Genomic DNA, 72,089 nt, shown 5'->3' on the forward strand with positions numbered 1-72,089 from the left:
ACAAATAAAGATTGAAATATCCCTGTATACATGGGATATCCCCTTGAAATACATGTAGCGCGGGAAGTCCCTACAGTGACTGGTCAAAATCGTTCCATACGCCAAAAACTATCCTGCATACAATTTGTTCCAAAGTGCTACACTTATGGTTCTTATAATTAACTGAATCACCGGTAGATTGGGAGGAAACGTGCACAGCTGATTGCTGTTTCCGGCTTAGTTTACGAGAAAATACACTCGGTAATCTTAATCTCTGCATATAGAATAATGCCTTTGAGAGCAGGAAATACATTTCAAATGGTAAATCCTCATGTTTAGTGATGTTTTATATCAAATTTCATACTTTTATTGACCAAGTTTGTTATACCTATTTATTCATCTGAAGGGATACGATGTGGTTTTTTTGTTTGAAAGCGCATATTAATACTCAGTAAATCTTTTTTTACACTATGAATCATAAAGAACTTCTATTCTAATCTTTTCTGAAACTCTGAAACGTGCAACGTAGATCATGTTAGGTAGGCAGAGCATGTATACTGTTTTGTTGGTCATCTACCACCAAGACTCGACCTTCGTTAAACTGCTGATCATCTATAACGCTCATCAATTATTAGGACCCCGAAGGTAGCGTTGTAGCGAGGGATCACTGTATAATGATTGGGTAACCCCTCTAAGACCTAAATTCCATGGTGAACAGACGGGGCATGCAGTCAAGGGCACGATGTACAGGAGGTGCTTGAAAACCTTTGTTTGGATGCATTGTGAAAGAATCGTTGCACGTCATCATCAGAGAGCACAACATTTGCTACATTGCTCACCATGCCATGTGCATCACATCACTTGCGCACATTGATTAACAACATGAAAACATTTGAAAAATATGTCAACACCGAGTTGATGGTACACAATTCAGCACAGCAGTTGTGATGTTTTTTTATGAACCACATGTCGATTTCGCTACAGTATTTCGATTGGACTCATAGACTAAAAAGTCCAGCCAAAATATTACTCCATAATTCCAAGATCCTGTCTGAACTTCACAAATCGTCGTGCCTGAGTGTGGCATAGACAAGGAGAAAGAATTTCAATGTAGCCAAACATGACCGCTATGGAGGGAGCTTAATCATGATGTGGGGTGGGGTGAGGTGAGGTGAAATGGGGTTTAACGTCGCGTCCAAGATTATTGCACTTATATAGCGACGTGCATGTACGTGTGTGTGTGGCTGCTTGTACTAGTCCGACTGATGCCGATTTATAGTGCTAGCTCACTGAGATACCATGCCGCAGTTTAACATGAATATCCCACTCAGACACAGTATACTGACTCCGAGCCGACCAGTCCTTGTTTTAGCCCCTTAATGCCGAGCGCCAGACAGGGTAACAACAAGTACCATCTTTTAACGTCTTTTGGTATGATGCGGCTGGGGATCGAACCCCGGACCTTCCGCTCCCCGGGCGGACGCTCTACCATTAGACCATGGAGGCGGTGATGTGGGGTGGGATCAGTCGAGCTGGAAGAACCGATCTTCATGTCCTACAGCGGGGCACGATGACAGGTGGGCACTACAGGGATGACATTCTCGATGCATACGTGAGACCGTATGCTGGTGCACTTCATCCTCATGGACGATAACACACCACCTCATCGTGCCAGGGGTGTTGATGCCTACTTAGAGCAGGAGTCCATGCATGGAGTAGCCAGCCCAGTCACCAGGCCTCAACCCTATCGAACACATGCAGAACTCAGCGATACTCTTACTGAAGAGTGAAACACTCTTGGCAACCATCCAGACACTTATTGAGAGTATGAGATCAAATCACAGGGATCACATACACGCTACTAAGGTTTTTAAAATTATTTTTTGACAATGAATTTGTTATTGTAATTTTTTTCAGTTTTGGTCTCGTATTGACTGTGCATTGTTCACATGTTGTTTGTTGGCATTGTGTGGCACATGACAACAGACTTTTGGTCATTACACATGTCTTTATGCAATATAGTCCTTGGCTATTTCAATGGATGCACACAATTTGACGTATTACCTTTTAGAGTCGTCATCCATAGCAAACTTTGTGTACTTCATGTACATATGGCTCAATATGATTCTTAAAAAAACAACACAAGCAATAGAATTACATGTTTCATATCTTCAGTTTTTATTCATATGATGATCTCAAGCTGGACAAGTTGTAAACACAATTATGTCAGGATGGAGAGAATATCTGTTGCGTTATGATAAATGATAAAACAATACAACCTATTTCTTTCGTAAAATCATCAACACAAAGTGCCCAATTTGATAAATACAACAAGGTCCAGATGCGGAATCAAATCAGCTTGTGTGAAAGTCTCTTCACACTGGCAGAGCCCCACTAAAATAACAGTAGGCTACCAAAGGCTCCAGTTTCGGCTCCTGAATGTCAATTGGTGGTGATGATCATCTGAATGGCAATTCTCCAGCAGTAGAAACTAGAACGCTAGAGGGAGAGCAACAATGTGCATTGGAAGGCATATGTAGAAGGCCATTTGCCCCACCTTAACTCTCAAAATATTTCTGGGATCCACTTTTTAAGTTGGTGAACAGTTATCATTAGCCAGATTGTATGTCAATGAGTGTCCAACTACTAGCCCCCCCTGGCCAGTGAACCTCTCTCATGGCTGTCTCTCCTAAGGTGAGTTATTGCTGCAATTTCTTCCTGGTGCTCTCTCAGCTGCTGACAGTGGTGAATGTCAGTAGGTATCCTCCAGTCCCTGTCATCTGCATGGTGGGGTGAGTGCGAGCTGGGAGTACCTGTAGGTTATACAATGAGGGAGTGAGTGAGTGAAATCTGGGAGTACCTGTAGGTTATACAATGAGTGAGTGATGGGGAGCTGGGAGGACCTGTAGGTCATACAATGGGTGAGAGCTGGGAGGACCTGTAGGTTATACCGGTTCAATGAGTGAGTGAGTGAGAGCTGGAAGGACCTGTAGGTTATACAATGAGTGAGAGCTGGGAGTACCTGTAGGTTATACAATGAGGGAGTGAGTGACGGAGAGATGGGAGTACCTGTAGGTTATACAATGAGGGAGTGAGTGAGTGAAATCTGGGAGTACCTGTAGGTTATACAATGAGTGAGTGAGTGAGAGCTGGGAGGACCTGTAGGTTATACAATGAGTGAGAGCTGGGAGTACCTGTAGGTTATACAATGAGGGAGTGAGTGAGTGAAATCTGGGAGTACCTGTAGGTTATACAATGAGGGAGTGAGTGAGGTGTCCTCCCCTCTCTCCATCTGCATAGTTGTGTGGTCAGGTGTGAGCTGGGAGTACATGTAAGCTGTACAGTGATTGAGTGAGTGAGTGAGTTAGATCGAGGTAGGTGTCCCCCCTCTCCTCATCATCTGCAAAGTTTGTTGACTGCAAGCTGGGAGTAGGTTTTTGAGTGAGTAAAGGTGGAGTCCCTCCCTCCCTGTCATCTGCATAGTTGGGTCAATGAGGTAGGGAGGTATACCATGTCCCCTGCATAGACAATTTGTACCCAAGCAGTTTGTGTCTTCATCTATAGAGCCGGGGGCAACATGTTGTAGCATGATACAAATACTGTTTAAGGTGAGGTGAGGTGAAATGGGGTTTAACGTCGCGTCCAAGATTATTGCACTTATATAGCGACGTGCATGCATGTGTGTGTGTGTGTGTGTTTATAGTGCTGGCCCACTGAGATACCATGCCGCAGTTTTAACATGAATACCCCACTCAGACACAGTATACTGACTCCGGGGCTGACCAGTCCTTGTTTTAGCCCCTTAATGCCGAGCGCCAGACAGGGTAACAACAAGTACCATCTTTTAACGTCTTTTGGTATGACGAGGCCGGGGATCGAACCCCGGACCTTCAGCTCTCCGGGCGGACGCTCTACCACTAGACCACAGAGAAGGTCCACTGTTTAAGGAACGAAATAATTCAAAGGACATTCCTGGTATTGCAATAGTGACAGTCACCCCTAGTAGCCCCTGCGGCATCCTACCTGATACTCCCGGTACCATGTCTCGGTCAGTCTGAGACTCAGGACGCCACCCCGCTCCCTCACACAGTTGTAGCAGTCCATCAGAGCCTGCAAGTACCCGAAACATCAGGGCAATGGGAAAACATCAGACAGCAGACCGTCAGACCAGGGATTAAATGCACCTTATGTAACTAGAATGAGTTATTACTCTAAATCATGTCTCCCCCGTCCTTAGTTTTCATACATTAGTACAAGTTATTCCTGTAAATATGTTTGCAAACCCGAGAAACAATAATAGCAAATTATAGCCTGGAAAGATGATGGTTTCATGTATGACTGGCTGTAGGGTGAGGTGAGGTGAGGTAAGGTGAGGTGAAATGGGGTTTAACGTCGTGTCTAAGATTATTGCACTTGTATAACGACTTACATGTACGTGTGGCTGCTTGTACTAGTCCGGACTGATGCCGATTTATAGTGCTAGCTCACTGAGACACCATGCCGCAGTTTAACATGAATACCCCACTCAGACACAGTATACTGACTCCAAGCCGACCAGTCCTTGTTTTAGCCCCTTAATGCCGAGCGCCAGATAGGGTAACAACAAGTACCATCTTTTAACGTCTGTTGGTATGACGTGGTTGGGGATCGAACCCCAGACCTTCCGCTCTCCAGGCGGACACTCTACCACTAGACGACAGAGGCGGTCTGACTATCTGTAAAGTTTGGGTGGGAAACAAATAGAAAAATAGCAAAAGGCACCAGTTAAGCTGATGAGCAATGCATATGCCAAGTTTCGTTGAAAAATGTTGAAAGGTTTCAGTGATACTGACCGCTACTTTGACCGCTTGATACCCTTGTTAGTTACCTACAACAAGCTAAGGTAAGGCCCTGAAGTCAGTTGGGGAGAAAAGTTACCTCCTTGTAAGAAGAGTACACCACGACGGGACGCGATGGGCCAACATACTCCAGCAGAGCCAGCACTATAGGTGTGGGATGGTGCTTGCAGGCCACTATCAAACTACAGACAAAACAGATGCCATTACCATTAGATTATACTGTAAGAATACTGAACAGAATTCTCAGATACCATAGATTAATTCTAAATAAAATGCAACAATGAACCTGACCATTTATTTTCTTTTAAAAATTCTGTATTGGTCAATATACCCAAAGGTATATGAGAAAAAGAAGGTGATGAGGAAAATATGATCAAAGTTAATTTGAGGCTATTTTTACAAAGAATTAAATCTTATTTTTAACCAAACAATGTTTTAACCATGTTAACTTTTGCAATATTTACTCCAGAAAAAATGGACTAGTCTGTAGCATGACTACAATATACTTTTACAAAGATAAAATCATTGAATGCTGTTAACGGACACATTGTGGTATGTACAGGATGTTGGCGTAGTTACTGTAAATATCATCAATATGCTCTGTTTATTCTTACCAATCAAAATCCTTCTGTAAAATGAGAGTTTTCACATAATCTTGTATTCTGGCTTTTTCCAGTCTCTTTTCCACTTTCTGCAACAGAAAACAAACTTCCTAAAATATGAAAAACTCCTTAAATATGACAATTGTTCCTTACTCCACGGCACTGCTGCACAAGGTAGTATGTAGGTAGGTAGTATGCTGTTACATAGTTTACCTCAGAGTTATCTCCCTTCCTCTTCTCCCCAGTCTGAATGCCATCTGTCTTCGTACGGCTGTCCTGACTTGGAGCACTGTTATTACTATCACAGGCTTTCTCTACAGAGTTATCTCCCTCCTCTTCAGTCTCCATCTTTATATCTGGGCTCTCAGCACGGTCTTGTCCACTTTTATTACTACTGTCTCGGTCTTTCTCTCCAGAGTCATCTCCCTTCTCTGCAGTCGCCATCTTTATATCAAGGCACTCTGCACGTTCTTGTCCACTGTTATTACTACTGTCACAGTCTTTCTCTCCAGAGTTATCTCCCTTCCTCTTTTCCCCAGCCTGACCGCCGTCTGTCTTTGTAAGGCTGTCTTGAGTTTGAGCACCATTATCACTACTGTCACAGTCTTTCTCTCCAGAGTTATCTCCCTTCTCTTCAGTGTCACTCTTCATATCTCTGACAGATTCTTGTCCACGAGTCTTTAACTCTGGTAAGTTCTTAAGACCAAAATTGTACAAATTGTCTTTGAATTCTGATGGGAAGTCGAAGAAATTCAACACATGCCTGTAAATGAGAAAACAAAAACACTATGTAAGTCAAAATGAAACTAAATCAATTTGATCAAATAAGAACCTTGTTGACTCAAAAAACATTTCCTTTCAATAACTGACCAATTCAAATAATCACATGAAAGCAAATCCATATCAATTCCATAATTCAAGGAATGTCATCATCTATATTTACTCAGCAAGCAGGTCTGAGCTGGTATTTTGTCAGGAATTTTGTACTGCAATATATAATGCAGACATATTGCTATCCTTCCTTCCACTTTTGAAACTCCCTTTATTATTCAAGACCAAAATAGTGCCATACGTCAGCTTTTCACATTTTGTTGGGAACTATCCTGTGTCCAAGAGCTTCGTCTGCCATTTGTAACCATAGTAATGCTTAAATCAGGGAGGTTACACAGTGACAAACAACAGTGCATACTGGAAAATATTTTTGTCCGAGATTTCCATATATTTCATTATTAATAAAACCCAGATAAATACATATATGAGCGTATTTCTTCAACCTACTGATCCATTTATATTGTATCACAATTCAAATTGCTGAAGTTTTGTATCAAAGTATGGGTAATACTGTGCACTCAGTGTCCAGTTGTGTGTAGGGGCCATGGTATATCCTTGTGGTTAAGATGTTCACTTGTCATGACAATCAAGGTTCAATTCTTCACATGGGTACAATGTGTGAAGCCCAATTCTGGTGTCCCCTGCTGTGATATTGCTGGGATATTGTTAAACAGTGACTTACACTCACTCACTCACAGTGTAGAACATCTGATACAATAATCAGAGGGAACATGCAAATGGATGTACCTCAGGCAATTTTCAAGGGCAAAACAAATAAAGACAATGAACAAGGTTTTACCTGTTGAGATCAGATCCTGGGTAGAACTGGACAACCTTCCCCATACCTGTAGAGAAGTGTGTAAAGATTGAACATGCTTTTTTCGAGCTTTTGGTTTGGTTTGTTTTGTTGTTTAACGCCACGTTCAGCAAATTTCCAGCTATATGACGGCGGTCTGTAAATAATAGAGTCTGGACCAGACTATCCGGTGATTGACATCATGAGCATCGATCCACGCAATTGGGATCGATGACATGCATCAACCAAGTCAGCTAGCCTGACCACCCGATCCCCTTAGTCGCCTCTTACGACAAGCATAATCGCCTCTTACGGCAAGCATGGGTTGCTGAAGACCTACTCTACCCCGGATCTTCACAGTTCAGATTTAACATGGACAGGCAGCAGGAAAACACCAGTCAGCCAGGAATTATCTAAAGATTCTAAACTAAGTGCCCCAGGCAGGCAAATTGGAAAAAAACATTATTTCGTTCAATTTTTTAATTACTTTTTAAAATCCTAATTTTCTATAATTCAGTGGTATTATATTATATGCTGCATTCAATTCAATAATGTAGAACTAAGCATCAAAGTCCCTTTATCCTCATGCTCTTAGCCATGTGATCACAGAAACAAAGTCAACTCTGCTATGTCTGCAAAGGTCACATGGCCACAACTATAATATCGTAAATTGGATGTCGAATTGGGACCAAATATCTCCCTCTCCTTCCATAAATCCCTTGAATAGTCAACACATACAAATACCTATTATATTTGATACACTTAAAAAATAATCAAACTATACCTTAAAACAACATTTTTTAGTAAATATCTGTGAAAAATTATTACAAAGCTCCCACACCCGTTTTGCTAAAATTTGAAGTAGCAGCAAGAGTTACCTCCCATTCTCTCCATCACTGACCCCACAACCAGCCCCTGGAGTGTGTCGACAATAGCGACGTTGATGCCAGCCATGATGTTGGCGTACTGCAGGATCTGGGATAAGCTGTCTATTCGGAGATGACTGAAACACAAAGTTATATATGACACATTTTTTAAACTGATACCGTGTGGGAACCAAGGCTAGAAAAGGTCGCCAATGTTCTAAGGCACTTCTTGTTGTGAGAGGCGAAACAATTGCATGGGTTGGTCAGACTCAGTGATTTGGCTGACTGCACAGACCGTGTAGGAAACAGTTCATTATTTCATCCACTGCTTCATCTGGCCCAGGTTATTAACACGGTACCCAGGTTATTAACACGGTACCGTGACATAGCTGGAATATTGCTGACTGTGGCCAATATTGAACCAACCATGACACTTTACACACTTATAAGAAGCTGATCGAACGATGTTTCCAACAAAGTCAGTAGAGTTCCCTCTAAATACTCATATATGGATAGCCTGAACAATGATCCACATTGGGGATTAATGATACGATGAGCCTGGGGACTGATTCAATGACGTGACTTCAACTGAGAGTGAGTGTTATAAAGGGCTGCAGTCAGCAATATTTCATCAATATAACCTGCGACCTGTAACAAATCAAACAAAGGTCAGGCAAACCAGCATGGGTTCACACTGCAGTGGTAGAAACTAACATTTTTAAGTCCACTAGTCCTTATAATGTTAACATATAGCACAACCCTTAAAGAGGGCAAATTTCTACTAGTCCTTATGATACCTTAACTAGTGGGTACTTTGGCAAGGACTACAGGGCCAGTGCCAATTTCTAGCCCTGCACTGTTATGCCAGGTTGAACCACCATCAGTCATGTCACAGTACCAGTGTTTCTACAGACATACCTGATTTTTTCAGGAGATTTTGTGTACACCATGTCAATGAGCAATCTAGCTGTTGGCTTGAGAACTGTGAAGATGAAGACGTGCCTGAAAACCATCAGTTACCATGGTTACTGCCTGTTAAGATTTAGCACAGCAGTGTTGCTTCTTATAGTAAAGAGTTCTCATTCCCAGCAAAGAGAAGTACAAGGAAAATCACACAATACATACTTTAAACAGATTTAACCTCTCTCAAATAAATGCAACCACAAAGTAAATCCTTCAGAGTACATAAAATTGTTCCGTACATCCTACAACATATACATGATATATGTGAAGTTCCTTAGACAGACAAAAAGATTTCAAAGAATCATACCGAACTGGCAGAATGCTTATAAAGATAAACATTCATGCAATTAACATTTAGCAATTATTATTATCATTATTTATTTATTCTTATGTAATCTAATCCTCATGTTTATATATATATTTTTTGGGGGGATTGAAGAACCAAAAGGATAGATAAACATAATATTGCGGGTAATTTTTTTTATCTTCAACCCTGATTACAATAATAATTTCTGATTGGTAGGTAATTGAGACAAAAATATCTTTGTGGTTGTAATGACTAACATTATTAATACTAAAACTAAGAATAACAGCAGCCACATTATCAAAAACACACACATAGTTACTCCTTTAAGCTGTTTAGCATGCTATGTCTTGTGCTCAAAGGACGCTGTGGCGCTTGTCTGCTATCTTACATTAATGAGGTAGATAATTCTATATAAAAATGTATTTACACCGTGAAAATATCTCAGTTTCATGTAAGGCAATAATCCAAGATCTACAGACATCTGACAATAGACAGCTGATCATGGAACACAGACTTCCTTTCATCTCATCAAACATATTTTGCCTACTTTTTCATTTTCTTCCGCAGATATTTCCTCTGCGAATACTCTGTCTTGTTTTCAAAAGTCTCACTGTTTGTTATCAGCTCTTGAATGATTTCCTGAAACCATGAAAGAACATGAAGCATAAGGGAAACAGTCTCGGTTCTCAGGATCTGCATCAAGACATCTCTGTTTCAAAATGATTCAGGGTTACGAATCATGCTCCCCTATACAAGGAATTGCTACACCTGAGATGACTGGGCCATCTGTGCCCCTCCAATCAAACATGAAATTGTACTTTACAATACACGTGTGTTTATACTATTTTACATGTCACCCTTATTTAACCTGCATCGTTACGATACATGATGTACCGATATGATACTTTTGTAAATGTTCTGTGTATTGTTACCATGGTCACACCCTTAGACAAATTCAACAATTTCTTACTTCATGATTCTTATTACATTCTCAAGAAAAATATGCATACTAGTAAATACAACATTTGTGCTTCTTCAGACCACATAAGACAACATACATTTTGCGGTCTAGATCTCCAAATACTATGAAATATGAGCTTTACAGTATGACCTGACTGGTACATGTTACCTCTCCTTTCTTGCCCTCTTCCTTCATCTTGAGGATGTCATCTTGAGACAGTTTCTGGTTTGAACCTGCAGCAACCAAGTCCCGGTTGTCCTTACCACGGACAGCAGCTGAAAAGTCAACCATAAACTCCGGCGCATGAGGATTTGCATACTTGAATATGCAGTATATTATATCTCCTTTCTAAGTGATAAATACCAGTGACCAGTATTACTACTACACTGGTAAACTGTGATACAAGCAACAATATGTATTGCGATACAATCTAATTTGGTTAGTATTTAGAGAAAATATGTATGTATATAAGTGTATTTCTTGGGGTTTTGTCAATAATGAAATATACTACTTGTACAGTTAATCTCAAACAAATAATATTTCTGATATGCCACTGCTAATTTGTTACTGTGTTACCTACCTTCATTAGGTATCAAATAAAACTGAACGTTGTTGAATGAGTGAGTGAGTTTGGTTTAACGCCGCTTTTAACAGTATTAAATTTCGGTGCCTTAGAAGACTGGGACATCCGTGCCCCGAACATTATTGAAGAGGGTCTAAGCCATGACATTGAACTTCTTGCTCTCTGTGAAATTGATACCCTGGTACAAGTAACTAACTATCAGATTTATGTATATAACAAAACTAGTTTTAACAGAAAAGCATGGTGAGTAAAATTTGCTAAGACATATACAGTACAATCTACCTAGTCTCTTTTTTTCAAAGAAAAACTGTATTATCTTGTAATAAGCTCTCTGGGATACATGCAGGTCAAACAACCTGATCGCAAATGTAGGAATAAATCATGAACACATACCTGATGATTCTGTTTCCATTAGTTCATTGAGAACTTCGTCAGGGTCATCAATTCTGATCATCCCTCCTTTCTCCACCTTGAATGTTGCACCAAATGGATGTCCAATGAGTCCATCTAGTGTGAATTTGGCCTTGTCAAAATGAAGTTGTCTGAAAATATGTTAATTATCAGAGTTGTTGATTATCTGTATGATCAGTATGCATTTGTACAGGGTCTCCCTTAAATTATGAATGATGACGAAACTGGAATGATGAATGACCAGAATATTTTGATTCAGATGAAAGAATTTGGACTGTACAGTTTACATGTACATGACATAAGTTCATAAAATGAATCAATTATTTATCATCTATTAATATGACGGCGAACATGTTTTGTTTTTGTTTGTTAGTTGTTTAACGCCAGACTTAGAAATATTTCAGCTATATGACGGTAGTCTGCAAATAATGGAGTATGGACCAGGTTATTCAGTGATTGACATCATGAACATCGATCCACGCAATTGTGATAATATGACATGCATTAACAAAGTCAGCAAGCCTGACCACCCGATCCCGTTTTTGCCAGCATGTAGGCCTGTACAAAATTACGTTTGCATCACACAAATTTACACCATTTCAACACGCAAGTGTATATTGGACAAATCTCTTTAATCTTGTATAAATGACAGTAAGTACAATATAAACAGTACAGAGGAAAGGGACGCCTAGATTCCTTCCTTCTGAAGTTTTTACCGGTTTCGTTTCACTTGAAACACCCCAGAATTGTCATCTCTTTTCAGCAGGACTTGATCTCCTTCCTGTATTAGTCTGGCCATTGCTGCACACGGTGTTTTAAACAGTCTATAATGTTTCCTTTCTTTCCATACTACGCAACTACTAAAGAACGTATTGATTCAGAACTCGTAATACCGATTGCACATTGCTTACAGCAGAACACATGTGTTTATTCCGGAAGCGGAAGTATAATCACAGCGCCACCTGTAAACAAAATCACGTGCAGCAACTGCCACCGCCCGCTGTCAGTAGATTTTACGTACGCGCTACAAGCTGGTCGGATCGTCCGAAAGGCCATACATCATGGGGTAGGAGGTTGTGAACTACAATAATCATGCCGCTACTTTTTCGGAAGAAAAAAAGACAAAAGTCAGCGAAGAATCCAACAAAAGGGAATTTAGTCCTAACGGAAGAATTTGTAAATATATTTGAAAAACAAAATGACGTCAGTTGGTAAGTTACATCTTTGTTTATGTATTATATCGTTATATTCATAAATATTTTCTTTTACAATGTTTTACAATGTTTTGCTTTTAATATATCTTATTTGATTTTATGTAAGGACAATGATTGTGAATTTATCAACCTAATGTAAACCTTTCAGCTATACCATAAAACATGTCTACTGGCAAGTTCCTAAAAATACACCTCGGTTTTTTATTTTCCATTGAGTTTCTCATTAAATGTACGATAACGTTGATAGTATTATGTTTCCTTCTGAACTAGGAGCTACTTTTTTGCGAGAAGAAATAACGTAAAAAGAGCTAATTCCTGCCCAGTTATTATTGACGATGATCAGTTTCACAACATTGCCAATGTATCATGGAAAGGGACAATATTTCTACAGGAACAGAATGATACTCTCTGACACAATCGCACGTAGAACTTTGACAATACTACTACAACACAACCACAACCACACACATGCAACGCTTTTAATTAAATTCTGTCGTAAGTATATATACAACGTTATTAATGAAAATAACACGTTTGCTTGCTTGTTGTTTTACGCCGCACTCAACAACATTCAAGGCAAACCAGTGATTGATATAATGAGCTACGTACCACGCCGTTTCTACGATGTCATGCATAAGCCAACGGACCTGATCAATCGATCCGTTTGTTTGCCTCTTACAACGAACATATCGTTTTATACTGGGGACCTATGGTAGCCCAGAATCCGGTGTTAGCACAATTGCTTGGGATGGCTCTGCAAATATATGATTATCCCCGCGCACTCTATACATTAACCCTTAGCCATGCCAAGATCCCACGATCGTGTGTTCGAATTCCAGATGGGGCACGGGTGGTCCAGTCGTCTGAGGCGCCGCGATTCGCTGTGCAGAGTTGCGTCCCTTGGGCAAGCCAGAAACCTATGATTGTGGGTTCGAATCCCGGTTCGCCCCGATTATGTTTCTAGGTTTGTCAGCATCATACCCGTGCTGGTTGGTTTCACCAAAGTGGCAATCTCATTAAAATCAGACCTGAGTTCTCGCTGCCGCTAAACAAAGATCTGAGTACATCCCATTACGGGTCACGTCAGAACGACCTTTCACGAACTTTGACCGACGACAGAAAAGACAAACAAGAAGGCGACATCAGCCAATTAGAAAGCAGCTTTCTCGAGCTTTACGGCAGTCGTTTCAACCTGGCGACTTCCATTTCAGATTACGTTTGAAAAGTATGTTGACACAGTTCTCGATTAAAATTTTGAAAACTGAACAAACGAACATTCCGGAATGTCTAATATATTGTTGAGATTGTATAGCAATGCTTCCCACATACTGTTCAACGCCTTCTCCGTTTAAATGTTTATTCCACTGAAGCGAGAGATAGACGATAATTTTGACGAATGAGTCGTACGGGTCGTAACTGTCGTTCGGAATACCCCGTGTTGACGTTTTCGAGGTTGCATGATTAGGAAACACATTCCGACTGTCACTTTCATGATCTTGTAAGCGACGTCCTGATTGGTCGGATGTAAGGTCGTTCTGACGTGACGGATGTGAATGGGATGTCCTCAGATCTTTGTTTAGCGATAGCGAGAACTAGGATCTGATTTTAATGAGATTGACCAAAGTGGTAAACGTCTGAGACCTGCATCACTTCGAGCTTTCCTCCCACATTAAGCTGACACGCCGCGATTAAACTGGAATACTGTTAAAAGCGGCGTTAAACCCAACTCACCCACATCGAATTCAAGATTCTCCACAATTATGATACTTCAGCACAATGCCCATGCTCGTTGGTTTCTCGAAGTAAGCAACTATATACAACCTGGATCATTTCAGGATATCCTTCCGTATAAAGCTAACAGGCAGTGATAAGCTGCAGCACTGTTAAAAGTGGCGTTAAACTACATTCACACACTCACTAAAATTTCCTCTTACACTTAGGCCGATTATTGTTCACCACCTCTCACATTGTCGATGTCATCGGAAGGCCGTGAATCCTTCTATCTCCGTCGGCTTTTTATTTCAGGGAAACTGTATATAATTTAGCTCGTTATCATCTTCTAAATCATCTTCCTATCAAAAGAAATCAGCATATGCATAGCTATAGCAGGACGGCCTGTGGAATAACAAAATCCCGTTTCACGAAGGTCTTAGCGCTTAGTCTTCGTTAAAGTATGAGATTAACGACAGAAAGAAAGCTGAGGTTCACGGCTAGAAGACCCAGTGGTCGATAGTATGAGCAGTGATGTACACTCTGCCATGATACAATGAGTTGGGTCACACATTTTGTCGATTGCAGCACACATAAGTTATGGATCTTTAGTAGACCCTGTCGTTATCCAAACACCACGTTAGTTAGTGATACGCGATTTTATGGAAATCAAGTTCTTTGTATAAATACTAACAACCATGTCTGTAGCAAAGCACCACAGACGTTGATGTCCATACCAGTGTATGATATTACAATATTCAACTCCAGTCAAATATCATCCATCGGTCGTCGCTTGCGACAAGCATAGGGACCGACGATTCGATGTTCGAGGGATCTGGGAATTTGTTTGAAAAAAACAACTGTTCTCAGGTAATGTCCCCCAAAGTATATTGTTTGATGGAAACGAAATGGTTCGGCTCTTCTCTTTACAACTTCGCGAGGCAAGAGAGTTTATTGACTTTAAAAGTAAAGTTTCCACACTTGCCGAGCTAGGCTTGAATTCCTGGGTTCGATCGTAGCGCCACCAGTGGCTATTACGAGTTATGTCCCTTCTTAACCTCTCCAATGGGCCAATCAGATTCCACCTCTCGTATCGCTTGCATTTGATTCAAACAAAATGGCGGCGCCCAGTCAAGACGATCTGATCGATAAGCAAGATCTATATTGTGATAAAACGGGTCTTACATCGCAAAGTGCATCAAATCACGCGAGCACCTTGATTAAAATCATGAAAAGATTTGGAAAATATCTTTTGACAACGAGTTGGCGGTCCACAAATCCTGCAATCGACCGAAATGAGCACGACAGTTGCGCGATATTGATTGGACTATGCATAGACTCGTTAGCCCAGGCAAAATGTAACTCCATAATACCTAGTTTGGCAAAGGTGGAAACTGGTCTTTTATAGTCAGTTAACTCTCTTGCTTTGGGAAGATGTTCTCTTTACAGAAGAAATTGCGTGTTTTGAAATAGATACCGAAAAAACTATCCCTTCTTGAAAGACTTCAGATACATCCCGGGATATTAAATTGTGGGTTCCACGGTTGCCTAGGAGATGTATATTTGTTTTCTCCCGAGAAACCTTAACAGACCGGATCTTTTTAAACATCAAGTTTTGTATAACACGTATAAATGGACGTGACTCAATTTTCGCAAACTTAATTTTAATGTGGTGTTATATGTACCAATACATGTATCTTCCAGCTAACGATTGGCGAGCCATAACAATGTTTAATTCAATTTCAGGTTACGCAGCGGTGATAATAGTGATTTCGCTAAGACAGCTAAACCAGGCGGTCCGGGACAAGAAATTGTCAAAACGGTTAAGACATCCAAAGCATTAAGTAAAATAAAATCCGTCTTCAAAAGAGGAAAAGAGAAGCTCTGCAAGAAACGAAAGCGCATAAGCGGAATATGTAAGCTGGACAATATCGGTGATCTCCTGAAAGCACATTCCGGGAATGTCAACCAAAGCGCGCTGGGCTCTGACGTTGTTCAAACCAGCGATCACCTCAGATCACACAGCTGCACCACCTTTGATGAAAGTACAGAATCAACTTGTTATCCGCTTGACATTCGCATACCCGATCTTCAGAAGTACAGCAAATATATTCCTGTCCGAAATGTGTGGGGTCCGCTCTACCCCAGAGGAAGTTTGACCAATTCCAAAACGGTATGGCTGGATATGCAGATGTGGTATTCGAAGTACTATGCTCTCAAGCTGAAACGACGAACAAATGACGACCTAAACTCATCTTTGAACTCGTCTAAAAGTGAAAGCAGTCTAACTGAATCCCCAACAAAATCGCCAGTATCCTTGTCGAATCTTCAAAAGACGCCAAGAGAACCTTTAAAAGAAAGCGTGCCTGAATCTTGCGCAACTGATCGAGAATCTCGCCAGAAGAGGACGCTGCTAAGACAACGGTTTCGTCGCGGTGCAAACGCTGAATACATATCGATGGTCAGCTGGCAGAGATTTTACGTTCCAGTTGAATGTCGTCTGCAGCTGTTCGTCAGCTCCGCGACAGCAGACGACCTTCTCCATCTGAAGACAGAGATACTTGTATCCTGTATGCGTAGCTTCGTCCAGGCTGATGGAGACTTCGAGGTACTGTGGGTTGCTGATATCAAGAGGGTTCTTCCTTCAAGAATCGACCTCGCTTCCTGCGATTGTCTGAATCCAGAAGTAGCCCTCGAACTAGCGTCAGATATAAGTCGAGTAAAAGCAGTTTTATTTGTAAGTCGAGCCGCCTCTATCTTACTGAGACACCAAGCTATAGGGTTCTTGGATACTCTGGCTGTATCGGCAGACGTTGAGAGGAGGGATCTTATTGTTCTCCCAAATGCCCTCAGCCCTTCTAAGGTGAAGCACTCGCTGTCATCGGAGTGAACCCACACCTAATCGGTCGGATTGTTCTATTATTACAAAGACTTCGTATGTGAAAGGATTCAAGAAGCGAATTGCCATTGGTTATAGAATCCTTGTGGTCTTGCGCGTTATTTATTGAACTATTCCAAAATGTATTTTGAGATTTGTATTCGGATTTGTTTTAGCCTTTCTCAAGCTTAGTATTTACTAATATATGTTTTTGAAACGGTGTCAATTTGGATATACGCATTGTAAAAATCCACTGCAATAAGGTTGGTAAAAACCCAACCTGAATCATCATTGCCTCTATGATTGAAATACATTGATGGATAGTAAACTTTCTTGTTCAGATTGTTGCTTCTCCACATAAACTAATAATAAAGAATACATAACACTTATATATTTCAGGGGTTTGTGTGTGTTTGTGGCGGGGCCAGCAGTGGGGCAGGATACTATCACCTTTTCACGAACACCTGGTATCATCACCTTTTTGTAGTGATTCTTAAACGCATGCATGGTTGTGTTACTATAGGAATCGTACCACGGCCTCTGCGTTTAGCAGAATATCCTTATCATTATGGGAAGGGCTTTGTCGCTTTTAATTATAAGTCTATAAGTGACTCACGTAAAGGGTTTTGAGGAAGTCACAGTGTTAAACATGAATGAACAGTGATGACATTATCGGACCATGTTGATATATACTTTAAGGCAAAGTTGACTGTTGATATATAGGGAATCGCACCCGAGTGTCTTTTGATATCAAATATATCAACACGAGTTGATAAAAGTGGTAATACTCGGAGGCTTGAAACTCTTGACGTGAAGATCCGGGGTAGAATAGGTTTCAGTAAACCATTCTTGCCGTAAAAGGCGACTATGCTTGTCGTAAGAGGGGACTAACGGGATCGGGTGGTAAGGCTGGCTGACTTGGTTGATGCATGTCACCGTATCCCAATTGCGTGGATCGATGCTCATGATGTCAATCACTCGATTATTTTGAGACCGCCGCCATATAGCTGGAAACCAAAACCAAAACCATTCGTTAGGCAGTTATTCACACGTTCACATCATATCTGCCGATACAAGCGCACTGGTAAAAGGATTCTACAGACGCATTATGAACTTTGCAACAAGTTCCCATCATGTATGTACACGTACTCGTGTCTGTATCGTATTACTTAATCTATTAATTATAAACAAGAATACGACATTCGTGTTTGGAAAGATCTATGCTTGTCCACACCAGAATATCTACATCAAGATGCGTTGCAGTTTTCGAAAACATTTATTCATGAAAAATATAATTAAACATAACTGGTGTAAACATAAGTAAGTTAAAGCGCTTGACACTACATACACCTGGAAGTGTCGGACTCCTTTTGAAAAACAGAAACCGAACTCGATTATGTAACAACATGTTTTGTAACTATGGCACTAGTTACTTGACGACCCATTCGGTTGCTTCCTCTGTCTTCACGTTATAGACGACCCAGTCAGTGTTCTCATACCAAGTTGAATCAGGTATTGGTGGGATCTTAGACATTTATCCAAATAAAGTCAGTGTCATGTAGATATTCCCTGGAAGTACATGGAAGTTCGGAGGATACGAAGATAAAGAAGACGTGGTGCTAACCGTTATACTTTCTCTGTATCTAAGCACTTCTGGTAACTCGGAAGTAATCGCTTCGATCTAAACGATCCCTAAACTGTTTAAGATTTCTGTTAATATTTTACGAATGTTTCCAAAGATATTTTGTGGGTGTGAAAAAAAATTCTTGCTTGTTGAAGAGATCACTCAAACGCTTGTTGTAGGACCTGTATCTTCAGTGCCAGCAAACGTCTAATATATATCATTGACTGATTTTGTCAGAATTATCACCTGTAAAGTTTCAACAAAGCATTTAAGAAACTGGATACTAGTATATGACGCCAGCCTGTAAAAAATCAAGTCTGACCAGACCATCAAGTTTTTGATTTCCTGAGAATGTCCCACGCCGTCGAGGTACGACGACACGCAATCAGCCAAGTCAACGAACCTGACCACCCGATCCGAGTCGCCTCTTAGGACAAGTTAAGGTTGGTGTGGATCAATTGTCATCCCGGAATGTCCCTGGTGCTGCATTACAGAATCAATGGTATTGTCTGTGATAAGGCATACACAATATATGATGAAATAATAAACTTGTCCTGATATAATAGAGTCAAACAACACGAATAATATACAGATAGTGTCCACTTTCAGATTACGTACAAAAAACGTATAACTGCGGTACAGAAAATTTCAGTGTTCTGTGTGTCGTGGAACCAACACTCTCTGGATCCTGACACGCTTCAGGGACGTAATTGTTCCACAGAGACAATATAAACACTGAATATTGTTATCTATATGATCTGACGAGAACATCGAACATTCGTCATGCATCTGTTGCTGCTGGTGATTGATGGATAGGATGACGTCCATCTTCTTTGTTCTTGGCGATATCTGTTTCCGACGCAGGTCCAATGTTACAGTAACATCCATCATGCGACGTCATCACGTTACCGTTGACGTTCCCCGTCCTAATCTCGTCATCGTCGTTGACGGACTGTCCAATTTGGGAGATGTTTTGATAAACAGGTTCAGCAACCCTTCTGTTCTGGTGTTGGTCAAACTTCGTTCCTGCATCCGGGATCGTGTGATTCCTGTCGTCTGCTCTGTCAAATTCCTCAGGATTAGCTTTGCGATCATCCACTGGCACTAGGTCGTCCTTAAGACTGATATATTCATTTTCATCACCATTATCATCCAGACAAACATTGCTGTTGAATTTAGGTGGGTCGTTTGTGATTGTCACTCTATCGTAATCGGCTCCAATTACTGTGCCATCGCCACCTACTATAACATGATCATAAGGTTTTACTGAAGAAGGAACGACAGAGCTGCACTGTGATAGGACATTGTATCCTTCGTCCTTGTCCAACTGAGGGTCGTTCACATAGATGTGTAAGATGGGTTTGACGGTGGCGACGGGAAGGTGGGATTGACCGTGTCTCCCTTGGTGTTCCGTTATAGTGTCGTAGATGTGATCATCTTCAAACATCGTGGCATACGCCCTGTTGTCATACCCGACGTTGTCTGTCGTGTCAGTCGTTGGGTTTGCTTCAAAGAAAAGCAGTCTGTGTCTGGAAGGCAGTGTTAAGTTCATTAATAGAAATATAGAATTAGTAGAAATATTATAAGGCTTGTAATTAATGGGGGACAACCGTCATCGAATTACATTACTGAACAGAGAGAGGTCGTTTTGCAAAACGTAATTAATATTTTTTTTTTTATATTTCTTTATGATTACGTAACGGTTACATTTCAAGTATTTAAGTGTAGAGCTATGACAACGCACTGACGTTCCTTTGAAGATTAGTCATGTAATTGTTTTGGTTGGTTTGTTGTTTAACGCCGCAATATTCCAGCTATATGACGGCGGTCTGTAAATAATCGAGTCTGGACCAGACAATCCAGTGATTAATATCATGAGCATCGATCCACCAATTGGGATCGATGACATGCATCAACCAAGTCAGCGAGCCTGACCATCCGATCCCGTTAGTCGCCTTTTACGACAAGCATAGTCCCCTTTTACGGCAAGCAAGGGTTGCTGAAGACCTATTCTACCCCGGAATCTTCACGGGTCGTTATTGTTTTGGAGGATAGACATTTCATGTTAATGGATACCGTCTTCCGTTCATTAGATGTAATCAAGTCCACTGCTGTTGCGAGTGTTTCGTAACTACACGATACACAGGAGATGTGTAGTCTCCGGTTGGCGTTAAACGTACCTTTTCATGATCACAATAGCAGCCATCGTCATGGCGAGGATGACTACACAGGCGATAGAGATGCCTATGAGAGTGCCTGAAACATATCGCACAGTAGATGTAATGTTGAGTGAGTGGGCGTATGTTGCCTACACATAATCTAGTCTTGGACAAAGGCTGACTGCATGAACAACGTCATAAGCCGGCAGGGTACGGTGGGACACGCTGTCTGGTGAAACTGTGCACAACCTGCGCCCCATCAGTCGGCTTGTAACACAGGGCTTGGGGAAGAAGGACGTCAACTCTATATTAATGACGAGTAATTTCTACGCAATACTAGTATATAAACATGCAGAGATCAAACATTCTTTCAATAAGATATTGTTGTAATATTACTGAACTATTATTATAGGCGGTATATAATAAAATCGAAAACAACTTTTCCAGCCCCTCCATTTGTACAATTTTGAATCCTCACCACCGGAGAATGCTTCCAACAAAATATGGGTGGTATCTATCTCTTAGTTCCAGAGAAGAAGTCGCTTAAATCAATAACGCCAAATTACCTGTGTTTCGCCCCGTCCCTCTGGGGGTAAGCTAAAACAACATTCACTTATAACGTGCATACCTTCAGTTAAAACTATTATTAAAATTACAACAAAACTGAACTGTAACACTTTGTTCCTAAATAATCCAAAAGCCATTTCTACAATGAAAAACACATGCCTCCGCGGGACGAGCAGATTAGTATTCAAATGCTACCATGAGGCATACACAACTACTCTTACCAGTATTAAGCCCCTGGTAGTCGCTGGTAGCGTTGGAAAAGGTGGACGTGGCATGGGCCGAGGAGGACGAAGTTGCCTCTAGTGTTGTCCCCGCCTCTGTAGGAAGTGGTGGTGATGATGTCGACGCTGACGGATGAGATGTCGTGGTGCTTGTAGAAAAGCTCGTGCTCTGTGTTCCTGTTGATGGCAAACAGTGTTTCATAGTGGACAAAGTAAAGAATGAAAAAAATGGACCTGAAATACAAAAGAAATGAAATGAAACGTCGTTACTACCAAAGTCAACCGAAAGAGCACTGTGCTTGTAACGACATTAGGTCTCGGTTTGACAATGATGACAATATATATTTTAACGTTTATGAGGTGAAAAAACCCTATAAATGTAAGATGATATTTTCGATTTTTATAGTGGTTTTGCATGACCATCATGTAAGATTATGATGACACAGAAACAGACGTGTCACACACTGTAACCACGGGATGCCAATTTTAGACAAACATGGGTACTGGGGACCTATCGTGCCTGGAATCCCATCAGTTGTCAGTATGGAGGTCCCATTCTGCCTAGAAAATATAAGTGAATATTTACGCCGATATTTGTTACGAATAGTTAGTGAGTGAGTGAGTGAGTGAGTGAGTGGGTGGGTGGGTGAGTGAGTGAGTGAGTGAGTGAGTGAGTGAGTGAGTGAGTGAGTGAGTGAGTGAGTGAGTGAGTGAGTGAGTGAGTGAGTGAGTGAGTGAGTGAGTGAGTGAGTGAGTGAGTGAGTGAGTGAGTGAGTGAGTGAGTGAGTGAGTGAGTGAGTGAGTGAGTGAGTTAGTTAGTTAGTTAGTTAGTTAGTTAGTTAGTTAGTTAGTTAGTTAGTTAGTTAGTTTAGTTTATCGCCACTTTTCTTTTTGCAATATTCCAGCCATATCACTGCGGGGGAAACCAGACATGGGCTTAAGAAATTGTACCCACGTGGAGAATCGAACCCGGGCTCGGGGTGACGAGTGAACGCTTTAACCACTGGGCTTCCTAATGCCCTGTTATGAATAGAGGTACATACCGACTTGACAAACTGCCTTCAGGCTATGGGTACAAAGGGACCAGAGCAGAGTTGTAGCGTTCTGTTTGGACTTGTTTATAGACAGACAGAACCGGTCAGTGTGTATGTCGTTATCCATCTTGACGTGACTACCTATATTACAGACAAAATACCCAGCATGAGTAAACATAGACCATAACGTGTAAAATATATACCTAATACTCCAGGAAGGAACGGGTACGAAGACACACCCACACGCCAAACGCCGATATGTTTCACCCGATCCTTATTTTATCTACATTCTTCCCTACACCATATACTTAAAAAATGCAAATTATGTCATGTTAGATTTCTACATTAACAGAAATTCAAGATTTGGCTGAAAAGTGTCTAATATTGACGATACTGTATATTTAAGTCTCATTGGGAAACGATCTCATTAAATTCGGATCTTAGTTCTCGCTACCGCTTAATAAAGATCTGAGGACATCCTATTACGGGTCACGTCAGACCGACCTTGCGCGAACTTTGACCGACCAATGGAATGACCAATCAGAAGGCAGCTTTCTCGTGCTTTACGGCAGAAATTTCAAATTAGCGACTACGCTTCGAGACATATTTTGCCATATTCTCGATTACAAATTTGAAACCTGAACAAAAAAACATTCTGGAATGGCTAATAGATGGTCTAGATTGTAAGGATTCAGTCGTTAAACCCATACCTATCGTTCGGAATACCCCATGTTAAAGTTTTGCATGATCAGAAATCACATTCCGACTGTCACTTTCATAATCTGGTAAGCGACGCACTGATTGGTCGGATGAAAGGTCGTTCTGACGTGACTCCTAATGGGATGTCTTCAGATCTTTGTTTAGCGGTAGCGAGAACTAAGGTCTGATTTTAATGAGATTGAATGGAAAATAACTAATACACTCTTTAAAAAAAAGAAACGCATAGGTGTTTTGAGAATTCCAATTAGATTTTTTTCCCCCAGCATTCGTCATAAAGACAATTCTTATGTTTGATTCCCGTTAATCGTGTCATGTTTGTTGTGCTTTGCGCGCAAACACACCTCAAAATGTTTTTTTGTAAACGTTTATCAGCAAAAATGCAAAGGATGCGCGGAAATTGCTTTCAGAAAAAGTTTTCAGCACAATGCACGTGCAAAGTGTTGGAAACAAGAGTAGAGACACTGACTGTAAAAGACCGTACAAAATTCATCAGTTCATTACGAATTTTCTGACCTGAACGGGGATCTAAAAATGCCAAGATTAACTGCAGCTGACCGAAATATCGCCATTGGACGTTTGGAAGCAGGGGAGTCCCAGTTTGCCGTTGCAAGACACTTCAACGTTCATCAAAGCACCATATCTCGACTATGGGATCGATATACCCGCACTAATTCGACTCAAGATCATCTCAGAAGTGGCCACCCCTGCTCAGGATCGGTACATCCGGTTGCATCACCTTCGGAATCGATTTGCTACAGCAACGGACACTGCAGGACAAGTGCCTGGTATGCGAAGAATTTCCGACCAAACCATCAAAATCGTCTGAGGGAAGTGGGAATTCGAGCGAGACGACCAAAAGTTGGACCTGTCTTGCGACGTCTACACCGTCAACGACGTGTACGGTGGTGCAACAGAGTACAGGCATGGGATCTCAGGAACTGGCGACGCGTTTGGTTCAGCGATGAGTCACGTTTTCTTCTTCAACGACGGGATGGAAGACAACGTGTATACCGACGTCGACATGAACGTTTTGCGCCGAACTGCGTTTGACAGGTGGACCGATTTGGTGGAGGGAGTGTCATAGTGTCATAGCCATATCCTACACGGGTAGATCACAGTTAGTGGTTGTCCGGGGCAATCTTACAGCAAACCGAAATTCTGCGTCCTCACCTCCTCCCAACTTTGGACCGCCAGAGGGAGCTGTTCCAACATGATAACGCTCGGCCCCACACAGCACGTGCAACAGTTAATTTCCTTGTTAATGAGAACATCAATGTCCTCCCATGGCCGTCCAAATCGCCCGATCTCAACCCGATTGAACATTTGTGGGACGAACTTGATCGACGCATCCGTCAACGTCACCAGCGTCCCCACACACTGACACAACTCGCCAACGCCTTACAGGAGGAATGGCGAAGGAGGTGTCGAGTAGTGACGGCTGCAAGAGGTGGTGTGACCAGGTACTGACCATGACGCCCCCTTGTGGCTACACATGTTCAATGACTGAATTGAATTAATGCTGACAATGACGACAATGCTTTTGTCGTTCACTGTGTCCAATTTCATTTGATTGTGTTCACGCATATTCTGTGTAGATACTTTTACATCCGCTTAATAAATAACCTTATTTTTCAACTATGCGTTTCTTTTTTTTAAGAGTGTAGCATTTCTGTAAAATATTTCAAACAACCATTGAAAAACTAAATCATAGGATAACATTAGCGCCACAATTTGTATATGTTTCAAGAAAAGTACATGACATGCTCTCTTTTGTCTCACTGAGAATACTTCTCCATTGAAGCGGTACAAAGAAGTCCCTGTTATATTACCATTGATCCACACACGCCGGTACAGGCGTCTCAGGCCGATCCAGTACGTGTAGTAGTTATGTTGGTAGTAGTTATATGTCATAGCGTCTGTCAGGTCGTCGAGGTTGGCGCCCGACACTTTCAGCAATCTACGTCTAGCCTCGGACGAGTCCCAGCTCCTTAATCCATGTTCAACACACGTGGTGCCTGCGCATCTCCCTGGACTGGGTGCATTGCCTGTTGACAATAATCAAACTGACTACTGCGGCGCCCAATGTTACTGGTGTAAGTACTAGTTTTATCCGCATATTTCCCCACCTTCCCGCCAATCTTTACAATCTGGATCAGATACAGAACATTATGTCATGAACCATAAATATCCACCAAGCAGCGGCTGCCTGGGTGTGATATATGTAAGCTGTGACATTCTTGGCTTGAAACTTCTTTATTTTGTAACTGTTGCAATGGGATCTTGCACCTTCTATGCCAGATATATGCAGGTTTTCTAATGTCAATTCTGTTATCAATCCATTCTTTTATTTCCCACCAAAATTATGTTTACAAGTGACATTACATAAGTTTTATTTGTTTATTTATAGGAGAAAAGACGTTAGGTTACCTGTAAATGCGAGTGATCGCATGGTGCTACAGTTGTTATCGTTGTGGAAAGAAGAGTAATAGTGATGAACATTTGGGTTCTTCTTAGCATAAACACACTGGCCCTGGGATGCCAGGGTGATGTCAATGTCCACTGAAACACAACAGTCCAATTGTGTCAGGCAGCCTGAGGTAATTATTCAGGTGCATTAACTTATTTCCACCTTTCCAAAAAGTGAACAATGTGTCCAGTACGTTACAAAGCACTGCCCAAGGAGAATATACTGCAACTGCCATTTTCCGCAATGTCAAAACAAAATAGAATTCCGTCAATGCTAAGTGTACATTAATTGAACTGTGGATTCAAGATAATGTTGGCATTAATAATCCACGGGGGCACGGGTGGCCCAGTCGTCTAGGGCGCCGCGATTCGCTGTGCAGAGTTGCGTCCCTTAGGCACGCCAGAAACCTATGATTGTGGGTTCGAATCCCGGTTCGCCTCGGTTATGTTTCTAGGTTTGTCAGCACCATACCCGTGCTCGTGGGTTTCACCGAAGTAGTAAACGTCTGAGACCTGCATCACTTCGGGCTTTCCTCCCATATTAAGCTGACACGCCGCGATATGACTGGAATACTGTTAAATGCAGCGTTAAACCCAACTCACTCACTCATTGATTATCCACCATCAATCGCCATTCGTGAAAAATAAAATATCTTTTAAATAACAGAGTGACGTCAAAGAGGTGAGGTGAGTTAAAAGTGAGATTAAATCAAGTCAGCTCTTTTGCAGCCATAAAATCACTATGGACTATGCAGTGTGGACTTGGAGACGTGATGATGTAGAGGGTTACCTATTTCATAGACTGACACGCCCCTGTCATCACCACACCATTCATCATAGTTCCCCGGGCATCTGACTTCCGTTACTGTTTTGCCCACGTTAGTTTGGTATCCTTCATCAACAAGACAGTAGCAGGCCTTTCCCTGCAACAACATCCCAAACATTAAAAAAGTGAGAAAAAAACCAACATGAAATGTTAAGGGGTTACAAATAATGTTACTTAAATAAAAAAAATATTCCGTAATAATATTGCTATGATTCAAACACATCGGGGTCAGGTTTTTTTTCAGTGGTCTGTGACGCCTCAATTCACTGTGCGTTTGCCGACCCGTGAAGATTCCGGGGTGGAATAGGTCTTCAGCAACCCATGCTTGCCGTAAAAGGCGACTATGCTTGTCGTAAAATGCGACCGGGATCGGGTGGTCAGGCTCGCTGACTTGGTTGATGCAGGTCATCGATCCCAATTGCGTGGATCGATGCTCATGATATCAATCACTGGATTGTCTGGTCCAGACTCGATTATTTACAGACTGCCGTCATATAGCTGGAATATTGCTGAGTGCGGCGTTAAACAACAAACAAACCAACCAACCAACCCGTGCGTTTGCCAGAAATCTCTGTTTTGAATGCTAGAATCTTCCTGATTATGATTTTCGGTTCGTCAGCACCATCCAGTTGGAATAATGGTTAATATACACTCACTCACGCATTGAGAAAACGTTTCTTACACTAAGGCCGATTCTTGTATATCTCTTGCCACAGTTCAGGTGACAGTGAAAGGCCGTATTTCCTTCTATCTCCGTCGGCTTACCACTTGAAGGGAACCGTTCGTAACCCGTATGTTCGTACAGAGGTGATTCATCATCTACAATGTACATCAAGCTCAATGTAGTAAATAATGACAACTAGAGTAAGTAATCATTTAGCCATTCTCAGTTCTTACTGAATGAAAAATTGAAAATATATTATATGGCAGAATTACCATAGAACCGTAATTCCAAACTTTGGTAAATTCGAACTTGTCACATTAAATGATCTAAATGCGTTTTTCGCAACCAAAATACTAAGTTGTTCGATTTCATCATCGTGACTTACATGTAAAGTTAGGCGGCAATGTTTTAGCCATAGCTTGACTTGAATATGATTAACAATTATATCATACATAAATCTTCAAAAGACAGTACAATAACTTGCATATATCACAGATTTGTGTTAATAGTACAATCTACGACTCTTTTAGCGGAGATTTGTTATAAATATGTCGCTTGTATTATTCCCTTAATACATAGCACCAGGCAGGGTGACAAGTACCATATATTTTACTTAGTTTACTTATCTTAGGGAGTACAAAACGTCCTTTATTATCACAATTTTGAGTCGAGTCCTGATTAGATAACTATAAGGTAAGATATTGATAATACATGTCCAAGTCCAAGTTGAGTACTCCATGGCCCCGATCCAATATGTCTGCCCGGGATCCAATATGGCCGCCAAATCTTGATGACTCTCAAGGGATGGTGGTATGTAGAGATTCCCTCCAAACTCCTCACATCCTTCCCGAGAAGCATCCCACCAGTTACTTTTTGTGGTTTGGATGACGTATCCATTGTCTGGAGTACCTAATACAAACAATCAGTTTAGAATTCATAACAATGCAGTTCTATTTTGGGTTGAATGACAAAAGTGCAGTGGTTGGTTGGTTTGTTGTTTAACGCCGCACTCAGCAATATTCCAGCTATATGACGGCGGTCTATAAATAATCAAGTCTGGACCAGACAATCCAGTGATTAATATCATGAGCATCGATCCACGTAATTGGGTTCGATGATATGCATCAACCAAAGCCTGACCACCCGATCTTGTTAGTCGCCTCTTACGACAAGCATAGTCACCTTTTACGGCAAGCATGGGTTGCTGAAGACCTATTCTACCCCGGATCTTCACGGGTCCAAAAGTGCAGTGATTCCGGTTGTTGTTTTAATGATTGATCAACATGTTTTGTGCATGGATATGCACCCATTGAATTCATTCAGTTACAGAGTAAAAATCTCTCCATCAATGTAATTGTACGTATATATTGATTGAGTGTAGGACGTCATCTCAATGTTGAGGGGGCACGGGTGGCCCAGTCGTCTGAGGCGCCGCGAATTGCTGTGCGGAGTTGCGTCCCTTGGACACTCCAGAAACCTATGATTGTGGGTTCGAAAATCACGGCATACCTAAGGGGCATAACTCTGTACAGCGAATTGCGGAGCGTCAGATGACTAGGCCACCCACACCTATTAAAGCTGTAAGAGATTTAAAATTAGGAAGCTATTTGCTGACGGACGCTATATATGTTGACGCCACCAAGCCCACGTACTTTCGGTCAGGTGACATGAAGACGCAAACAAACATTTTTTTATATTATCTTCAAGAACAATGCTGCTGTTCAACGTTTTAAAACCATTATGAAATCTTTATGTCTAATTGCTAAACGCAGTGTGTAAGGTTTGTGGGTCATATTGTAAAATCTTGTTGTATAATGCTTGTCAATACAATGATAGAATTACCTCGACTTAATACGAATTACATATAATTATTTCCTTAAGAGGACACAGTGAGATAAGCGTGTTACAAGACAAGAAAAACCAAATGACCTCTGTGTACCTTCCTTGTTTTCTTTGTATTTTCAGACGTGACGAGCGAACGCTTAAACCACTAGGCTACCCCACCGCCCCTCTATTTAATGAAAACCATTTTGTCACTGATCATGAGAGTTATTTCACACGAGTGTAATGTCAATTTTCTTTTCTTCAGATAAATATAGTCTTCCATCACTCACAGTATTCTTCATGTTTACCCTAGCCCTGCACCATGACTGTGAAAAAATTAATACAGTAAACTACGGTTATAACGAACACGCTTATAACGAACTTACGGATATAACGAACTTACTTTTTTGGTCCCGACTATTTGCTGTAGTTATGCTGTATATATGCTTATAACGAACTACGGTTATAACGAACTAAAATTAGTGGTCCCTTTGAGTTCGTTATAACCGTACTTTACTCTACCCTAGAAACGCATACAAAAGCAAGTCTAGCCAGCTCTAGCTAGCTCTATTCCACATAATCGGCATAGGGAGAATGTTTTTTAGAGTCAAGAAGGATATTGTGTAATATAAGATTTCATAGACTAAATGTTCTTCTAAGTTTACCCGCATTGTACGCGTTAGTAAATCAAGACGTAACAGAATGGGCTGAGCACTTCCTTGTCTGGTAACTTTAGAATCATTGTGACAGTAACGCGAATAATTAAGTTTTACTTGTGTAAACGCAATACTTACCCTTCGCTGTTGTCACAACTTGATATACCACTTGATATAAACAAAGGAACCACACCACGTTATGAGGGATGTGGTGTCCATAGAAGATCTGCCATCGTCGAGTCGCCATATTGAAATTGGCGATAGAGGAAATTATGTAAGCCTTTTCACCTGCTGGTGTAGTTATAAATTTACAGTCCAACACTCGGAGGTTGTCACCGGCTATATATCTTACTGAGGCCATCCATATTTTTCCATGTGTTTCTAATCTCCAACTACAACCATCAAGACATGTGTTTTTATGAGTGTACAATGGTATATGAGTATTTGTTTTATCACATTTGTTTTTAGTTCACGTCGGAATGTAAATTCAGGGCGGACGGAATATGGGAAACTCAGAAAAAAATACGGATAGCCTAATCTACTATCCTGACGTCAAGCAGATTTATTGCAAAACATCCTGCTGCAGTTATTTACGTTTCATTGTGAACACGATTGCTCAGATCTTAAGGACCCTATTAAAATGTTGATACTAAGCGCCGGGCAAAAACAAAGCAAACAATGTTTTCTCTCTCTGCCAAGATTTCAAAGATTGTCTTACGACTTTTGCTCAAAAGTTGTTTGATCAAGGTTACAAGATTCAAGACCTCAGTAAAGCTTTTTAAAAGTCTTATGGTAGACGTCTGGAGCACATTTTTTATAAATTTAACGCATCGGTGACAAAAATGAGATCTGGTGCATTTTGACTTGACATTGTCATTGTCATGACGTTACTCATCTAAATCGAAAACAAGAGATCCGGGGTAGAATAGGTCTTCAGCAACCCATGCTTGCCGTAAAAGGCGACTATGCGTGCCGTGAAAGGCGACTAACGGGATCGGGTGGTCAGGCTCGCTGACTTTGTTGATGTATGTCATCGTATCCCAAATGCGTGGATCGATGCTCATGATATCAATCACTGGATTGCCTGGTCCTGATTCGATTATTTACAGATCACCGTCATATAGCTGTAATATTCCTGGGTGCGTCGTTTAACAACAAACAAACCAACCGTTATGTTCCACTGATTTTTAAGGGGGACAATTGACTTGATTTTGCATGTGTGTCGGTGCAACCAGTGGAGCAGGATACGCTCACCTTTTTGCGGAAATCCTGGTATCGTCACTATTTGATAGTTATTCAGAAAGAGTTTTCAAATGTGTTACAAATGTGCTAAACAGTGCGCGTCTGCAATAATGTGAATGTTGAGTCCTTTTCATACTTGGTTTGTGATCACAAGAATATGGATGGCTGACGAGGCGTATTATAGAAACAAATAATGTTTGTATTTCTTAAATTGTATTTGCATTGTTTGTACATGCATGATGCTGCACTATCGGGAATAAGTTGTTAAGTCTGAACGTTTGTGAGGTGTTTGGACGCTATAATGAAACATCTGTGTGTATGTTGTGTCACGTGACAACAGTGCATGAAGCACGAGGAAACATCTATGTGCATGTGACCTGACAACAGTGAGCTTTGTTTAACGCCCGGCGACACTGGACGCCGCTCGTGATATCACCGAGTGTCTCACCGATTTGCATTAGTAGTTTAGAAAATATTATGATATCTAATTTGTTGTCTATAACGATATTCGGGGATTCGTATTTTAATAAGCCTTAAAAAAAATAAAACAAGTTGTCTGTAAGAAAGACGTACGTCTTCAAACACCGGTTTGTCAGACCCAGTCAAACAAAACTTAATAAACTTATTCAAGTTTTCAATGCAAAAACGTTTTCTCGATAAATATTTCATTTCATCAGGAAGTTTGCTGAGAAAAAGGGGTGGAGTGGTTTACCCGATCTTCATGTGAAAATACTCTTCGTGTTGTCAACAATGTATATATTAATAACATTCGCTGACATGTAAGCTCTTCACGGTCTCATATGCAGGTGTAAATCATTATCAGTCTGCACGACTTTCTCGTAAACCGGAATCACGTGACCAATACGACTGAAACAGCATGACATGAGGCCAATATTCATTGATTCTTTGTTCGTCTTATATGTTAGTCAAAAGTGAGGAGCATTGACGCATTTTCTTAAAATGTACAGCCAATGTTCAAAACATAATAAAAAAAGTGAATATTTCTCTTGATTGATGTGTGGGTAGACTAACATTTAGTCTCTATAATCTTATATTACACAATATCCTTCTTGACTCTAAAAATATAAAAAATCCCTATGCTCATTTCAGAATAGAGCTAGCTTGAGCTTGCTAGACTTGCTTGAGTTTCTAGATTATTATTTTTTCATAAAATAAATATATTCCACGGTCATGGTGCAGGACTAATGGGGGGGGGGGGGGGGGGGGGGCTTTATGAGTATATGTATTTTCGTAGGCAGTTTAGACACCGAAGAAAACATTCTCTGCTTCGAATTTGAATGTTTAATGTGTGGACAAGTTAACGTTGACGCACTGATAGATGATTTATGTGTAACCAGACCAGCCAGCCAGTGTGCCGTGTATCTAGGCATGTACTCAACCTGTCGCTGGGATAATAATTCTCTCCAACTCTGATGGCCTGCTTGATGACTGGTTGTGTGCGACTTTCCTTATGTTGCGACGAATGACTTGAAACGTATTTACTCGTATCAATTATCTTTATTACTCGTTTAGACTCTTGCGATCAGGTTAGCCAGTCGGCATCTCGTAAAAACACATACAAGTCGACTGACTGTTCGGACATCATGGTGTCAAATAGTTTGATGTGACGTCACTTACTTGTCACGTGACAACTGACCACGTTCTCACCTCGAGTTACCTTACGGATAGTCCGATGACGGTCACAAGATCGATCTAATTGTCCCACATAAATACTACTATAAATACTAGAATAGGTGTTCAGCAACCCATGCTTGCCGTAAAAGGCGACTATGCTTGTCTGAAGAGGCGACTAACGGGATGGTCAGGCTCGCTGACTTGGTTGATGCATGTCATCGTATCCCAAATGCGTGGATCGATGCTCATGTTATCAATCACTGGATTGTCTGGTCCAGACTCGATTATTTACAGACAGCCGTCATATAGCTGGAATAGTGCGGCGTTAAACAACAAACAAACAAACTGCCCCAAAAAATCTTTAAGTCTTTAACTTTAAATGATCAACTCACCACATGTATCAATAGTAGTATGAGCGGGATTTTACGAGCTGAATGTTCTTTTACACCTACGACCTTCGGTCTCATGCTGTTCAAGCCTAATCAGAAACTAGTGACACCTGTAGTGAGTGAGTGAGTTGGGTTTAACGCCGCTTTTAACGGTATTCCAGTTATATCACGGTGTGTCAGCTTAATGTGGGAGGAAAGCCCGAAGTGATGCAGGTCTCAGACGTTTACCACTTCGGTGAAACCCACGAGCACGGGTATGGTGCTGACAAACCTAGAAACATAATCGGGGAGAACCGGGATTCGAACCCACAATCATAGGTTTCTGGCGTGCCCAAGGGACGCAACTCTGCACAGCGAATCGCGGCGCCTTAGACGACTGGGCCACCCGTGCCCCCAGTGACACCTGTCACTAATAAAACATGGCACATGTGCTGATCAAGGAACATATACTCGTAGGTATATCACGAGCATGTGTTTATGAAGCACTATCAAAAAGTTCTCGAAGAAGTGCGCCTACCCTCCTCCAAGGTGCACCCGTCACAAACACATGCAAAGGCAAGTCAAATGTTCACCTGAAAAAAAAACAAGGACATACTTTTTGTCACTGATGCGTCAAATTTGGAAATATCCTCGACATGTCCAATATTAACATTTTTAAAGCTTTACTGAGGCTTGGGATATTGTAGTCCTGATCAAACTGCTTTTGAGCTAGAGTCAGATGACGCCTTTTGATATCTTCGTTGAAAGAGCATGCTCGTTTGTACCATGATAATAAATAAAACGAATAAATAAACGGGGGTCCGTGTACATATATATACATTGTATATACGAAATTAGTCCGAATTTGACTGCTTACCTGAAACATCCAGGCCGTTATTGAGAACTTTACACCCAGTAGAGTTGGTCACTACATGCCCCAGTCGAGTTATTAAAGTCACGCGTATTTGGTAGACAAGGCCGGGAACCCATGATAGCATATTTATTTACTGTGTCTAAAACTATGTGTTCCCTTATTCATTTCCAACAGCCAAACCTCGTTAATCCAGACAAATGAATGAAATTGGCAATTTTAACACATCTCCGAATTGACGGATCATGATATATTCTTTGTAATATAGCTTTTGTTGCAATAGAAGTTCAAGACAGTGATCGTCCAGAAATGGGAAATATCGGATTAACGGAGTCCGAGTGAGTGAGTGAGTTGGTTTCAACGTCGCTTTGAACAGTATTTCAGTTAAATCACGGCGTGTCAGCTTGGTGTGGGAGGAAAGTCCCATGTGGTATGGATATGGTGCTGACAAATCTAGAAACATAATTTTGGCGAAACGGGATGCAAACCAACAACCATAGGTTTCCTGCGTTCCCAAGGGACGCAACTCTGCACGGAACGGGGTCGGAAATCTCCGATCGGAGACCCGTGAAAGCTTATGCTTTATGAGTTTTTGTTTGTTTTTACCACGGCATTCAACAATTTTCCAGCTGTATGACGTCAGTTTGTAAATATTCGAGTCTCGACCAAAATAATCCAGTGATTGACATAATCAACATCCATCTACAAAACTGGGATACGATAACATGCATCAACCAAGTCAGCAAGCCTGACTTAACAATCCCGTCAGTCGTCTCGTGCGACAAGCATGGATATCTGAAAAATATTCTAACCCGGAGCTTCTTTATGAATTATATATAACATACATTAGTAAGACCAATTTCGGTGCTGTTGTTCTTGATCGTAGGTACAAATGTAAAAAAATCATGCACCCTCGAACATTTGTTTCTTCTGCTCTACCGTCGAAGATGAGTTTTGGGACAATGTAAGGCTTGTAAGAGAGTCTTGTTTTAGTTTGTTTGTTGTTTAACGCCGCAGTCAGGAATATTACAGCTATATGACGGCGGTCTGTAAATAATCGAGTCTGGACCAGACATTCCAGTGATTGATATTATGAGCATCGATCCACGCATTTGGGATACGATTACATACATCCACAAAGTCAGCGAGCCTGACCACCCGATCCCGTTAGTCGCCTTTCACGGCAAGCATAGTCGTCTTTTACGGCAAGCATGGGTTGCTGAAGACCTATTCTACCCCGGATCTCTTGTTTTCGATTTAGATGAGTTACGTCACTTATATTTTATAATTCACTAATAAACCGTTGAAAACATATTAAAACAAGTTAACATCGTAAATGAAACTATTTGAAAAACAGTATGTAACTCTTAAACATTCCCGTCATCATAAAAAAGACTATGTCAGGGTGAATAGACATGAAATAAATACAAAAAACATGTATGTTCTCGATGAATGTCGGTAGTTCAGATCCTGTCATTCCTTTTTGATGAGATATTCTACACCCACTCTGGCACATAACCACGATATAATTAAAGTAGTGATTGTATCAGAAGACAGAAATATACTACACAATACCAACATACAACACGTGGGGCATACCTCGGGGCCACTGATGAGATACCCCCATCTCTATTAATAAGAGTATTGTTTACTCTGTTGTCTTCTGTGACTCAATATGTGGCTTCATCATTTTAACCATAGCTTGGGGACATATATATTTATTAATATTAATAATTACTTTAGAGAGCAGGTGCCTCTTGTCGTATTGCCATGCTATATAAACCTCGGACATTGGTCAGTTGTCATCCTCCTCTTGGAATCGGATCCTTGTCCCCAGATCACAGGTAAGTGGCTCTTGGTCTTGGTCTAGATTTAACTCGTACGTCAATGATATATGCTTAGTCAATTCTGAATACCGATGCTGCTGAAGAAGGCATACAGCTTACCTATGAATGGTCAGTGTGTAGTGTGAACCATTTAAACAGCAGCCTTAAGTAGCATATGCAGGGGAACTAAATTTAACGGACTCTAATAACAGTTTACTCTGGATCTAGAGTTAATGTATGAGCTACACACGAGTGAGTGAGTGAGTGAGTTGTGTTTTACGCCGTTTTGAACAATATTTTAGTTATATCACAGCTTGAAGTATTGCAGATTTGATGAAACCCATGAGCACGGATATATTGCTGATGAACCAAGAAACAAAATCAGAGCAAATCTGCCATTCGACCACACGATTGTTTGGTTTATATCTGCATAGTGTTCATGTTCCGTCTCCCTGTCCCCAAACTCTCACATTGACAGAATATCGTTAAATGTACCGATTAAACACTTGCTTTTATGTTTCCTACAGAAAAAGAACACTCTTCTTGTGACAGGATGAATTTCCGGCTTATACACCTAGGTAAGTGATTATCGATCTTTTTTAGAAATATTTATTAACAGGTATATGTATGTTTGGTCACCACAAAATGAATTCACGGATGGCGACAAGAATTGTTGGAGTAAGAGTTGGATAATGAATCTTTGATCGTCGCAATGCCTATGTTTCGGATTCATTTACTGTTATATTGAGTTATTCCGCATTACACGGAGATACTCTAACTATTTTCTGCTTGGAGATGGAACTGTCTTACATTAACATATATAGATATGTTAATGTGTATTTTTCCACCTTTTTTCAGGTCTGCTGGCGCTGACCGTGTACAGCATCGAGGCGGCACGTCGAGTTAACGTTGCAAGCGTCGCCCGACGTCTGAAATCACGGTACGGCTTCCACGGCACTCGTGCAGAGCTGTGTTCAGAGATGGGTCTACACGGGAAGAACGCCATCGTGCCCGGGACGTCTCTGAAAACAGCGCGAGGGAGGGTCAAGGAGCGTCTCCGACAGACCTACGGGGGCCTGGAAGTAGTGGGAGGGAACGTAGCCGCCGACGTCAACCCCAGCCTCGGCTACACAGGCGTTGTCAGCGGTGAAATCTACACATCGCTGGAGGAAGATATCCCTAGCCCAGAGGACTGTGAGCAGTCACATGGCACCGTCACAGGGGTAGCGCTCACGAAGGAGGGGGTCACAGAGTCTCAAGTCCGTAATCTCAAGGTCGAGAAGAACGTCTACGTCAAGAAGAATGGCGTTGCTCGTCTGACCTATGAAATCAACTTCTTCTACATGAACGGTCACAAGCCAAACCGTCCCTGTTACTTCATCGACGCATGCGATCTCAGTGTAGTCCTTACGTTCAACAACATCCAGAACAAAGCTGTAGAGAGACGCCAAGACGAATGTCAAGAAAACACCACCCCGATGCCAGAGCCAACAACGACTCCAGAAGAACCTACCACAATTGAAGCTACCACCGAGGACCAATGTGACGCAGACACAACACAAGGCCGGAGCACAGCTACTCCAGCAACAGCAGCACCCACAACTGCTGACCCAACAGCCTGTGTCAACCCTGCCAGAGGAGAAGGGGGCAACGAGAAGGTCGGCAAATACGTGTACGGCGTTTCACCTCTCTGCCTCAACACCACCGTCAGTGGCTCCACCTGCACACTGGAGAACGACTACGTCAAAGTTGTGGACTTGAAACAAGGTACAAATAGGAACAACCGCGCCGCCTCCACCTACACTTGCGCTGACGGCTACGACGACGCTATCAACGGCGCCTACTCCCCTGTCCTGGATGCCATGAACTTTGGCACCAAATCTGCCCGTATGTTTATCGAATGGTACAAGACCACTCCCCTCAACTTTAAGCCAGTTCTCTTCGTCCACTACAGCACAAACTACGAGAACGCCTTCTGGGACGGCAGCAGCCTCACATTCGGCGATGGTCGAAACACTTTCTACCCACTGGTCAACCAGGATGTTGTTTCTCACGAACTTGCCCACGGAGTCACAAACCAAAACTCTAACCTCATCTACGACGATCAATCTGGCGGCATCAACGAAGCCTTCTCGGACATAACAGGGGAGACAACTGAGATGTTTGCTCGTGGTTCCAACGACTGGCTGGTTGGATCCGAAATCTTTAAGAGCACCAGTGGAGCCCTGCGTTACTTTGAAAACCCTACAAGAGACGGCCGCTCCCTCAAACACACCAGGGACTACAACGACAACGTCGATGTGCACTACAGCAGCGGCATCTTCAACCATGCCTTCTACCAGATCGTGAATGAAAACAACATGCCGATTAGAGAGGCATTCGAGTGTTTCCTCCGCGCTAACATCATCTACTGGGGCCGTTCGACCACCTTTGAGGAAGGCGCCTGTGACGTCATGCGTGCTTGCTACGACCTCGGCTACGATTATCTGCTTGTGAAACGATCCTTCGAGGTGGTAGGAGTCACTTTCAGTGAGTGTGAGGAGCCGAGCTTCATGGAGTCGGTGTCTGAGAACGAGACCCTGACGGATCTCACTGTCTCCTCCTCCCATCGTCCCGTGTTTCTGCTGGAGCCTCCATCGGGGTCAACCCGCGTCATCGTTGCGTCGTCTGGACAGGGTCACTCCATCAACTTGGCCGTGTATCACAACCTTGAATCTTCCATGCCGGTATCCATGGCAACAGGCGAGCTGACACACCAGCTTCCGTCTGGATCACCGTCGCTGTACCTGCGTGTATCTGCTGACGTTGCCAACGCCATTACTGACGTCAACGTTCGCGTCTGGTATGAATGATATCTTAAAGTGGCATTTTAGAGGCTGTCGTGTTAATGAAAACAGCGTTGATTTATGGATTTCCACTTCTTTGTTCATTAAAAGCGACACTTGGATGAAGGTGCTTATAGTTCTATAACACATGCTTGACACGGGTACTAGCACCTGTACCGAGACGTCGCATTGAAAATAATAAAGTTGAAACCCATACGTCAACTGATTGTATGAGTGAACGCTTTTTGATTGAATATTATGTCAACATCATAACTGAATAAATGATTGAACATACAGTTTGTTTGTCTGAATCACTGTTTTTAATAAACATAATTTTTTATCCAAGACTTGAGAACCTCCAACACAACAGCCACAATACAAGAACTCATCGTATTCTTCTTTGGGCTCCAATCTATCCAATTCTATTCTAATTTTTCCTTTAATGTACTTTTTCCGTAATGTTTTTGTCCCGTTATTAATTATGAAAGCATAATCCTGTCATGAATCACATATTGTCGCATAATGATGAAGCGAGCTATTTTAGCAGTATAAATGGATTAATTTGCGTGCGCGGGTGCGCGGGAACTTAAACAGTTCCAATTCAGCCAGTATCATGTTCCTATTTTAAAGAAAAAATGATATAAGTCATACAGCAACAACACACATTAATGAACACAATATTTTTTAAACCTTTCGATCGGAATCCCTTCATGGTACAACTTGTCCTGGTGGGGGTCCTGGTGATACATGTGTTATGCAAGTGCATGTGTCTGCTGTTTGCTTGTTTGTTATTTACGACGCAATCAGCAATATTCCAGCTGGTTGGCTGTAAATAATCGAATCTGGACCAGACAATCCAGTGATGGACATCATGATCATCGATCTAGGCAACTGGGATACGATGACCTGTATCAACCAAGTCAGCGAGCCTGACCACCCGATCTCTTTAGTTGCCTCTGACGGCAAGCATGGGTTGCTGAAGAGCTGTTCTCTACCCGGATCTTTACGGGTTTCAAGTGCCTGTGGATGTGAGTGAGTGAGTGAGTTGGGTTTAACGCTTTTAACAGTATTCCAGTTATACCACGGCGTGTCTGCTTAATGTGGAGAAAAGCCAGAATTGATGCAGGTCTCAGACGTTTACCACTTTGGTGAAACCAACGAGCACGGGTATGGTGCTGACAAACCTAGAAACATAATCGGGGAGAGCCGGGATTCGAACCCACAATCATAGGTTTCTGGCATGCCCAAGACACGCAACCCTGCACAGCGAATCGCGGCGCCTTAGACGATTGGGCCACCCGTGCCCCTCCACATTTGACTTATGCCTGATGATATGAACTTTATTTGAACATGTGTTGACATGTCACACAGTGTTCTCACAGTTAAGCATACAGTTTCCGTATATCCTTCAAAATACTTTTAAGAAAACCATTTTTAAAGCATTTTAGGTATTATGAATGTTGAACATGGTTTAAATGGGTTAGAGCACTCGGACCATGTTGTCTAATCGTTGAAATGATTAGTTAGAGTCCCCTTGCTCTGACCTTCACTTAAACATGTTTAAAGTTTAAACTTGTGTAAACGTGATTATATTCACAGCATGTTTAGATTATGGGGATGTTTGAGCTGTGAGGCAGTAGCTCATTTCATGTGTTTAGACCATTTACTGGTTTAGATAGTATACGCCAAATACGTATTCCGTTTAGTATTTGAACACGTTCCTAAACATGTCTTGTGTGTATTTACATTTTAAACACATTTTTAAAAGTGTACTATCACTTATACTTACATGTGACTATTCAGATAGTTAAGTCCAAATGTAACTATTTCAGATTGTGTTACATCTGTGTGTCCAGGCATAGAATTATACACGTGTTACATCTGTGTGGCCGGGCATAGAATCATACACGTGTTACATCTGTGTGGCCGGGCATAGAATCATACACGTGTTACATCTGTGTGGCCGGGCATAGAGTCATGCACCTGTTACACCTGTGTGTCCAGGCAAAGAGTCATACACGGGTTACATTTGTTTGTCCAGGAATAGTCATACACGTGTTTCATCTGTGTGGCCGGGCATAGAGTCATGCACCTGTTACACCTGTGTGTCCAGGCATAGAGTCATACACGTGTTTCATCTGTGTGTCCAGGCATATAGTCATACACGTGTTACATCTGTGTGGCCGGGCATATAGTCATACATGTGTTACATCTCTGTGTCCAGGCATAGAGTCATACACGTGTTACATCTGTGTGTCCAGGCATAGAGTCATGCACGGGTTACATCTGTGTGACCAGGAATAGACTCATACACGTGTTACATCTGTGTGTTCATGAATAGAGTCATACACAATGACTGAGTAGGACTCGGGTACCCACAGGACTACCCGGACCCGTGGTTAGTCACGTGATAAATTGTTTAATGACAAAAACTCACTGTAGCTCAGTGATTATACTACAAGTCGCTAATGTTCGCGTTTCTTTCTGACGATGCACACATTCCTTATGACTTGTATATGTTTGAGTAAAGATAAATCTTCAGTCAACTCCAGTGAACGCATGATCTAATTAGTTTTAGCCAGGGCTGCAGTAGAACAATTACCAATCAGACATTTTGTTCCCTACTCTTGAGACTTGCAGACTCGACCCCCTATTACCCGACCCTACCCGGGTACTCGGGTAGTAAATTTGGACTTGTCCCATCCCCACTACCCACGGAGGAATTAAATGGTCCATGTGCAATGGTTCGGATGTGTTGGGGGAGTTAGGTTTTGGTTTCGAAACCGTTCTATCTCTCGCAGTCATTTTTAAAAGCTGATCTTTCTTCTGACGACAGATTATAACATTTTTATTTTATTTCATGATCCCACCTATGCCTAGACAGGCAAAGAATTCTAGATGTGTAACCTCTGTGTGTCCAGGCATACGTGGATTGAAATTGGGTTTAACGTCGCAGATCCACGCGCAGAGGAAAACATTACGAAAGGAAAATCTCGGAACCCAAGGAAGAATACGATCAGTTGTGACTATTGTGATGGATAAAAGTTAAAGCTTATTAAAAACACTGATTCAGACAAACAAACTGTATGTTCTATCATTTATTCACTTACAACGTTGACAATATTTAAGCAAAAAAACCGTTCACTCATACAATCAGTTGACGTATGGGTTTCAACTTCATTATTTCAATGCGACGTCTCGGTACAGGTGCTTGTACCCGTGTCAAGCATGTGTTATAGACCTGTAAGCACCTTTATCCAAGTGTCGCTTTTAATGAACAAAGAAGTGGAAATCCATAAATCATCGCTGTTTTCATTAACACGACAGCCTCTAAAATGCCACTTTAAGATATCATTCATACGAGATGCGAACGTTGACGTCAGTAATGGCGTTGACAACGTCAGCAGAGACACGCAGGTACAGCGACGGTGATCCAGACGGAAGCTGGTGTGTCAGCTCGCCTGTTGCCATGGATACCGGCATGGAAGATTCAAGGTTGTGATACACGGCCAAGATGATCGAGTGACCCTGTCCAGATGACGTTACGATGACGCGGGTTGACCCCGATGGAGGCTCCAGCAGAAACACGGGACGATGGGAGGAGGAGACAGTGAGATCCGTCAGTGTCTCGTTCTCAGATACCGTCTCCATGAAGCTCGGCTCCTCACACTCACTGAAAGTGACTCCTACCACCTCGAAAGATCGTTTCACAAGCAGATAATCGTAGCCGAGGTCGTAGCAAGCACGCATGACGTCACAGGCGCCTTCCTCAAAGGTGGTCGAACGGCCCCAGTAGATGATGTTAGCGCGGAGGAAACACTCGAATGCCTCTCTAATCGGCATGTTGTTTTCATTCACGATCTGGTAGAAGGCATGGTTGAAGATGCCGCTGCTGTAGTGCACATCGACGTTGTCGTTGTAGTCCCTGGTGTGTTTGAGGGAGCGGCCGTCTCTCGTAGGGTTTTCAAAGTAACGCAGGGCTCCACTGGTGCTCTTAAAGATTTCGGATCCAACCAGCCAGTCGTTGGAACCACGAGCAAACATCTCAGTTGTCTCCCCTGTTATGTCCGAGAAGGCTTCGTTGATGCCGCCAGATTGATCGTCGTAGATGAGGTTAGAGTTTTGGTTTGTGACTCCGTGGGCAAGTTCGTGAGAAACAACATCCTGGTTGACCAGTGGGTAGAAAGTGTTTCGACCATCGCCGAATGTGAGGCTGCTGCCGTCCCAGAAGGCGTTCTCGTAGTTTGTGCTGTAGTGGACGAAGAGAACTGGCTTAAAGTTGAGGGGAGTGGTCTTGTACCATTCGATAAACATACGGGCAGATTTGGTGCCAAAGTTCATGGCATCCAGGACAGGGGAGTAGGCGCCGTTGATAGCGTCGTCGTAGCCGTCAGCGCAAGTGTAGGTGGAGGCGGCGCGGTTGTTCCTATTTGTACCTTGTTTCAAGTCCACCACTTTGACGTAGTCGTTCTCCAGTGTGCAGGTGGAGCCACTGACGGTGGTGTTGAGGCAGAGAGGTGAAACGCCGTACACGTATTTGCCGACCTTCTCGTTGCCCCCTTCTCCTCTGGCAGGGTTGACACAGGCTGTTGGGTCAGCAGTTGTGGGTGCTGCTGTTGCTGGAGTAGCTGTGTTCCGGCCTTGTGTTGTGTCTGCGTCACATTGGTCCTCGGTGGTAGCTTCAATTGTGGTAGGTTCTTCTGGAGTCGTTGTTGGCTCTGGCATCGGGGTGGTGTTTTCTTGACATTCGTCTTGGCGTCTCTCTACAGCTTTGTTCTGGATGTTGTTGAACGTAAGGACTACACTTAGATCGCAGGCGTCAATGAAATAACAGGGACGGCTTGGCTTGTGACCGTTCATGTAGAAGAAGTTGATTTCATAGGTCAGACGAGCAACGCCATTCTTCTTGACGTAGACGTTTTTCTCGACCTTGAGATTACGGACTTGAGACTCTGTGACCCCCTCCTTCGTGAGCGCTACCCCTGTGACGGCGCCATGTGACTGCTCACAGTCCTCTGGGTTAGGGATATCTTCCTCCAGCGATGTGTAAATTTCACCGCTGACAACGCCTGTGTAACCGAGGCTGGGATTGACATCGGCGGCTACGTTCCCTCCTACTACTTCAAGCCCCCCGTAGGTCTGTCGGAGACGCTCCTTGACCCTCCCTCGCGCTGTTTTCAGAGACGTCCCGGGCACGATGGCGTTCTTCCCATGTAGACCCAGCTCTGAACACAGCTCTGCACGAGTGCCGTGGTAGCCGGTCCGAGACTTCAAACGTTGGGCGACGCTTGCAACGTTAACTCGACGTGCCGCCTCGATGTTGTACACGATCAAGGCCAGCAGACCTGAATAAAAGATGTAAAAAACTATATCTATATTTACCAACATAAGACAGTTCCATCACCAAGCAGAAAAAGACAAAGTACCTCCGTGTATTGCGGGATATCGTAATAATTCCCTTCTTTGGCAAAGTGACGCTAAACGTATTCATTATGAAACCACAGCTCCCTCAGGACAAATTGTTTGCATTGCTATTTACAATCAAATACTCCTATCTGTATAAAAAGAAAATACAAGGAATGAAATGCGATCACAACAATTCTATCTTTTGTGTCTTATTTCGATGAATAAAAACACAACGCAAACGAAAATTATACAGTATGAATTTGACTTGCAACATTTGAAATTGCAACCTATTCAGTACTTCATATGCACTTTTCGCGATCCGTGTAGACGTTTGTCGTGTTCCAGTGTCCTTGACGTCGTCATGTCAAAAACTATTCTCTATATACCAGCTCCCGATTACAGTTGAGAATTTGTTTTCTAGAAGATCGATAACTTACTTAGCTGTATTAGGCAGAAATTCATCCTGTCACAAGAAGATTGTTACTATTCTGAAAGAAACATAAAAGCAAGTATTTAATCGGTACATTTACGGTATTGTCTCAAAGTAGTAACGTCGATATTTTGGAAATTTGAGAGATTTGGGACATGAAGAAGGAACAATATGCGCAGTTACGTCCCTTAGGAGTGCAAAAATCACTACAATTCAATCACTAACACACTCACTCTTGTGTAGCTCATCCAATAACTCCAGTTACAGAGTACATTGTTATTAAAATAAGCAAAGTCCGTTAAATTTAGTTACCCTGCATATGCGACTTTCAGCTGCTGTTTTAATGGTTCACACTTCACACTGACCATTCACGGGGACGATGAATGCCTTCTTTAGCAGCATCGGTATGTAGTAATAATCACACTGAGCAGATGTCATTGATGTATGAGTTAAATCTAGACCAAGAGCCACTTACCTGTGATGTGGGGACAAGGATCCGATTCCAAGGGGAGGATGACAACTGACCAGTGTCCGAGGTTTATATAGCATGGCGATACGGGGTGGGTGGGTGGGTGGGGGGGGGGGGGGGGGGGGGGGGGGGGGGGGGTGTCCAGGCATAGTCAAACACGTGTTACATCTGTGTGTCCAGGCATAGAGCCATACACGTGTAACATCTGTGTGTCAAGGAATATACTCATACAAGTGTAACATCTGTGTGTCCAGGCATAGAGTCATACACGTGTTACATCTGTGTGTCCAGGCATAGAGTCATACACGTGTTACATCTGTGTGTCTCGGCATAGAGTCATACACATGTTACATCTGTGTGTCCAGGCATAGAGTCATACACGTGTAACATCCGTGTGTCCAGGCATAGAGTCATGCACCTGTTACACCTGTGTGTCCGGGCATAGAGTCATACACGTGTTACATCTGTGTGTCTCGGCATAAAGTCATACACGTGTTACACCTGTGTGTTAAGGCATAGAGTTATGCACGGGTTACACCTGTTTGTCCAGGCATAGAGTCATACACGTGTTACATCTGTTTTTCCAGGCATACAGTCATGCACGTGTTACATATGTGTTCCCGGGCATAGAGTCATACAAGTGTTACATCTGTGTGTGCGGGCATAGAGTCATACAAGTGTTACATCTGTTTGTCCGGGCATAGAGTCGTACATGTATAAAATCTGTGTGTCCGGGAAAAGAGTCATACACGTGTTACATCTGTGTGTCCAGGCATAGAGTCATACACGTGTTACATCCTCGTGTCCAGGCATAGAGTCAGACACGTGTTACATATGTTTGTGTAGGCATAGAGTCAAACACGTGTTACACCTGTTTGTCCAGGCATAGAGTCATACATGTGTTACATCTGTGTGTCCAGGCATAAAGGTCATACACGTGTTACATCTGTGTGTCCAGGCATAGAGCCATACACGTGTTACATGTGTGTGTCCAGGCATAGAGTCATACACGTGTTATATCTGTGTGTCCAGGCATAGAGTCATACACGTGTTACATCCGTGTGTCCAGGCATAGAGTCATGCACCTGTTACACCTGTGTGTCCGGGCGTACAGGCATACACGTGTTACATCTGTTTGTCAAGGCATGGAGTCATACACGGGTTACATCTGTGTGTCCGGGCATAGACTCATACACGTGTTACATCTGTGTGTCCAGGGATAAAGTCATACACGTGTTACATCTGTGTGTCTCGGCATAGAGTCATACACGTGTTACATCTGTGTGTCCAGGCATAGAGTCATACACGTGTAACATCCGTGTGTCCAGGCATAGAGTCATGCACCTGTTAAACCTGTATGTCCTGGCATACAGTCATACACGTGTTACATCTGTGTGTCCAGGCATATAGTCATACACGTGTTACATATGTTTGTGTAGGCATAGAGTCAAACACGTGTTACACCTGTTTGTCCAGGCATAGAGTCATACATGTGTTACATCTGTGTGTCCAGGCAAAGAGTCAGACACGTGTTACATATGTTTGTGTAGGCATAGAGTCAAACACGTGTTACACCTGTTTGTCCAGGCATAGAGTCATACATGTGTTACATCTGTGTGTCCAGGCATAAAGGTCATACACGTGTTACATCTGTGTGTCCAGGCATAGAGTCATACACGTGTTACATGTGTGTGTCCAGGCATAGAGTCATACACGTGTTATATCTGTGTGTCCAGGCATAGAGTCATACACGTGTTACATCCGTGTGTCCAGGCATAGAGTCATGCACCTGTTACACCTGTGTGTCCGGGCGTACATGCATACACGTGTTACATCTGTTTGTCAAGGCATGGAGTCATACACGGGTTACATCTGTCTGTCCGGGCATAGACTCATACACGTGTTACATCTGTGTGTCCAGGGATAAAGTCATACACGTGTTACATCTGTGTGTCTCGGCATAGAGTCATACACGTGTTACATCTGTGTGTCCAGGCATAGAGTCATACACGTGTAACATCTGTGTGTCCAGGCATAGAGTCATGCACCTGTTAAACCTGTATGTCCTGGCATACAGTCATACACGTGTTACATCTGTGTGTCCAGGCATATAGTCATACACGTGTTACATCTGTGTGTCTCGGCATAGAGTCATACACGTGTTACATCTGTGTGTCTCGGCATAGAGTCATACACGTGATTCATCTGTGTGTCCAGGCAAAGAGTCATACACGTGTTACATATGTGTGTCGAGGCATAGAGTCATACACGTGTAACATCTGTGTGTCCAGGCATAGAGTCATGCACCTGTTACACCTGCATGTCCGGGTAAACAGTCATACACGTGTTACATCTGTGTGTCTTGGCATAGAGTCATATATGTGTTACATCTGTGTGTCCAGGCATACAGTCATACACGTGTTACATCTGTGTGTCCAGGCATAGAGTCATACACGTGTTACATCTGTGTGTCCAGGCATAGAGTCATACACGTGTTACATCTGTGTGTCCAGGCATAGAGTCATACACGTGTTACATATGTGTGTCTCGGCATAGAGTCATACACATGTTACATCTGTGTGTCCAAGCATACAGTCATACACGTGTTACATCTGTGTGTCCAGGCATAGAGTCATACACGTGTTACATTTGTGTGTCCAGGCATAGAGTCATACACGTGTTACATCTGTGTCTCGGCATAGAGTCATACACGTGTTACATCTGTGCAGTCAAGATTAGAGACGTACATAGGCTATGTAATGTAGAGCTGCTGGAAGTAGCCAGTTGCCATAAATGCTCGATGGGCAAGAGCGTTATCGTCTTGGCAAACACAACGTAGATTAGCATGGGTCGCAAACGCCGAATCTATACACAAAGAAAAAAGTTAAGCACACCCTAATTTATTTCATTATTGTTTGGTCCCAATATTTGTAATGGTCATGAAAGATATAATTAAGGGAGATGATCTAATCAGTCATGCGTGACGAAAGCTCACGTGCCATGCATGATATGCCCGTGCAGCATGCTACTCTCGAGTATCTCTAAAAGCAGTATATCCATACGTTTAAATTGCTTTTTTAAAGTCGGTTTTAAACAGATATTCCATGACATTGTGTGTCCATGGCACGAAGGCGATTATCAACGCCACAGGATGCTCAGACCGGTGATGTACAGGGCTGTCCCAGATCCAGAAGACCTCCTGTGAAGACACATCGCGAAGACAGGGACCTTCTTCGTCTCATACGCCGAGAACCCTTTTTAACCCTTTACTTTTTAAGTACTCGTCTGAAACAGCTGTGGTTGCCCAATCGTCGTTTCAGCACCAGGAACCGGCTGAAAGCAACAGGACTGAGGGCTAGGCGAGTCATAAAGCGTCCTTTGTTGAGAGATCATCACAAAGCTGCTCGTTTAGCATGGTGTATTCCGCGACAGAACTGGAATCTGAGAACTTGGAGACGGATCCATTGGTCAGACGACAGTCGCTTTCTGCTGCACGTCACTGATGGAAGAACAAGAGTTTGGAGGCACCAGAACACGGCCTACACCCCCAGGAACATTAAACCCACTATTGCATACGGCGGGGGCTCGGTAATGGTGTGGGGGTGCATCTCTCATGATTGCAGGTTGGATTTGGTCACCATAAGGGGCAACGTAACAGGGCCTCAGTACATTTCGAGGCCAGTCGTCGTTCCTCATTTTGGCAACCACCCTCTTGCTACTCGACCTCAGGACATGGATGACAATGCCAAGTCTCATCGTTCGCATGCAGTCGTTGATTACATGAGGGCCAATGCAATAACGACTCTACCCTGGCCAGCAATGTTTGGGATATTCTGGGGCGGCGCATACAGGCACGAGATCCTCCTGTACAAGATTTACGCCAATTGGAAACAGCATGGTTGTGGTTGTTGTTGACCCATCAACAGATCCAACGTCTAACTGGAGGCATGAGACGTAGGGTGAAATGCGTCATCCGGGCACGTGGCGGTTATACCCGTGACTGATCTGTTTCACGTGTCATGGCCAAGTAGAGACTTTAAGGAACATTTTCACATGAAACATCAAACGTAACTGGTTTACTTAATCCTGCAGCTCCATACTTTTTTACAGTACTGTCTAAGGTCAAAAACAGTACATGTGTTACCATGATGTATTTGTCAGTAAATTTCAATCACAACTCACCAATATCTTCTTTATTTGTTGTCAAATGTTTGTTCTATCCGATGACATTTGTATCGCCCAGCTCCTGTGGTCAGTCATCCTATGCCATGATTTTTGCCATTTGTCATGGTTCAGAAATGGGGGTGTACTTAACTGTTTTCTTTTTGTATATGTTTTTCCGTAGTACTGACCAGTGACCGGTCCATGACAATATGCAGTGGCGTACTGGCAATAGTAATGATACCGCCCCATATCTTTACAGACTCACCCCAAATCTGTCATGTCGCCTTACGTTGACGTTCACATGACGTTCATTACGGCGCCCGCAGACAAGTTCATGCCTATCCAGAAAAGTCCAGAGTGAATCTGGACTCCATTTCCTACGCTCTTAACACTACTAATGGCCTCAGGGAGATGTGACAACCTCTGACGGGGGGATTAATGGGGGAGTTTTGGTTTCGAAACCGTTTTATCATTTTTAAAAGCTGATCTTTCTTCTGACGGCCCATTATAACATTTGTATTTCATGATCCCCTATATTTCTGGACAGGCAGAGAATTCTAGATGTATAAAATCTGTGTGTCTAGGCATAAACGGCACCATTAAGATTATTTTACTTAAACACACGTGCGTGTATGTGTGAGAGAGAGGAAGAGAGAGAGAGAGTGCGTGTGTGTCTGTGTGTGTGTGTGTCTACTTGTACCAGTCCGGACTGATGCCGATTTACAATGCTAGCACACTGAGATACCTTGTCGCAGTTTAACATGAATACCCAACTCCGAGCCGACCAGTCCTTGTTTTAATGCCTATTCATGACCAGATCATGCGTCATATTTAATTAAACATGCGAGACAAAAACATCCACGCGAAAAGGAAAATCCAAGGAAGAATATGATCAGTTCTTATGTGTTGTGCCTGTTGTGTTGGATATAAGTTGAAGTTTATTAAAACACTGATTCAGACAATCAAACTGTATGTTCTATCATTTATTCAGTTATAACGTTGACACAATATTTCAGCAAAAAAACCGTTCACTCATACAATCAGTTGACGTATTGGTTTCAACTTCATTTTTTCATTGCGACGTCAAGCATGTGTGATAGACCTATAAGCACCTTCATCGAAATGTCGCTTTTAATGAACAAAGAAGTGGAAATCCATAAATCATCGCTGTTTTCATTGACACCACATCCTCTAAAATGCCACTTTAAGATATCATTCATACGAGACGCGAACGTTGACGTCAGTGATGGCGTTGACAGCGTCAGCAGATACACGCAGGTACAGCGACGGTGATCCAGACGGAAGCTGGTGTGTTAGCTCGCCTGTTGCCATGGATATCGGCATGGAAGATTCAAGGTTGTGGAACACCGCCAAGTTGATGGAGTGATCCTGTCCAGATGACGTTACGATGACGCGGGTTGACCCCGATGGAGGCTCCAGCAGAAACACGGGACGATGGGAGGAGGAGACAGTGAGATCCGTCAGGGTCTCGTTCTCAGATACCGTCTCCATGAAGCTCGGCTCCTCACACTCACTGAAAGTGACTCCTACCACCTCGAAGGATCGTTTCACAACCAGATAATCGTAGCCGAGGTCGTAGCAAGCACGCATGACGTCACAGGCGCCTTCCTCAAAGGTGGTCGAACGGCCCCAGTAGATGATGTTAGCGCGGAGGAAACACTCGAATGCCTCTCTAATCGGCATGTTGTTTTCATTCACGATCTGGTAGAAGGCATGGTTGAAGATGCCGCTGCTGTAGTGCACATCGACGTTGTCGTTGTAGTCCCTGGTGTGTTTGAGTGAGCGGCCGTCTCTTGGAGGGTTTTCAAAGTAACGCAGGGCTCCACTGGTGCTCTTAAAGATTTCGGATCCAACCAGCCAGTCGTTGGAACCACGAGCAAACATCTCAGTTGTCTCCCCTGTTATGTCCGAGAAGGCTTCGTTGATGCCGCCAGATTGATCGTCGTAAATGAGGTTGGAGTTTTCGTTTGTGACTCCGTGGGCAAGTTCGTGAGATACAACATCCTGGTTGACCAGTGGGTAGAAAGTGTTTCGACCATCGCCGAATGTGAGGCTGCTGCCGTCCCAGAAGGCGTTCTCGTAGTTTGTGCTGTAGTGGACGAAGAGAACCGGCTTGAAGTTGAGGGGAGTGGTCTTGTACCATTCGATAAACATACGGGCAGATTTGGTGCCAAAGTTCATGGCGTCCAGGACAGGGGAGTAGGCGCCGTTGATAGCGTCGTCGTAGCCATCGGCGCAAGTGTAGGTGGAGGCCACGCGGTTGTTCCTATTTGTACCTTGTTTCAAGTCCACCACTTTGACGTAGTCGTTCTCCAGTGTGCAGGTGGAGCCACTGACGGTGGTGTTGAGGCAGAGAGGTGGAACGCCGTACACGTATTTGCCGACTTTCTCGTTGCCCCCTTCACCTCTGGCAGGGTTGACACAGGCTGTTGGGTCAGCAGTTGTGGGTGCTGCTGTTGCTGCTGTTGCTGGAGTAGCTGTGTTCCGGCCTGGTGTTGTGTCTGCGTCACATTGGTCCTCGGTGGTAGCTTCAATTGTGGTAGGTTCTTCTGGAGTCGTTGTTGGCTCTGGCATCGGGGTGGTGTTTTCTTGACATTCGTCTTGGCGTCTCTCTACAGCTTTGTTCTGGATGTTGTTGAACGTAAGGACTACACTGAGATCGCATGCGTCGATGAAATAACAGGGACGGCTTGGCTTGTGACCCTTCATGTAGAAGAAGTTGATTTCATATGTCAGACGAGCAACGCCATTCTTCTTGACGTAGACGTTTTTCTCGACCTTGAGATTACTGATTTGAGACTCTATGACCCCCTCCTTCGTGAGCGCTACCCCTGTGACGGCGACATGTGACTGCTCACAGTCCTCGGGGTTGGGGATATCTTCCTCCAGCGATGTGTAGATTTCACCGCTGACAACGCCAGTGTAGCCGAGGCTGGGGTTGACATCGGCGGCTACGTTCCCTCCCACTACTTCCAGCCCCCCGTAGGTCTGTCGGAGACGCTCCTTGACCCTCCCTCGCGCTGTTTTCAGAGACTTTCCGGGGACGATGGCGTTTTTCCCGTGTAGACCCAACTCTGAACACAGCTCTGCACGAGTGCCGTGGTAGCCGGTCCGAGATTTCAGACGTCGGGCGACGCTTGCAACGTTAACTCGACGTGCCGCCTCGATGTTGTACACGGTCAAGGCCAGCAGACCTGAATAAAAGATGAAAAGAACATATCTATGTATATATACTAACATAAGACATTTCCATCACCCAGCAGAAATAGACAGAGTACCTCCGTGTATTGCGGGATATCGTAATAATTCCCTTCTTTGGCGTTGTGACGATAAACGTATTCATTATGAAACCACAGCTCCCTCAGGACATATTGTTTGCATTGCTATTTACAATCAAATACTTCTATCTGTATAAAAAGAAAATACAAGGAATGAAATGCGATCACAACAGCGTGTGCATCCTAGTTCTATCTTTTGTGTCTTATTTCGATGAATAAAAACACAACGCAAACGAAAATTATACAGTATGAATTTGGCTTTGCAACATTTGAAATTGCAACCTACTCAGTACTTAATATGCACTTTCCGCGATCTGTGTACACGTTTGTCGTGTTTAAGACTCCTTGACGTCTTCATGTCAAAAAGTATTCTCTATATACCAGCTCCCGATTATAGTTGAGAATTCATTTTCAAGATGGCGATAACTTACCTAGCTGTATTAGGCAGAAATTCATCCTGTCACAAGGAGAGTGTTACTGTTCTGAAAGAAACATCAAAGCAAGTGTTTAATCGGTACATTTACGGTATTTGTTTCAAAGTAGAACGTCGATATTCTGGAAATTTGAGAGATTTGGGACATGTAGAAGGAACAATGTGAACACTATGCTCAGTTGCGTCCCTTAATGGTGCAAAAACCTATAATTCAATCACTAACACACTCAATCTTGTGTAGCTCATACATTAACTCCAGTTACAGAGTAAATTGTTATTAATATAAGCAAAGTCCGTTAAATTTCTTTACCCTGCACATGCGACTTTCGGCTGCTGTTTTAGTGGTTCACACTGCACACTGACGATTCAAAGGGACACTGAATGCCTTCTTTAGCAGCATCAGTATGTAAGATTAAACAGACTAAGCAGATGTCATTGATGTATGAATTAAACTTGACCAAGAGCCACTTACCTGTGATGTGGGGACAAGGATCCGATTCCAAGAGGAGGATGACAACTGACCAGTGTCCGAGGTTTATATAGCATGGCGATACGACAAGAGGCACCTGCTCTCTAAAGTAATTATTAATATTAATAAATATATATGTCCCCAAGCTATGGTTTTAATTGTTAAGTCCCATATTGCATTACAGAAGACATTAGGGTAAGCGATACTCTAATTAATAGGGATGAGGGTGAGGTCTTCTCATCAGTGGCCCCGAGGTATGCCCACGTGTTGGTATTGTGTAGTATATTTCTGTCTTCTGATACTATCACTACTTTAATTATATTCCGGTTATGTGCCAGAGTTGGTGTAGAATTTTTCATCAAGAAGGAAACCAGTTACACTTTATTCAATTATCATTAATCATCCCGGTTCTAGTGTCGAAAGTAGTTGTTCTCAAACATGCAGGCGGAGCCATTTGCCGACTTCCGTGTCTCTGTTTGTGCTTGCTTGAACTAGTCCGGTCTAGTGCCTGTTTTATAGTGCTTGTCCACTGGGATACCTTGCCGCTGTTTGACATGGTTGTCCTACTAGGACACAGTATATATGAGCCGACCAGTCTTTGATTTATCCCCCAAATGCCAAGCGACAGGCAGGGTAACAAGTACCATCTTTTAATCATTAATCATGAAAACTGTACAATAAAAAGAACGTAATGAATAAATCTCAAGTGACTGTAAATTCGGGTACACTAAACTGTTCTCAACATCTCACAGCTCGCATACATCTGGCTGCTGAATCGTTATGGCTTAAGACGTCAGTTACGAATTACTGCCTATTTAGATAGTTTAATATTAAACGTCATCGTCAGACAATGATCAGTCTCGAGTATCTGCCGAAACAGATTTGATTGGGCGTAAAGGCAAAATATCGGTAAATATTGAATGAGTGAACTGACGATCAACCATCAGTGCTTAAGGCAATCATATAAGGGAAACAAATAAAATCATATTAAAAAGTCTTTAAGCTACCTAGTTGCAAGGAAATACATAAAACACGTGGAGAAACGCATCAGCGGGTTTCGGAGAAGGTAGCTAACCCTGTGTTACATCTGTGTGTCCAGGTATAGAGTCATGCACGTGTTACTACGTGTTACATCTGTGTGTATAAGTATAGAGTCATTCACGTGTTACTACATGTTACATCTGTGTGTCCAGGTATAGAGTCATTCACGTGTTACATCTGTGTGTTCAGGCATAGAGTCATGCACGTGTTACTACGTGTTACATCTGTGTGTCCAAGTATAGAGTCATGCACGTGTTACTACGTGTTACAACTGTGTGTCCAGGTATAGAGTCATTCACGTGTTACATCTCTGTGTGTTCAGGCATAGAGTCATGCACGTGTTACTACATGTTACATCTGTGTGTCCAGGTATAGAGTCATGCACGTGTTACACATGTGTGTTCAGGCATAGAGTCATGCACGTGTTACTACGTGTTACATCTGTGTGTTCAGATATAGAGTCAGTCACTTGTTACATCTGTATGTTCAGGCATAGAGTCATGCACGTGTTACATCTGTGTGTCCAGGTATAGAGTCACACACATGGTACATCTGTGTGTCCAGGCATAGAGCCATACAGGTGTTGCATCTGTGTGTCCAGGCATAGAGCCATACACGTGGTACATCTGTGTGTCCAGGAAGAGAGTCACACACGTGTTACATCTGTGTGTCTCGGCATAGAGCCATACATATGTTACATCTGTGTGTCTCGGCATAGAACCATACATGTGTTACATCTGTGTGTCCAGGCATAGAGTTACACACGTGTTACATCTGTGTGTCCGGACATAGAATCATTCACATATCACATATGTGTGACTAGGCATAGAGCCATACAGGTGTTGCATCTGTGTGTCGAGGCTTAGTCATACACGTGGTACATCTGTGTGTCTCGGCATAGAGACATACAGGTGTTGCATCTGTTTATCCAGGCTTAGTCATACATGTGGTACATCTGTGTGTTCATGAATAGAGCCATACAGGTGTTGCATCTGTGTGTCGAGGCTTAGTCATACACGTGGTACATCTGTGTGTCTCGGCATAGAGACATACAGGTGTTGCATCTGTTTATCCAGGCTTAGTCATACATGTGTTACACCTGTGTGTCCAGGCATAGAGTCATGCACGTGTTACATCTGTGTGGTCAGAGTTAGAGACGTACATGGATTATGTACTGTAGTGCTGCTGTAGGTAGTCAGTTACCATAACTGCTCGATTGGCTACAGCGTTATCGTTTTGACAAACACAACGTAGATTAGCATTGGTCGCAAACGCCGAATCTATACACAAAGAAAAAGGTTAAGCACACCCTCATATATTTCATTATTGTTTGGTCCCAATATTTGTAATAGTCATGAAAGATATAATTACGGAAAGAATTATGTTTTCTCGAGATGATGTAATCAGCCAATGCTACTTTCGAGTATCTCTAAAAGCAGTATATCCAAACATTAAAACTGCTTTCTTGAGCTCCGTTTTAAACAATTATTCCATGACATTGTGTGTCCATGGCACGAAGGCGATTATCAAACGCCACAAGATGCTCAGACTGCTGATGTACAGGCCGTCCCAGATCCAGAAGACCGCCTGTGACGACACATCGCGAAGACAGGGACCTTCTTCGTCTCATGCGCCGAGAACCCTTTTTAACAAGTACTCGTCGGAAACAGCTGTGGTTGCCCAATCATCGTTTCAGCACCAGAACCGTCAGGAACTGGCTTAAAGCAACAGGACTGAGGACTAGGCGAGTCATAAAGCGTCCCTCGTTGAGAGATCATCACAAAGCTGCTCGTTTAGCATGGTGTATTGCGCGACAGAACTTGAATCTGAGAACTTGGAGATTGGGTACATCTCTCATGATTGCAGGTTGGATTTGGTCACCATTTTGAGGCCAGTCGTCGTTCCTCAATTTGGCAACCACCCTCATGCTACTCGACCTTAGGCCAAGGATGACAATGCCAGGCCTCATCGTTCGCATGCAGCCGTGGATTGCATGAGGACCAATGCAATAACGACTCTACCCTGGCCAGCAATGTTTGGGATATTCTGGGGCGGCGCATACAGGCACGAGATCCTCCTGTACAAGATTTACGCCAATTGGAAACAGCATGGTTGTGGTTGTGGTTGACCCATCAACAGATCCAACGTCTAACTGAAGGCATGAGACGTAGGGTGGAATGCGCCATCCGGGCACGTGGCGGTTATACCCGTGACTGATCTGTTTCACGTGTCATGGCCAAGTAGAGACTTTAAGGAACATTTTCACATGAAACATCAAACGTAACTGGTTTACTTAATCCTGCAGCTCCATACTTTTTTGTAGTACTGTCTAAGGTCAAAAACAGAACATGTGTTACCATGATGTATTTGTCAGTAAATTTCAATCACAACTCACCAATATCTTCTTTATTTGTAGCCAAATGTTTATTCTATCCGATGACATTTGTATCGCCCAGCTCCTGTGGTCAGTCATCCCATGCCATGATTTTTGCGATTTGTCATGGTTCGGAAATTGGGGTGTAACTGTTTTCTTTGTGTATATGTTTTTCCGTTGTACTGACCAGTGACAGGTCCATGACAATATGCAGTGGCGTACTGGCAATAGTAATGATACCGCCCCATATCTTTACAGACTCACCCCAAATCTGTCATGTCGCCTTACGTTGACGTTCACACGACGTTCATTACGGCGCCCTCAGACAAGTTCATGCCTATCCAGAAAGTCCAGAGTGGATCTGGACTCCACTTCCTACGCTCTTAACACTACTAATGGCTCAGGGAGATGTGACAACCTTTCACGGGGGGATTAATGGGGGAGTTTTGGTTTCGAAACCGTTTTATCATTTTTAAAAGCTGATCTTTCTTCTGACGGCCCATTATAATATTTGTATTTCACGATCCCCTACATTTCTGGACAGGCAGGGAATTCTAGATGTGTAACATCTGTGTGTCCAGGCATAAACGGCACCATTAAGATTATTTCACTCAAACACACGTGCGTGTATGTGTGTGTGAGAGAGAGAGAGAGAGAGAGAGAGAGAGAGAGAGAGAGAGAGAGAGAGAGAGAGAGAGAGAGAGAGAGAGAGAGAGAGAGAGAGAGAGAGAGAGAGAGTGTGTGTGTGTCTACTTGTACCAGTCCGGATTGATGCCGATTTACAATGCTAGCACACTGAGATACCTTGTCGCAGTTTAACATGAATACCCAACTCCGAACCGACCAGTCCTTGTTTTAATGCCTATTCATGACCAGATCATGCGTCATATTTAATTACACATGCGAGACAAAAACATCCACGCGAAAAGGAAAACCCAAGGAGGAATATGATCAGTTCTTATGTGTTGTGCCTGTTGTGTTGGATATAAGTTGAAGTTTATCAAAACACTGATTCAGACAAACAAACTGTATGTTCTATCATTTATTCAGTTATAACGTTGACACAATATTCCAGCCAAAAAACCGTTCACTCATACAATCAGTTGACGTATTGGTTTCAACTTCATTTTTTCATTGCGACGTCTCGGTACAGGTGCTAGTACCCGTGTCAAGCATGTGTGATAGACCTATAAGCACCTTCATCCAAGTGTCGCTTTTAATGAACAAAGAAGTGGAAATCCATAAATCATCGCTGTTTTCATTGACACCACATCCTCTAAAATGCCACTTTAAGATATCATTCATACGAGACGCGAACGTTGACGTCAGTGATGGCGTTGACAGCGTCAGCAGATACACGCAGGTACAGCGACGATGATCCAGACGGAAGCTGGTGTGTTAGCTCGCCTGTTGCCATGGATATCGGCATGGAAGATTCAAGGTTGTGGAACACGGCCAAGTTGATGGAGTGATCCTGTCCAGATGCCGTTACGATGACGCGGGTTGACCCCGATGGAGGCTCCAGCAGAAACACGGGACGATGGGAGGAGGAGACAGTGAGATCCGTCAGGGTCTCGTTCTCAGACACCGTCTCCATGAAGCTCGGCTCCTCACACTCACTGAAAGTGACTCCTACCACCTCGAAGGATCGTTTCACAACCAGATAATCGTAGCCGAGGTCGTAGCAAGCACGCATGACGTCACAGGCGCCTTCCTCAAAGGTGGTCGAACGGCCCCAGTAGATGATGTTAGCGCGGAGGAAACACTCGAATGCCTCTCTAATCGGCATGTTGTTTTCATTCACGATCTGGTAGAAGGCATGGTTGAAGATGCCGCTGCTGTAGTGCACATCGACGTTGTCGTTGTAGTCCCTGGTGTGTTTGAGTGAGCGACCGTCTCTTGTAGGGTTTTCAAAGTAACGCAGAGCACCACTGTTGCTCTTAAAGATTTCGGATCCAACCAGCCAGTCATTAGAACCACGAGCAAACATCTCAGTTGTCTCCCCTGTTATGTCCGAGAAGGCTTCGTTGATGCCACCAGATTGATCGTCGTAGATGAGGTTGGAGTTTTGGTTTGTGACTCCGTGGGCAAGTTCGTGAGATACAACATCCTGGTTGACCAGTGGGTAGAAAGTGTTTCGGCCATCGCCGAATGTGAGGCTGCTGCCGTCCCAGAAGGCGTTCTCGTAGTTTGTGCTGTAGTGGACGAAGAGAACCGGCTTAAAGTTGAGGGGAGTGGTCTTGTACCATTCGATAAACATACGGGCAGATTTGGTGCCAAAGTTCATGGCATCCAGGACAGGGGAGTAGGCACCGTTGATAGCGTCGTCGTAGCCATCGGCGCAAGTGTAGGTGGAGGCGGCGCGGTTGTTCCTATTTGTACCTTGTTTCAAGTCCACCACTTTGACGTAGTCGTTCTCCATTGTGCAGGTGGAGCCACTGACGGTGGTGTTGAGGCAGAGAGGTGGAACGCCGTACACGTATTTGCCGACCTTCTCGTTGCCCCCTTCTCCTCTGGCAGGGTTGACACAGGCTGTTGGGTCAGCAGTTGTGGGTGCTGCTGTTGCTGATGTTGCTGGAGTAGCTGTGTTCCGGCCTTGTGTTGTATCTGCGTCACATTGGTCCTCGGTGGTAGCTTCAATTGTGGTAGGTTCTTCTGGAGTCGTTGTTGGCTCTGGCATCGGGGTGGTGTTTTCTTGACATTCGTCTTGGCGTCTCTCTACAGCTTTGTTCTGGATGTTGTTGAACGTAAGGACTACACTGAGATCGCATGCGTCGATGAAATAACAGGGACGGCTTGGCTTGTGACCCTTCATGTAGAAGAAGTTGATTTCATATGTCAGACGAGCAACGCCATTCTTCTTGACGTACACGTTTTTCTCGACCTTGAGATTACTGATTTGAGACTCTGTGACCCCCTCCTTCGTGAGCGCTACTCCTGTGACGGCGCCATGTGACTGCTCACAGTCCTCGGGGTTGGGGATATCTTCCTCCAGCGATGTGTAGATTTCACCGCTGACAACGCCAGTGTAACCGAGGCTGGGGTTGACATCGGCGGCTACGTTCCCTCCCACTACTTCCAGCCCCCCGTAGGTCTGTCGGAGACGCTCCTTGACCCTCCCTCGCGCTGTTTTCAGAGACGTCCCGGGCACGATGGCGTTCTTCCCGTGTAGACCCAACTCTGAACACAGCTCTGCACGAGTGCCGTGGTAGCCGGTCCGAGATTTCAGACGTTGGGCGACGCTTGCAACGTTAACTCGACGTGCCGCCTCGATGTTGTACACGATCAGCGCCAGCAGACCTGAATAAAAGTTGAAAAAAACATATCTATGTATATATACTAACATAAGACAGTTCCATCACCAAGCAAAAATAGACAGAGTACCTCCGTGTATTGCGGGATATCGTAATAATTCCCTTCTTTGGCATAGTGACGATAAACGTATTCATTATGAAACCACAGCTCCCTCAGGACATATTGTTTGCATTGCTATTTACAATGAAATACTCCTATCTGTATAAAAAGAAAATACAAGGAATGAAATGCGATCACAACAGCGTGTGCACCACATTTCTGTCTTACGTGACTTATTTCGATGAATAAAAACACAACGCAAACGGGAATTTAACTGTCATACAGTATAAATTTGTCTTTGCAACATTTGAAATTGCAACCTACTCAGTATTTTATATGCACTTTTCGCGATCCGTGTAGACGTTTGTCGTGTTCCAGTGTCCTTGACGTCGTCATGTCAAAAACAATTCTATACCAGCCCCCGATTACAGTTGAGAATTAGTTTTGAAGAAGAGTGACAACTTACCTAGATGTATTAGGCAGAAATTCATCCTGTCACAAGGAGAGTACTACTGTTCTGAAAGAAACATCAAAGCAAGTGTTTAATCGGTACATTTACGGTATTTGTTTCAAAGTAGAACGTCGATATTCTGGAAATTTGAGAGATTTGGGACATGTAGAAGGAACAATGTGAACACTATGCTCAGTTGCGTCCCTTAATAGTGCAAAAACCTATAATTCAATGAGTAACACACTCAATCTTGTGTAGCTCATACATTAACTCCAGTTACAGAGTAAATTGTTATTAATATAAGCAAAGTCCGTTAAATTTCTTTACCCTGCATATGCGACTTTCGGCTGCTGTTTTAGTGGTTCACACTGCACACTGACGATTCAAAGGGACACTGAATGCCTTCTTTAGCAGCATCAGTATGTAAGATTAAACAGACTAAGCAGATGTCATTGATGTATGAATTAAACTTGACCAAGAGCCACTTACCTGTGATGTGGGAACAAGGATCCGATTCCAAGAGGAGGATGACAACTGACCAGTGTCCGAGGTTTATATAGCATGGCGATACGACAAGAGGCACCTGCTCTCTAAAGTAATTATTAATATTAATATATATATATGTCCCCAAGCTATGGTTTTAATTGTTAAGTCACATATTGCATTACAGAAGACATTAGGGTAAGCGATACTCTAATTAATAGGGATGAGGGTGAGGTCTTCTCATCAGTGGCCCCGAGGTATGCCCACGTGTTGGTATTGTGTAGTATATTTCTGTCTTCTGATACTATCACTATTTTTATTATATTGCGGTTACGTGCCAGAGTCGGTGTAGAATTGTTTATCAAGAAGGAAACCAGTAACACTTTATTCACTTATCATTTATCATCCCGGTTCTAGTGTCGAAAGAAGTTGTTCTCAAACATGCAGGTGGAGCCATTTGCCGACTTCCTCGTTGCCCTCTTCACCTCTGGCAGGGTTGACACGGGCTGTTGGGTCAGCAGTAGTGTGTGCTGCTGTTGCTGGAGAAGCTGTGTTCCGGTCTTGTGTTGTGTCTGTGGTAGCTTCGCTGGTGGAAGGTTCTTCTTGAGGCGTTGTTGGCATGGGCATTTGAAGTGGGTGGTGGTGGTGGTGTGGTGTGTGGTCTCCGTTTGTGCTTGCTTGAACTAGTCCGGTCTAGTGTCTGTTTTATAGTGCTAGTCCACTGGGATACCTTGCCGCTGTTTGACATGGATGTCCTACTCGGACACAGTATATATGAGCCGACCAGTCTTTGATTTATCCCCCAAATGCCAAGCGCCAGGCAGGGTAACAAGTACCATCTTTTAATCATTAATCATGAAAACTGTACAATAAAATGAACGTAATGAATACATCTCAAGTGACTGTTAATTCGGGTACACTAAACTGTTCTCAACATCTCACAGCTCGCATACATCTGGCTGCTGAATCGTTATGGCTTAGGACGTCAATTACGAATTACTGCCTATTTAGATAGTTTAGTATTAAACGTCAAAGTCAGACAATGATCAGTCTCGAGTATCTGCCCAAACAGATTTGATTTGGCGTAAAGGCAAAATATCGGTAAATATTAAATGAGTGAACTGACGATCAACCATCAGTGCCTAAGGCAATCATATAAGGGAAACAAATAAAATCATATTAAACAGTCTTTAAGCTACCTAGTTGCAAGGAAATACATAAAACACGTGGAGAAACGCATCAGCGGGTTTCGGAGAAGGTTGGCTAACCCTGTTTTACATCTGTGTGTCCAAGTATACAGTCATGCACGTGTTACTACGTGTTACATCTGTGTGTCCAGGTATAGAGTCATTCACCTGTTACATCTGTGTGTTCAGGCATAGAGCCATGCACGTGTTACATCTTTGTGTCCAGGCCTAGTCATACACGTGTTACATCTGTGTGTCCTGACAAATAGTCATTCACGTGTTACATCTGTGTGTCCAGGCTTAGTAATACACATATCACATATGTGTGTCCAGGGATAGCGTCATACACGTGTTGCATCTGTGTGTCCAGGCTTAGTCATACACGTGGTACATCTGTGTGTCTCGGCATAGAGTCATACAGGTGTTGCATCTCTGTGTCCAGGCTTAGTCATACACGTGGTACATCTGTGTGTCCAGGCATAGAGTCACACACCTTTTACATCTGTGTGTCCAGGCATAGAGTCACACACGTGGTACATCTGTGTGTCCAGGCATAGAGTCACACACCTTTTACATCTGTGTGTCCAGGCATAGAGTCACACACGTGTTACATCTGTGTGTCCAGGCATAGAGTCACACACCTTTTACATCTGTGTGTCCAGGCATAGAGTCACACACGTGTTACATCTGTGTGTCTTGGCATAGAGCCATACAGGTGTTGAATCTGTGTGTTCAGGCTTAATCATACACGTGGTTCATCTGTGTGTCCAGGCATAGAGTCATACACGTGGTACATCTGTGTGTTTCGGCATAGAGCCATACACGTGTTACATCTGTGTGTCTCGGCATAGAGCCATACACGTGTTACATCTGTGTTTTTGGACATAGAGTGATTCACGTATTACATCTGTGTGTCCAGGCATAGAGTCACACACGTGTTACATCTGTGTGTCTCGGCATAGAGCTATACATGTGTTACATCTGTGTTTTTGGACATAGAGTGATTCACGTGTTACATCTGTGTGTCCAGGCATAGAGTCACACACGTGTTACATCTGTGTGTCTCGGCATAGAGCCATACATGTGTTACATCTGTGTGTCTCGGCATAGAACCATACATGTGTTACATCTGTGTGTCCAGGCTTAGTTATACACATATCACATATGTGTGACTAGGCATAGCGCCATACACGTGTTGCATCTGTGTGTCCAGGCATAGAGTTACACACGTGTTACATCTGTGTGGTCAGGTATAGAGTCACACACGTGGTACATCTGTGTGTCCAGGCATAGAGCCATACAGGTGTTGCATCTGTGTGTCCAGGCTTAGTCATACACGTGGTACATCTGTGTGTCTCGGCATAGAGCCATACAGGTGTTGCATCTGTGTGTCCAGGCTTAGTCATACACGTGGAACATAGAGCCATACACGTATTACGTGTGTGTGTCCAGGCATAGAGTCATGCATGTGTTACATCTGTGTGTTCATGAATAGAGCCATGAACGTATTACACCTGTGTGTCCAGGCATAGCGTCATGCATGTTTTACATCTGTGTGGTCAGAGTTAGAGACGTACATGGATTATGTACTGTAGTGCTGCTGTAGGTAGTCAGTTACCATAACTGCTCGATTGGCTACAGCGTTATCGTTTTGACAAACACAACGTAGATTAGCATGGGTCGCAAACGCCGAATCTATACACAAAGAAAAAGGTTAAGCACACCCTCATATATTTCATTATTGTTTGGTCCATATATTTGTAATAGTCATGAAAGATATAATTACGGAAAGAATTATGTTTTCTCGAGATGATGTAATCAGCCAATGCTACTTTCGAGTATCTCTAAAAGCAGTATATCCAAACGTTAAAATTGCTTTCTTGAGCTCGGTTTTAAACAGTTATTCCATGACATTGTGTGTCCATGGCACGAAGGCGATTATCAAACGCCACAAGATGCTCAGACTGCTGATGTACAGGGCCGTCCCAGATCCAGAAGACCGCCTGTGACGACACATCGCGAAGACAGGGACCTTCTTCGTCTCATGCGCCGAGAACCCTTTTTAACAAGTACTCGTCTGACACAGCTGTGGTTGCCCAATCGTCGTTTCAGCACCAGAACCGTCAGGAACCGGCTTAAAGCAACAGGACTGAGGACTAGGCGAGTCATAAAGCGTCCATCGGTATTGGTGATGGGGTACATCTCTCATGATTGCAGGTTGGATTTGGTCACCATTTTGAGGCCAGTCGTCGTTCCTCAATTTGGCAACCACCCTCTTGCTACTCGACCTTAGGCCAAGGATGACAATGCCAGGCCTCATCGTTCGCATGCAGCCGTGGATTGCATGAGGACCAATGCAATAACGACTCTACCCTGGCCAGCAATGTTTGGGATATTCTGGGGCGGCGCATACAGGCACGAGATCCTCCTGTACAAGATTTACGCCAATTGGAAACAGCATGGTTGTGGTTGTTGTTGACCCATCAACAGATCCAACGTCTGACTGGAGGCATGAGACGTAGGGTGGAATGCGCCATCCGGGCACGTGGCGGTTATACCCGCGACTGATCTGTTTCACGTGTCATGGCCAAGTAGAGACTTTAAGGAACATTTTCACATGAAACATCAAACGTAACTGGTTTACTTAATCCTGCAGCTCCATACTTTTTTGTGGTATTTTCTAAGGTGAAAAACAGTACATGTGTTACCATGATGTATTTGTCAGTAAATTTCAATCACAACTCACCAATATCTTCTTTATTTGTTGTCAAATGTTTGTTCTATCCGATGACATTTGTATCGCCCAGCTCCTGTGGTCAGTCATCCCATGCCATGATTTTTGCCATTTGTCATGGTTCGGAAATGGTGGTGTAGCTGTTTTCTTTGTGTATATGTTTTTCCGTAGTACTGACCAGTGACCGGTCCATGACAATATTCAGTGGCGTACTGGCAATAGTAATGATACCGCCCCATATCTTTACAGACTCATCCCAAATCTGTCATGTCGCCTTACGTTGACGTTCACATGACGTTCATTACGGCGCCCTCAGAAAAGTTCATGCCTATCCAGAAAGTCCAGAGTGGATCTGGACTCCACTTTCTTCGCTCTTAACACTACTAATGGCTCAGGGAGATGTGACAACCTTTCACGGGGGGATTAATGGGGGAGTTTTGGTTTCGAAACCGTTTTATCATTTTTAAAAGCTGATCTTTCTTCTGACGGCCCATTATAATATTTGTATTTCATGATCCCCTACATTTCTGGACAGCCAGAGAATTCTAGATGTGTAACATCTGTGTGTCCAGGCATGTACGTCACGTTTAAGATTATTTCACTTAAACACACGTGCGTGTATGTATGTGACAGAGAGTAAGAGAGAGAGAGAGAGAGAGAGAGAGAGAGAGAGAGAGAGAGAGAGAGAGAGAGAGAGAGAGAGAGAGAGAGAGAGAGAGAGAGAGTGTGTGTGTGTGTGTGTGTCTACTTGTACCAGTCCGGACTGATGCCGATTTACAATGCTAGCACACTGAGATACCTTGTCGCAGTTTAACATGAATACCCAAATCCGAGCCAAACAGTCCTTGTTTTAATGCCTATTCATGATCAGATCATGCGTCATATTTAATTACACATGCGAGACAAACACATCCACGCGAAAAGGAAAACCCAAGGAGGAATATGATCAGTTCTTATGTGTTGTGACTGTTGTGTTGGATATAAGTTGAAGTTTATTAAAACACTGATTCAGACAAACAAACTGTATGTTCTATCATTTATTCAGTTATAACGTTGACACAATATTCCAGCCAAAAAACCGTTCACTCATACAATCAGTTGACGTATGGGTTTCAACTTCATTTTTTCATTGCGACGTCTCGGTACAGGTGCTAGTACCCGTGTCAAGCATGTGTGATAGACCTATAAGCACCTTCATCCAAGTGTCGCTTTTAATGGACAAAGAAGTGGAAATCCATAAATCATCGCTGTTTTCATTGACACCACATCCTCTAAAATGCCACTTTAAGATATCATTCATACGAGACGCGAACGTTGACGTCAGTGATGGCGTTGACAGTGTCAGCAGATACACGCAGGTACAGCGACGGTGATCCAGACGGAAGCTGGAGTGTTAGCTCGCCTGTTGCCATGGCTATCGGCATGGAAGATTCAAGGTTGTGGAACACGGCCAAGTTGATGGAGTGATCCTGTCCAGATGCCGTTACGATGATGCGGGTTGACCCCGATGGAGGCTCCAGCAGAAACACGGGACGATGGGAGGAGGAGACAGTGAGATCCGTCAGGGTCTCGTTCTCAGACACCGTCTCCATGAAGCTCGGCTCCTCACACTCACTGAAAGTGACTCCTACCACCTCGAAGGATCGTTTCACAAGCAGATAATCGTAGCCGAGGTCGTAGCAAGCACGCATGACGTCACAGGCGCCTTCCTCAAAGGTGGTCGAACGGCCCCAGTAGATGATGTTAGCGCGGAGGAAACACTCGAATGCCTCTCTAATCGGCATGTTGTTTTCATTCACGATCTGGTAGAAGGCATGGTTGAAGATGCCGCTGCTGTAGTGCACATCGACGTTGTCGTTGTAGTCCCTGGTGTGTTTGAGTGAGCGACCGTCTCTTGTAGGGTTTTCAAAGTAACGCAGAGCACCACTGGTGCTCTTAAAGATTTCGGATCCAACCAGCCAGTCGTTAGAACCACGAGCAAACATCTCAGTTGTCTCCCCTGTTATGTCGGAGAAGGCTTCGTTGATGCCGCCAGATTGATCGTCGTAGATGAGGTTGGAGTTTTGGTTTGTGACTCCGTGGGCAAGTTCGTGAGATACAACATCCTGGTTGACCAGTGGGTAGAAAGTGTTTCGGCCATCGCCGAATGTGAGGCTGCTGCCGTCCCAGAAGGCGTTCTCGTAGTTTGTGCTGTAGTGGACGAAGAGAACCGGCTTAAAGTTGAGGGGAGTGGTCTTGTACCATTCGATAAACATACGGGCAGATTTGGTGCCAAAGTTCATGGCATCCAGGACAGGGGAGTAGGCACCGTTGATAGCGTCGTCGTAGCCATCGGCGCAAGTGTAGGTGGAGGCGGCGCGGTTGTTCCTATTTGTACCTTGTTTCAAGTCCACCACTTTGACGTAGTCGTTCTCCAGCGTGCAGGTGGAGCCACTGACGGTGGTGTTGAGGCAGAGAGGTGGAACGCCGTACACGTATTTGCCGACTTTCTCGTTGCCCCCTTCACCTCTGGCAGGATTAACACAGGCTGCTGGGTCAGCAGTTGTGGGTGCTGCTGTTGCTGCTGTTGCTGGAGTAGCTGTGTTCCGGCCTTGTGTTGTGTCTGCGTCACATTGGTCCTCGGTGGTAGCTTCAATTGTGGTAGCTTCTTCATGAGTCGTTGTTGGCTCTGGCATCGGGGTGGTGTTTTCTTGACATTCGTCTTGGCGTCTCTCTACAGCTTTGTTCTGGATGTTGTTGAACGTAAGGACTACACTTAGATCGCAGGCGTCGATGAAATAACAGGGACGGCTTGGCCTGTGACCGTTCATGTAGAAGAAGTTGATTTCATAGGTCAGACGAGCAACGCCATTCTTCTTGACGTAGACGTTTTTCTCGACCTTGAGATTACTGATTTGAGACTCTGTGACCCCCTCCTTCGTGAGCGCTACCCCCGTGACGGCGCTATGTGACTGCTCACAGTCCTCGGGGTTGGGGATATCTTCCTCCAGCGATGTGTAGATTTCACCGCTGACAACGCCAGTGTAACCGAGGCTGGGGTTGACGTCGGCGGCTACGTTCCCTCCCACTACTTCCAGCCCCCCGTAGGTCTGTCGGAGACGCTCCTTGACCCTCCCTCGCGCTGTTTTCAGAGACGTTCCGGGCACGATGGCGTTCTTCCCGTGTAGACCCAACTCTGAGCACAGCTCTGCACGAGTGCCGTGGTAGCCGGTCCGAGATTTCAGACGTCGGGCGACGCTTGCAACGTTAACTCGATGTGCCGCCTCGATGTTGTACACGATCAGCGCCAGCAGACCTGAATAAAAGATGAAAAAAACATATCTATGTATATATATATACTAACACAAGACAGTTCCATCACCAAGCAGAAATAGACAGAGTACCTCGTGTAAATCCCTTCATTGGCATAGTGACGATAAATGTATTCATTATGAAACCACAACTTCCTCAGGACATATTGTTTGCATTGCTATTTACAATCAAATACTCCTATCTGTATAAAAAGAAAATACAAGGTATGAAATGCGATCACAACAGCGAGTGGATCTTTTGTGTCTTATTTCGATGAATAAAACACAACGCAAACGAAAATTCTACAGTATGAATTTGACTTTGCAACATTTGAAATTGCAACCTACTCAGTACTTCATATGCATTTTTCGCGATCCGTGTACACGTTTGTCGTGTTCCAGTGTCCTTGACGTCGTCATGTCAAAAACTATTCTATACCAGCTCCCGATTACAGTTGAGAATTAGTTTTCAAGAAGAGCGATAACTTACCTAGCTGTATTAGGCAGAAATTCATCCTGTCACAAGGAGAGTGTTACAGTTCTGAAAGAAACATAAAAGCAAGTGTTTAATCGGTACATTTACGGTATTTGTTTCAAAGTTGAGCGTCGATATTCTGGAAATTTGAGAGTTTTCGGACATGGAGAAGTATGTAGTAATAACCACACTGAGCAGATGTCATTTATGTATGAGTTAAATCTATACCAAGAGCCACTTACCTGTGATGTGGGGACAAGGATCCGATTCCAAGAGGAGGATGACAACTGACCAGTGTCTGAGGTTTATATAGCATGGCAATACGACAAGAGGCACCTGCTCTCTAAAGTAATTATTAATATTAATAAATATATATGTCCCCAAGCTATGGTCTAAATGTTGAAGCCACTTATTGCATTACAGAAGACATAAGAGTAAACGATACTCTAATTAATAGGGATGAGGGTGAGGCTTTCTCATCAGAGGCCCCGAGGTATGCCCCACGTGTTGGTATTGTGTAGTCTGATACTATCACTATTTTAATTATATTGTGGTTATGTGGCACAGTCGGTGTAGAATATTTCATCAAGAAGGAAACCAGTTACACTTTATTCACTTATGATTTATCATCCCGGTTCTAGTATCGAACGTAGTTGTTCTCAAACATGCAGGTGGAGCCATTTGCCGACCCCTCGTTGCCCCCTTCACCTCTGGCAGGGTTGACACGGGCCTTTGGGTCAGCAGTTGTGTGTGCTGCTGTTGCTGGAGAAGCTGTGTTCCGGTCTTGTGTTGTGTCTGTGGTAGCTTCGCTGGTGGAAGGTTCTTCTTGAGGCGTTGTTGGCATGGGCATTTGGGGTGGGTGGGTGTGTGGGTGGGGTGGAGTGGGGTTTTGGATGGGGGTTGGGGTGGGTGTTTCTTGACGTTCATCTTGGCGTCTCTCTGTTTGTGCTTGCTTGAAGTAGTCCGGTCTAGTGTCTGTTTTATAGTGGTAGTCCACTGGGATACCCTGCCGCTGTTTGACATGGATGTCCTACTCGGACACAGTATATATGAGCCGACCAGTCTTTGATTTATCCCCCAAATGCCAATCGCCAGGCAGGGTAACAAGTACCATCTTTTAATCATTAATCATGAAATCTGTACAATAAAAAGAACGTAATGAATACATCTCAAGTGACTGTAAATGCAGGTATAGTAAACTGTTCTCAACATCTCACAGCCCGCATACATCTTGCTGCTGAATCCTTATGGCTTAAGACGTCAGTTACGAATTACTGCCTATTTAGATAGTTTAATATTAATGATCAGTCTCGAGTATCTGCCGAAACAGATTTGATTGGGCTTAAAGCAAATTATCGGTAAATATCGAATGAGTGAACTGACGATCAACCATCAGTTGTGCCTACGGCAATCATATAAGGGAAACAAATAAAATCATATTTAAAAAGTCACTTAACTACCTAGTTGCAAGGAAATACATAAAACCCGTGGAGAAACGTGGGTTTTGGAGAAGGGAGCTAACTCACTGTTACATCTTAGTGTCCAGGAATAGAGTCAAGTCCAGGCTTAGTCATACACGTGTTGCACCCGTGTGTCCAGGCTTAGTCATACACGTGTTGCACCTGTGTGTCCAGGCTTAGTCATACACGTGTTGCACCCGTGTGTCAAGGCTTAGTCATACACGTGTTGCACCTGTGTGTCCAGGCTTAGTCATACACGTGTTGCACCTGTGTGTCCAGACTTAGTAATACATTTGGTACATCTGTGTGTCTCGGCATAGAGCCACACACGTGTTACACTTGTGTGTCCAGGCTTAGTCATACACGCGTTACATCTGTTTGTCTCGGCATAGAGCCATACACGTGTTACACCTGTGTGTCCATGCATAGAGTCATACACGTGTTACACCTGTGTGTCCAGGCATACAGTCATACACGGGTTACACCTGTTTGTCCATGCATAGAGTCATGCACGTGTTACACCTGTTTGTCCAGGCATACAGTCATGCACATGGTACATCTTTGTGACTAGGCATAGAGCCATACGCGTGTTACATCTGTGTGTCAAAGCATAGAGTCGTACACGTGTTACATCTGTGTATCCAGACATAGAGTCATGCACATGTTACATCTGTGTGTCAAGGCATAGAGTCATGCACCTGTTACATCTGTGTGTCCAGGCATAGAGTCATGCACCTGTTACATCTGTGTGTCCAGGCCTAGTCATACACGTGTTACATCTGTGTGTCCAGGCATAGAGTCATGCACCTGTTTCATCTGTGTGTCCAGGCATAGAGTCATGCACGTGTTACATCTGTGCAGTCAAGGTTAGAGACGTACATAGGCTATGTACTGTAGAGCTGCTGGAGGTAGTCAGTTACCATAAATGCTCTATGGGCAAGAGCATTATCGCCTTGACAAACACAACCTGGATTAGCATTGGTCGCAAACGCCGAATCTATACACAAAGAAAAAGGTTAAGCACACCCTCATATATTTCATTATTGTTTGGTCCCAATATTTGTAATAGTCATGAAAGATATAATTACGGAAAGATTTATGTTTTCTCGAGATGATGTATTCAGTCATGCGTGACGAAAGCTCACGTGCCATGCATGGTATGCCCGTGCAGAATGCTACTTTCGAGTATCTCTAAAAGCAGTATATCCAAACGTTAAAATTGCTTTCTTAAGCTCGGTTTTAAACAGTTATTCCATGACATTGTGTGTCCATGGCACGAAGGCGATTATCAAACGCCACAAGATGCTCAGACTGCTGATGTACAGGGCCGTCCCAGATCCAGAAGACCGCCTGTGACGACACATCGGGAAGACAGGGACCTTCTTCGTCTCATACGCCGAGAACCCTTTTTAACAAGTACTCGTCGGAAACAGCTGTGGTTGCCCAGTTAGCGTTTCAGCACCAGAACCGTCAGGAACCGGCTGAAAGCAACAGGACTGAGGGCTAGGCGAGTCATAAAGCGTCCCTCGTTGAGAGATCACCACAAAACTGCTCGTTTAGCATGGTGCATTGCGCGACAGAACTGGAATCTGATAACTTGGAGACAGATCCATTGGTCAGACGAAAGTCGCTTTCTGCTGCACGTCACTGATGAAAGAACGAGAGTTTGGAGGCACCGGAACACGGCCTACACCCCCAGGAACATTAAACCGACTGTTGCAAACGGCGGGAGCTCGGTAATGGTGTGGGGGTGTATCTCTCATGATTGCAGGTTGGATTTGCTCACCATTTTGAGGCCAGTCGTCGTTCCTCATTTTGGCAACCACCCTCTTGCTACTCGACCTCAGGACATGGATGACAATGCCAGGCCTCATCGTTCGCATGCAGCCGTGGATTACATGAGGGCCAATGCAATAACGACTCTACCCTGGCCAGCAATGTTTGGGATATTCTGGGGCGGCGCATACAGGCACGAGATCCTCCTGTACAAGATTTACGCCAATTGGAAACAGCATGGTTGTGGTTGTTGGTGACCCATCAACAGATCCAACGTCTTACTGGAGGCATGAGACGTAGGGTGAAATGCGCCATCCGGGCACGTGG

General features: G+C 43.4%; 5 protein-coding genes across 5 annotated transcripts; 2 read left to right on the forward strand and 3 right to left on the reverse strand.

Annotated features, from left to right (window-relative positions):
* Positions 1-2,133: 2,133 nt before the first annotated feature.
* LOC124144576 (tRNA (adenine(58)-N(1))-methyltransferase non-catalytic subunit TRM6-like) lies at positions 2,134-12,067 on the reverse strand. Its single transcript, XM_048403951.1, has 12 exons — positions 11,854-12,067; positions 11,120-11,268; positions 10,312-10,418; positions 9,730-9,821; positions 8,831-8,914; positions 7,925-8,049; positions 7,050-7,095; positions 5,633-6,182; positions 5,432-5,508; positions 4,897-4,999; positions 4,003-4,089; positions 2,134-2,792 (listed from the first exon to the last, which is right to left on the reverse strand). Exons 1-12 carry the CDS (start codon positions 11,934-11,936, stop codon positions 2,709-2,711), a joined length of 1,587 nt encoding a protein of 528 aa, XP_048259908.1. The 5' UTR covers positions 11,937-12,067; the 3' UTR covers positions 2,134-2,708.
* A 38-nt stretch (positions 12,068-12,105) lies between these two features.
* LOC124144588 lies at positions 12,106-17,332 on the forward strand. The gene is made up of 2 exons (XM_046514081.2): positions 12,106-12,348; positions 15,808-17,332. The coding sequence occupies exons 1-2, from the start codon at positions 12,230-12,232 to the stop codon at positions 16,949-16,951; spliced, it is 1,263 nt and encodes a 420-aa protein (XP_046370037.2). The 5' UTR covers positions 12,106-12,229; the 3' UTR covers positions 16,952-17,332.
* Positions 17,333-18,196: 864 nt separating this feature from the next.
* Positions 18,197-29,988, reverse strand: LOC124144598. Its single transcript, XM_046514091.2, has 10 exons — positions 29,839-29,988; positions 27,932-28,129; positions 27,239-27,375; positions 26,521-26,653; positions 25,692-25,823; positions 25,094-25,309; positions 22,554-22,685; positions 21,511-21,687; positions 20,744-20,819; positions 18,197-20,092 (listed from the first exon to the last, which is right to left on the reverse strand). Exons 1-10 carry the CDS (start codon positions 29,945-29,947, stop codon positions 19,345-19,347), a joined length of 2,058 nt encoding a protein of 685 aa, XP_046370047.1. The 5' UTR covers positions 29,948-29,988; the 3' UTR covers positions 18,197-19,344.
* A 5,644-nt stretch (positions 29,989-35,632) lies between these two features.
* LOC124146442 (virulence metalloprotease-like) lies at positions 35,633-38,766 on the forward strand. The gene is made up of 3 exons (XM_046516730.2): positions 35,633-35,660; positions 36,170-36,220; positions 36,501-38,766. The coding sequence occupies exons 2-3, from the start codon at positions 36,196-36,198 to the stop codon at positions 38,492-38,494; spliced, it is 2,019 nt and encodes a 672-aa protein (XP_046372686.2). The 5' UTR covers positions 35,633-35,660; positions 36,170-36,195; the 3' UTR covers positions 38,495-38,766.
* Positions 38,767-49,939: 11,173 nt separating this feature from the next.
* LOC125384446 (virulence metalloprotease-like) lies at positions 49,940-52,721 on the reverse strand. Its single transcript, XM_048403703.1, has 2 exons — positions 52,667-52,721; positions 49,940-52,151 (listed from the first exon to the last, which is right to left on the reverse strand). The coding sequence occupies exons 1-2, from the start codon at positions 52,689-52,691 to the stop codon at positions 50,149-50,151; spliced, it is 2,028 nt and encodes a 675-aa protein (XP_048259660.1). The 5' UTR covers positions 52,692-52,721; the 3' UTR covers positions 49,940-50,148.
* Between the last annotated feature and the right edge of the window lie 19,368 nt (positions 52,722-72,089).

Source organism: Haliotis rufescens, unplaced genomic scaffold, assembly GCF_023055435.1.
Source record: "Haliotis rufescens isolate VD_foot unplaced genomic scaffold, xgHalRufe1.0.p SCAF_3, whole genome shotgun sequence".
NCBI lineage: Eukaryota > Metazoa > Mollusca > Gastropoda > Lepetellida > Haliotidae > Haliotis > Haliotis rufescens.

What these genes read in the sequence shown, in the direction of transcription:
- LOC124144576 (XM_048403951.1), bottom strand. Translation starts at nt 11,936, where the DNA reads ATGGCCAGACTAATACAGGAAGGAGATCAAGTCCTGCTGAAAAGAGAT. An exon ending in CTGCGGAAGAAAATGAAAAA is followed by an intron (nt 8,915 to 9,729) that starts GTAGGCAAAATA and finishes GATGGTTTTCAG; the next exon opens with GCACGTCTTCATCTTCACAG. An exon ending in AAATCTCCTGAAAAAATCAG is followed by an intron (nt 8,050 to 8,830) that starts GTATGTCTGTAG and finishes TTTGTGTTTCAG; the next exon opens with TCATCTCCGAATAGACAGCT.
- LOC124144588 (XM_046514081.2), top strand. Translation starts at nt 12,230, where the DNA reads ATGCCGCTACTTTTTCGGAAGAAAAAAAGACAAAAGTCAGCGAAGAAT. An exon ending in AAACAAAATGACGTCAGTTG is followed by an intron (nt 12,349 to 15,807) that starts GTAAGTTACATC and finishes ATTCAATTTCAG; the next exon opens with GTTACGCAGCGGTGATAATA.
- LOC124144598 (XM_046514091.2), bottom strand. Translation starts at nt 29,947, where the DNA reads ATGGCGACTCGACGATGGCAGATCTTCTATGGACACCACATCCCTCAT. An exon ending in CTCAACTTGGACTTGGACAT is followed by an intron (nt 27,376 to 27,931) that starts GTATTATCAATA and finishes TGTACATTGTAG; the next exon opens with ATGATGAATCACCTCTGTAC. An exon ending in CCGGCGTGTGTGGATCAATG is followed by an intron (nt 22,686 to 25,093) that starts GTAATATAACAG and finishes TCTGTAATATAG; the next exon opens with GTAGTCACGTCAAGATGGAT.
- LOC124146442 (XM_046516730.2), top strand. Translation starts at nt 36,196, where the DNA reads ATGAATTTCCGGCTTATACACCTAG. An exon ending in TTTCCGGCTTATACACCTAG is followed by an intron (nt 36,221 to 36,500) that starts GTAAGTGATTAT and finishes ACCTTTTTTCAG; the next exon opens with GTCTGCTGGCGCTGACCGTG.
- LOC125384446 (XM_048403703.1), bottom strand. Translation starts at nt 52,691, where the DNA reads ATGAATTTCTGCCTAATACAGCTAG. An exon ending in TTTCTGCCTAATACAGCTAG is followed by an intron (nt 52,152 to 52,666) that starts GTAAGTTATCGC and finishes TCTTTTATTCAG; the next exon opens with GTCTGCTGGCCTTGACCGTG.